This window comes from Pelophylax lessonae (assembly GCF_965119305.1).
Source record: "Pelophylax lessonae genome assembly, chromosome: 4".
NCBI classification, from domain to species: domain Eukaryota; kingdom Metazoa; phylum Chordata; class Amphibia; order Anura; family Ranidae; genus Pelophylax; species Pelophylax lessonae.
In genome coordinates this window covers 638,194,751-638,266,839 of record NC_138771.1, presented here as the reverse complement: position 1 = coordinate 638,266,839, position 72,089 = coordinate 638,194,751, and the positions used below count along the sequence as shown (strand labels likewise).

General features: G+C 44.2%; 1 protein-coding gene across 1 annotated transcript; it reads left to right on the top strand.

Annotated features, from left to right (window-relative positions):
- Positions 1–19,810: 19,810 nt before the first annotated feature.
- LOC309553217 (vitelline membrane outer layer protein 1-like) lies at positions 19,811–47,743 on the top strand. Its single transcript, XM_082254171.1, has 3 exons — positions 19,811–20,067; positions 43,342–43,454; positions 47,218–47,743. Exons 1-3 carry the CDS (start codon positions 19,903–19,905, stop codon positions 47,504–47,506), a joined length of 567 nt encoding a protein of 188 aa, XP_082110297.1. The 5' UTR covers positions 19,811–19,902; the 3' UTR covers positions 47,507–47,743.
- Positions 47,744–72,089: the final 24,346 nt, after the last annotated feature.

Sequence of the window (72,089 nt, the reverse complement as noted above, 5' to 3'; positions counted from 1 at the left end):
GTATCCACATCACTTGTGTGGATGCAAGAACCTATCAGCCAGCAATCTGAACAAAAAAACTGTGCATGTGTACCAGCTTAAATGATAAATTCACATTTTAGAACATGTTACAACAGTATTCAGGGTGTAACATGTTCTAGTTGCCCCCCTCTCCTCCTCAGGCGCCTGTACAATGTCAGCAACCTATGACCATCTCCTGTACCATGTCCGCAGCCCATGACATCTCCTGTACCATGTCCGCAGCCAAGACATCTCCTGTACCATGTCCGCAGCCCATGACATCTCCTGTACCATGTCTGCAACCTCTGACATCTCCTGTACCATGTCCGCAGCCCATGACCTCTCCTGTACCATGTCCGCAGCCAATGACATCTCCTGTACCATGTCTGCAACCTCTAACATCTCCTGTACCATGTCCGCAGCCCATGACCTCTCCTGTACCATGTCCGCAGCCCATGACATCTCCTGTACCATGTCTGCAACCTCTGACATCTCCTGTACCATGTCCGCAGCCCATGACCTCTCCTGTACCATGTCTGAAGCCCATGACATCTCCTGTACCATGTCTGCAACCTCTGACCATCTCCTGTATCCTATATAAAGTGAAAATCTATCAGCGCAATAATACAACAAAGATAATAATTGTGAACTGTGATAAAGGTGCAAACACTAAATGTGATCCCACTACACACATAAGTAAACAAATCTGATATATGTGTTGGGCTAAATCATAAATATACACATGTGATACAATGAAATTAAACAACATAGAAGATGTGAAAAACGTCCATGTGATCCAAATAAGTAAAAATATTGATGAATAAGCCCCTTCGGGTAAATCATAAACCAGGTCCACGTGTAAGGAAATAAATAAATAAACCAAGTCCACGTGTGGAAAAATGTGCTGTGATCAATGAATTCCAAAACACCTCCGTGACTATAGAAATCCACCACCAGAAATACAAGCCTCTCACCTCAATATCTGACCCAGGAATCACCCAGGGTCAGACACAGCAGTCCCCTGCAAGGGTAATATATGGCCAGCAAAGCGATGTTTACAGGAGAGTCCAGGATAATATAACTCATACGTTCATAAAGCAGGTGTAAAGGGGGACAAAAAGCAGACAAAATCTAGTGCTCTCTGTTTTCAACTGATCAAGCATACGTTTAATCCAAATTAAGGGTACTCACAATACATTGAAATTAATCTGGCATAGCAGACAACGGTGTATCCATACGAGAGGAGAGGGTATGACGTCCGCAGCAGGGCTCCGGCCCCCTGTACGCATTGCGTCGGCGCTCAGGGCTCGGACTTCTTCAGCAAGGGGTCAAGAAGGTGAAATAGGGAATATAAAAAATAAAAAAGTCATGACCACCAGATATAATGGGAGGATTTACAGGGAATCCGCCTACATGAGGTGTTCAGAGCGACCAGACGTGAAGCCCTCTAGAAAAGGCTTGAAACCATTGTGCCTCTTTTTGTAGAAACACCTTGTTCCAGTCCCCCCTCTCTCTATCTGGGCCAGTGAAGTAATTTCTAGTACCCAGAAGGTAAAAACTGGCATATGATATTTATGCATCTGGGCAACATGTCTACCTATTGTGGTGTAAATGTCCCCAATCTCTTTTTTTTTTTTCAGACATGACCTATGGTCAATATATAACTCTCAACACAATATTTTGCGTAAATATCTTTCAACATTTTTGGACACCTACTTCAGGCTGACAAAAAAAAATGGTTCACCTCATTCCTTCTGAGCTGCTAATTACCTTTAGGAGACCTCCCTCCTTGAGGGACAAATTGGTATCTAGTGCCTTCACGTCTCATGGTCCTTCAGCCGAAGCCCGTCTCCTAAGGGTAACACATCCCTGTGGAGACTGCCAGTGGTGTCCCTTTTTGAGAAATTCAAAATACCATACCTTACCCAATAAACAGAAACACAAACCCAAACATCACGCCAATTGTCCGACAATAGGCGTAATTTACCTATTGAATTGCTCCTGCGGAGCATTTTATATAGGTAAAACAAAAATGGAATTTTGGAGGAGAGTCAAAGAGCATGCCTCCTCTGCAGAGATTGGGGACATTTACACCACAATAGGTAGACATGTTGCCCAGATGCATAAATATCATATGTCAGTTTTTACCTTCTGGGCACTAGAAATTACTTCACTGGCCCAGATAGAGAGAGGGGGGGACTTTTTGTCTTCTACAAAAAGAGGCACGTTGGATCCACATTTTAAAAGCAACCGTCCCCCCGGGCTTGAACAAAATAATCAGTTTCAAGCCTTTTCTAGAGGGCTTCACGTCTGGTCGCTCTGAACACCTCCTGTAGGCAGATTCCCTGTAAATGCTCCCATAATATCTGGTGGGCATGACTTTTTTATTTTTTATACACCCTAGTTCACCTTCTTTATCAATATATATATATATATATATATATATATATATATATATATATATATATATATTTTTTTTTTTTTTTTTTTGTGTCTTCCTGCAGGATATGTTTTTGCTACATACAGTTTACTGTATGATCTATTTATATGTCAATTGTTTGATTTTGGTCAGCCATTGTCATTCATATGTCCATACTAAAATGCATTACTGTTATGTGCTGTTGTTCCCGATGCCCTGGAGCTGCCATGCGGCTGGGGGGCCTCCTCGGGTTCCACCCGGCACATGTAGCCCCTTCCCCCCTCCTGGGGGCTGGGGATTGGAGGCAGTCACCTCTTGGGGTGATTTTCCTCTTTTCCGGCTTCCTTCTAGGACATGCTGGACACCTGTGTCGGCGCAGCGTGCTTTCCATCACTGAGGCCATTTTCCAACATGGCCGATTGTTTACTTCCGGTTCACCGGATGTTGATTTCCGTGCCCTTGGGGCGGCGTCCCACGCTCTGGGCGGAAGTATCCCATACCTCCGCCCATCCAGCGGTGCAGACGGCTGCCCTGTTTGGGATATGTGGCTGTTTTTTTGGTACCGGTGGAGGGATCTCGCTGCGAGTGGCAAATTGTAGGACCTTCTCCGTTAGTGGGGCAATCTTGACGGATTCACTCCCTGGTGGTGAAGTATGCGGGGATTGGTGTCTTACATTTATGGGCGGTCTCATTTTCACCCTATATATCCCTACACCTGGACTGCACTCTCATTCCCCATTTTTTGTGGGGATGTATGCATGCTGCAGGCTGACACAGAGGTAACCTTTTTTATCACTATTCTATTTCCACTTTGTTCCTATTACTTATTTGTGAGCTTTTTTTTTAAATAAGACTTACTTTGCCCTCTTCTTCTCTCTGCCCTTTTTTTTTTTCCTGTGGGTTTTTTTTTTTATTTTTTTTTCAGACATGACCTATGGTCGCTAGCTAGATTCCCCTGGGTCCCTCTTTTTCTTTTCTTGGACCCGTAATAGGTCTCTCTACAATTTACAGAGGCTTGGGTTTTTTATTATTTTCACCATTGGTTTTCAAATCAAGTAAAAAGAGGTACGTTAGTTACCAAAAATAAACTCTTATTTTTCAATAATTTTATATATTTTTTATAATTTTTTTTTATTTTTTTTTCTTGGGATGTTCTCACAAGGTCTTTTCTCTCTCTTTTTTTCTTCACTGCGTTTTCGTTTTTCTCCTTCCCCTCTCTTCCTCGCCAGGTCTGCTCCTGTCTGGCTTTGCCCCTGCCCCTTGTGGTTCCTAGGTGAGGGCCGCCGTCCTGGTGCGTCCCTGGGCCACTGGGACTGTACAACCCATACAGTATATACCTGTCAAATCTAGGATGTAAAACTGAGTGTACCACATATCTATGTAAGTTTTTCACCTATATGTATATGTACCCCAAATGTATCCTTATCTGTGATGCATATGTATATTACTTACTTGTTTTTTGTACCATGCATGTATATGTGCTTTAAAGGAGCTGTGGACCAATATAGCCCCTGAGGAAGACTTTATCAAGTTGAAACGCGTAGGGGTTCGGGGTCTTATGTAGAGATACACTCCTTGCTCTTCATATATGTTCATGTGGTATCTGCCTCTTTTTTGACATTGTACTGAGGTTTTATTTATAAAAGTATGTTATATTTTAAAAATGTGTTTGAAAAGCTATATACAAGATTGTTTATGAGGTTTTGAAATAAAGTTAATTTTTTTATATCTTTTACTTCATACATTCCATACAGATTTTTCTATTTTCTAGGCATCACAAACATCCCCTTCCCCCCATCTCCTTGGGGAAATCCCTTGTGGGGATTTCTTCCCTTTTTTTCTACAATAATTTGGGATGGATGCCGCCAGTAATTTTTGTGAGTGTAATTGAGCATCTTTTTATCTGTTTTCCCCATATTACTCAAGGAAGCATTATGAGTTACAACACACTACATTGCCAAAAGTGTTGGGACACCCCTTCAAATCATTGAATTCAGGTGATTGCCACAGGTGTAAAAAACAAGCACCTAGGCATGCAGACTGCTTCTACAAACACTTGTGAAAGAATGGGTCACTCTTAGGAGCTCACTGAATTCAAGCGTGGTACCGTGATAGGTTGCCGCCTGTGTAATAATTCCATCTGTGAAATTTCCTTGCTACTAAATATTCCACGGTCAACTGTTAGTGGTTTTATAACAGAGTGGAAGCAACTGTGAACAACAAAAAAAAGTGTTCCTTACACTTTTTTGAGTAGTGTATCTTTTTTAGCAGAGACCCTAGGGAATAAAATGGCAGATGTTGCAATTTTTTATGTCACACGGTATTTGCGCAGCAATTATTAAAACCCATATTTTTGGGGAAAAATACACTTTAATATACTATAATGCAAGAAAACACAATATATAACCAAATGTTTGGTAATATATAAAAGACGATGTTACGCTGAGCAAATAGATACCAAACATGTCACAAAGTGGTAGGCCACGTAAAATGACAGAGCAGGGTCAGCTCATGTCAAAGCTCACAGAGTGCAGAAGTGGCCAACTGTCTGCAGAGTCAATGGCTACAGACCTCCAGACTTTGTGTGGCCTTCAGATTAGCACAACAACAGTGCATAGAGAGCTTCATGGAATAGGTTTCCATGGCTGAGCAGCTGCATCCTAGCCTTACATCACCAAGTGCAATGCAAAGTGTCAGATGCAGTGGTGTAAAGCACGCTTCCACTGGACTATAGATCAGTGGAGACAGAGATGTGGAGTGAAAAATCATGCTTCTCTGTCTGGCAATCCATAAGACGTGTCTGAGTTTGACAGTTGCCAGGAGAACGGTACTTGCCTGACTGCACTGTGCCAAATGCAAAGTTTGGTGGAGGGGGGATTATGGTGTGGGGTTGTTTTTCAGGGGTTGGGCTTGGCCCCTTAGTTCCAGTGAAGGTAACTCTTAAGGCGTCAGCATACCAAGACATTTTGGACAATTTCATGCTCCCAACTTTGTGGGAACAGTTTGGGGATGGCTCCTACCTGTTCCAACATGACTGCATACCAGTGCACAAAGCAAGGTCCATAAAGACATGGAAGAGCAAGTTTGGGGTGGAGGAACTTGACTGGCCTGCACAGAGTTCTGACCTCAACCCAATAGAACACCTTTGGGAGGAATTAGAGCAGAGCCTGCGAGCCAGGCCTTCTCGTCCAACATCAGTGCCTGACCTCACAAATGCGCTTCTGGAAGAATGGAAGAATAGTCAAACATTCCCATAGACACACTCCTAAACCTTATGGACAGCCTTCCCAGAAGAGTTGAAGCTGTTATAGCTGCAAAGGGTGGGCCAACTCAATATTGAACCCTACAGACTAAGACTGGGATGCCATTAAAGTTCATGTGCGTGTAAAGGCAGGCGTCCAAGTAGTTTTGGCAATATAGTGTACATAATACAGATCTCCTTTCTTCTCTTTGTCTTGTTTTCAGTATATACTTCCTTCCTTGTTATGGGAGGCGATGTTGCAACATTTGTACCTACTTTGTAATCTTTTATGTACTTGTACATCGAGTCTCTTCGTTGTTCTTTTTTATTTATTCAATAAAACATTTTATGCAGCAATACAAAAATAAATTATTATATGCGCACTGCACTTAAGAATAATAAATAATCAATAATCTCTATGTGTTGCTACTTTACATACTGTAAATGAAAACAAGCAATAAAGGTGAAATTAAGTACAACAAACATTTCACACCAACTGTAATCAAATCATAATCAAACCGTGTGCAATAAACAAAAATATATCCAATGTTCAAAAAAAAGTCCATAAGATATAAAAGTCCAACAAAGTGTGATAAAAGCTGGTGTTCAGTGCAGGTTCTACTCCCTTAGGAATTATGCTCAACATATTATTGTTGATTGTTATTAATTGCTGGTTATTAAAAGCTTATTAAAAGCTATTAAAAGTTATTAAATTATTAAAGTTATTAAAAGTTATCAAAAAAGCTATTAGAAGTTATTAAAAGCTTATTAAAAGCTATTAGACCCGGTTCACACTACTGTGTGTGCCGGGTTCGCATGTCATGTCGGAGCGCACTGCTCCGACATGACATGCGATCAGCTGTGCGGTGCGAGTTTAGCCATACAGTTTGTATGGCTAAATTCGCATCGCACCCGCAGCAAAGACGCACAGGAGGCATTTTTGCTGCCGCATCAGGATCGGATCGCACAGCGGTTCACACTTGTGCGATCCGATCCTGTGCGAACTGCACGATCGCACTGCGATATGCGATCAAACTGGGGGTGTCGTTAAGATTACATTGACACCCCCAGCGGATCGCATATGGCAGTGTGAACTGCCGGGGGTGCGTGTGCGATGCGGGAACAGGCAGCGAATTCGCAGCCTTCCCGCATCGCAATAGTGTGAACCGAGCCTTAAAGGTTATTAAAAGCTGGTGTTCAGTGCAGGTTCTACTCCCTTAGGAATTATGCTCAACATATTATTGTTGATTGTTATTAATAACATATTATTGACTATTGTTTATTGTTGTTTACCTCACTGTTAATATACGCTTTTGTACCACAATTTTTTCACCCTAATAAAAAAGTTTGTATACAAAAAAAAGGAATTATGCTCAACAAATTACATTGCCATTCACTCTCGTGTCTGGCTAATATTGCTTTATGTTGATCTAAAGCTGCCCAACTTCACAACACTCTGTCCAGATACTGCGATCAATCTCTACATGTGGGGAAAGAATCAAGACAGAGCCTCCGATAGTGTACAACCTTAAAGTGATTAAAAAAATCAAACATATTATACTTACCTCCTCTGTGCGGTTGGTTTTGCACAGAGCAGCCTGGATCCTCCTCTTCTCGGGTCCCTCTTCAGCTCTCCTAGCCCCTCCCTCCCATCGAGTGCCCCCACAGCAAGCAGCTTGCTATGGGGGCACCCAAGTCGAGCTGCAGCTCCGTGTGTCCATTCAGACAAAGAGCTGCCATTTGGCCCTACCCCCTCTCTTTCCTAATTGGTTAACTGATTTTGATTGACAGCCGTAGGAGCCAATGGCGCCGCTGCTGTGTGTTAGCCAATCAGGAGGGAGAGTCCAGGACAGCAGAGGGACTCCTGGACATTGCTGGACAGAGATGGGGCTCAGGTAAGTATTAGGGGTGCTGGGGAGGCTGCTACACACAGAAGGCTTGTTATCTTAATGCATCACGGACCTCGAGCAGTCATTCGTGACGGTAATGGGTTACCGTCACGAACGACTGCTCGAGGTCCGTGCTGCAGCCGGGCACGAACGCAACTAAAGAAATTCTGATTAACATACCATCTATGCTGATTTGCCATGCATGAACTGTAAGTGCATTACTGTTCTTTAATAAACCTTAATAGAAGATATCACACTATTTCGACTTTATTCCTTATACCCCATGCTTGGAAGTCACCGGCCTATCGGTCAGAGATTTACCCAGCTTTAGGTCGAAAGTGAAGGAGTCATTAGTGGATATCAGTGGAATCACAAGCGCTTTCCATCTGCTGTTGAAAACTTGCCTAGCTGTAGGCTGGATACGGAGGAGGTGGAAGGGGATATCAGTTTACCTATATGCGCTTTTTACCTTCTGTTCGGTAAGGGACTATTTTGGGTGGTTCACGTGGAGTTTGGAAGCACTTATATTTTGCGGTGATCAACAGATATGTTAATTTGTGCACACCTTATTTCCGTCTGGTAAGGAGGAATTTCACCTGGTGGTGGGTTTTTTTTCACATTGAAGTTGAAGATATCTTTCATGTTGTGGAGCACCAGTTTGATTTTTATCACATATGGACACTTATGATTGATTTCTTATGGACTTTTGAAACACATCATTCACCTGTTATCCATCTTGTTTGATTGCAATTTATTTTTGGATACTTATATTTGTTTTAGCGCACCTATAATTTTTTCACATCAATGTCACTGGTACCCCCAAAAGTGTCAAAAATGTCAGTTTGGGGTCCGATCTGTCCGCCACAATGCTGCAGTCCCGCAAAAAAAAATCGCAAATCACCGCCATTACTAGTAAAAAAACAATAAAAATTACATAAATCTGTCCTGTAGTAAATGCAATAACTTTTGCGCAAACCAATCAAAATACGCTTTTTGCGATTTTTTTTTAACCAAAAATATGTAGCAGAAAACAAATTGGCCTGAAATGTTAAAAAAAAAAAAAAATCGCAGATCGCCGCCATTACTAGTTAAAAAAAAAAAACAATAAAAATGACATAAATCTTTCCCTTAGTTAGTAAACGCAATAACTTTTGCGCAAACCAATCAAAATTCGCTTATTGCGATTTTGTTTTTACCAAAAATATGTAGCAGAAAACAAATTGGCCTAAAATGTTAAAAAGTTTGATTTTTACATTTTTTTGGGGGAATTTCATATAAAAAAATTTGAAATATATTATTTTTTCAAAACTGACGCTCTTTTTTTGTTTATAGCGCATAAAAAAAAAATACCACCAAAAGAAAGCTCTATTTGTGGGAAAAAAGGACATCGATTTTTTTTTGGGTACAGTGTCACACAACCACGCAATTCTCTGTTAACCACTTAAGCCCCGGAAGATTTTACCCCCTTCCTGACCAGGGGGTATTTTGCGATTCGGCACTGCGTGACTTTAACGGATAATTGCGCGGTCATGCGACACTGTATCTAAACAAATTTGGCGTCCTTTTTTTCCCACAAACAGAGCTTTCTTTTGGTGGTATTTGATCACCTGTGCAATTTTTTGATCATGCGCTATAAACAAAAAAATAGCGTAAATTTTGCAAAAATAGCAATATTTTTCACATTTTTTATATGAAATTCCCCCCCAAAAAAATGTAAAAATCAAAATTTTTTAACATTTTCGGCCAATTTGTTTTATGCTACCTATGTTTGGTAAAAAAAATCGCAAAAAGCGTATTTTGATTGGTTTGCGCAAAAGTTATCGCGTTTACTAACAAAGGGAAAGATTTTTGTCATTTTTGTTGTTGTTTTTTTTAACGCGTAATGGCGGCGATCTGTGATTTTTTTTGCGGTACTGCGACATTGCGGCGGACAGATCGGACCCTTGACTGACATTTTTGACACTTTTGGGGTTACCAGTGACATTTCTACAGTAATCAGTGCTATACATATGCACTGTTACTGTAAAAATACACTGGCAGTGAAGGGGTTAACTTTTTTTGAAAGGGAGGGGCTATGTGTGTCCCTAGGGGCGTGCTTTCTACTGTGATTGGCTGTGGCTTCAGATGTATGAACGGTGATCAACGGTTCTACATAGTAGAACCGTATGATCATCATTCATACACAGGGGAGAATGACAGGCAGCTTGTTTACACAAGCCGCCTGACTTTCTCCCTCTCCCCCGCCGATCGCAGAGTGACCGGCGGACATCGGGTCCGCCGGTCACACGCGCGGGGGGGTCCGTGACCACGCGGGAGCGCGCCTCCGGGGGCGCACGCTCGCTCCCTAGACCCTCACAAGCAAGCGACGTAGACCTACGTCAGTTTGCCTGTGAGGGGCTGACCACCGACGTAGATAGTCGTGCGGCGGTCGGCAAGTGGTTAAAGTAACGCAGTGCCGAATCACAAAATAGGGTCAATAATAAAATGAAATATAATTATGAATATGAATAATAAATAGTCCAGAATAAAAGGCAACTTTAGTGCTCAAGAATTTTTATATAGAGTCCTTAGTGAAGGTGAGTCTTCAAATTTGAAGGTGCAAAGTGCTCAGACGTGAATGGCCATATCATCGATTTCCTCCCAGTGTAAGTAAGTAGATTGAATCACTTACCAGATCTAGTGAGTCCTATATGGCATTAGAACCAGAGGAAACTCTGAGGACGTCACCGAAAGTGACGAAACGCGTCAGTTTGGACCGCATAGCGTCATCACGTCACGTCTAGGTGGAACGCAAGCCGGAAGCCAGCCCGCCACTCTGCGAGAGGAGGACCAGCAGCCCGCACCGCTACACCACCAGTGATGTTTTAACCGTTTCCTATGCAATTTTACCCGATTTATGGGAAATAAACTTTTTCATACCTAATACTACTACACTATTTGGAGCCTTCTTTCTCCTTTTATACCACACATTGGTCGATTACCCCGAAGCCTAAAGGAGCCATCAGCAGCCCATAGGACCACCAAAGGGGGAAACCTACTGAGCCCAGGGGGCTTTCTAAGCGCGAATGGTTCTCATGCTTCTAAGTTTTCTAGTAACTTTTGTCACTGTGTGTGTGAGTTAACGCAGCGAAAGAGGCAACATTTCTGCAGTACCCAAATACACTATTATGAAAGTATATTGTTATATAACACCCGCTTCAATCTGTCGTTTTGGGGGGCCACTGGTCTATCACACCAGTTATAAAAAAAGTTTTCTAGTAACTTTTGTCACTGTGTGTAGCAGAGTTAACGCAGTGAAAGAGGCAAAATTTCTGCAGTAACCAAATACACTATAATATGCTTTCTATGCTAGAAAGTATATTATAAGTGTATTACACCCTTATATACTGCACACAAAACAATAATACACCTATACCGGTCCTTAAAAGGACTTTTGTTGACCTATTAGTTGGCGATTTGTGTCACTAACAGTCTGTCCCTGCTCCACACAGCAACCTCTCCCTACACTGACAAAAGGCAGAATGTAAAATGGCAGCCAGATCAGGTCTATTTATAAGGTAGGGGGTATGTCCATGTGCTGAAATGTCTCAATTGGCTGTCCTGCACCACCTGATGGATGTGTCATGGGTCAAAGTTCTTCACAATGTAAAGGAATATGGCAGTCGCGAACATCGCCATATGTTCGCATGATCGGCGAACAACGAACGAGCAGAATTTGCCACGAACCGACCGCTAGGCGAAACGCAAGGCCATCTCTATATACCATTATACAGCATGATGATGCCCTACTGGCACTCAACTGGGCACTTAGCAAAAGGGAAGAATTACCCCATGTACAACAGGTGTTCCTACAGAAATCATTGGACTTTGTTTGTCACACATCTATTTCTGGTACTAAAATACGTTCTATAGACAGAAAAATGGTGTGGCGAAGGCAGCTAAATTTGCTCCCAGCCTCGCCAATATTTTCATGGCTGAATGGGGGGACAGATATATTTTCAGTAGAGCTAGACCACAGTTACGGTTTTACAGACGCCTTATTGAGGATTTATTATTTATGTGGGAAGGATTGGAAGAATCACTTCATCAATTTATGCATCATCTTAATAGTAATAATAATAACATCAAATTAGATTATCAATATAGTAATAATACTAATAGTTTTCTGGATGTAGAGTAACTATTTTTAGGAATGAGGATATTTTGGCCACAAAGGTTTATTTTAAGCCTACAGATAGGAACAGTTATTTATCGATAACCAAGCATCTTACTTGGTTGCACAATATACCGCAAGGTCAATTGATGCGCATCATGAGGAATTGTACCTTTAATAGGGATTTTATTGAAAAATCTGAATTTATTAAGCATAAAATGTGTACAGAAATGATACTCTGATCCCCAAATAGACCATGAGATTCGGAGAATTTTGACCACCTCAAGGGACCATTGTTTAGAAATTAAGGAAAACAGGGATGGCGGAGATGGAAAACAATGGCATTTCATCTCAGACTCTAACTGTCAGTATAAAAAGATTGAAATATATTTCATAAACTTTGGCATGTCTTATTGATGGACAGGGTATTCAATTTAGTATTACCTAAGAAACCTTTCCTTCATTTACAGGAAAGCCCCTAGCTTTGGTGATAATGTAGTTCAAAAGATCAAAGATCCCCGACTAGACCATCGTTCTATCCAGGACCAAAGGGACTTGTAGTTTGCAGGAAATGTAAAGCCTGTATTCATGCAAAGAGTAATGTTAAGAGATGATCTACCTTCCATTTAAATCAAATCGGCTGCAACTATGAGATTACTGATCTCATAACCTGTGATACCACCCACGTCGTATATATGCATTAGTCTGCCCATGCAGGTGGATGTATATAAGATGCACAAAATGAACCAAAAAAAGAAATGGGGAGCATGTAACTAATATCATTAAGGGGTACAGGTATCACAGTGTATCTGATCACTACAGGCGGCGTCATGCAAGATAACCTTCCACACTACAATTTTGAGGTGTGGAGAGGATACTCCCATTTTGAAGGGGTTCCAATAGGGTGATGGATCTCTCAAAAAAAAGAAACAAAATGGATTTATATTTTACATACGACGTACCCTGAAGGGTTAAATATAGAGTTGGATATCAACTGCTTTATTAGTAATTATTAGGACAGATTATGAAATTATGGGTTCTTGTTGAAGATTTTGATATATAGAGAACACATTTTTATATACTGTATATATTTTTTGTATGTATATATAGGTTTTATATGAAAAAGATGTAATTGGTGTGTAAATGTGTTGTATTCAGGTTTAGATATCAACTCCCCTCTGAACCCACTAGTAAAAGGAGTAAAATGAGACCTTGGATTTGGTAACTGCAGTAGATTGACTACTATACAAATGTAGATATGTTATATTTGAGATTGGACTCCGCTACCAAAGAGATTATTTGATAGTTGTCGCATGATTAAAAATGGTCAAAATACGATGGTGGATACGTTTTTGCTATTGTAGTTGTGGATCGCCAAAATTGGCAAAGTCAATATGTGATTAGCATTGGGACCTGGCAACAGAGAGGTTAATTGAATAGACGGACGAACCAACCTGGGTCTTTTGCAGTTTGAGCTCTGAAAGGGTTACAATAAGGAGGAGGAGGATATTTGGATGTGATGAAACGCGTTGGGGCATGGCTACACGGCAACCGGATCTGATGTCAGGACCGTGACCCAGGAAGTGTGAGCGGATGTTACGATCCAAGAGTGTTGGTTAGATTGCAGCACTGAGGCACCTGACATTTCAGTGATTTTATTAAGGCGATTTTTTTATACCTTTGATTTAAGTGCATTACGTATATAATAAAGGGAGTACCTTAAGGTTTTACACTATCGGAGGCTCTGTCTTGATTCTTTCCCCCTCATGTGGAGATTGATCGCAGTATCTGGACAGAGTGTTGTGAATTTGGGCAGCTTTAGATCAGCATAAAGCGATATTAGCCAGACACAAGAGGGAATGGCAATATATAATTTGGTGAGCATAATTCCTAAGGGAGTAGAACCTGCACTGAACACTGTGGAGGATATATGGTGTATAGCTTCAAGTCTTTATTACACCAGCTTTCATCACACTTTGTTGGACTTTTATATCCTATGAACTTTTTTGCACATTGGATATATTTTCGTTTATTGCACATGGTTTGATTATGATTTGATTACAGTTGGTGTGCTGCTGTGAAATGTTTGTTGTACTTTATTTCACCTTTATTGCTTAATAGGAAAAAAGAAACCTACGTGGATAAAGCCAATATTCAGTCCAGGAAGCTTGAATGTTGCACATTGATAGCTCTCGGCTAAATTGCATTGGCACGTTATGAAACTCAAATCCAAAAATATAATATATTGCAGCTTACCAATCATTAGGTGTGGTGGCTGCATTCACTTTCTTTTTTACAGTCTTTTCCCTCTGTGTTTTCACCTGGTGATGTTGCCAGTAACACACCTCCTGTATTAGAGTGCCCCCACTCTGGATGAAGGAGCACAGCGGACAGCAGCATTGTTAGTTTTGGGGAGGGGAGTGTTAGGCCCAGTGGTGTATTTAGGTTTTGTGCTGCCCTAGGCCTGACTAAACTTGTGCACCTCCTAATTAAAATATTAGGCCTTGTCGGCCTAGGCCAAGATACAGCACTGGTTAGGCCTCTTTCACACGGGCGTTCCGTATGTCCGTATATCACCCCATCCGTTTGCGGCTGATATACGGACATAATGCATGTCAATGGGATTGCGGATGTCAGCGGATGACGATCCGCTGACATCCGATTTGGGTCCCTTCAGTTCTGTTCCGTTTTTTGGAATGGAACAGAACCCTATTTTTTCAGTTTAAAAAACGGAAAGGATGCAAAATCGGATGTCTGCGGTGTCATCCGCTGACATCCGCAATCCGCATAGACATACATTATGTCCGTATATCATCCGCAAACGGATGGGATGATATGCGGACATACGGAGGGGATGACACAAGTGTCATCCATATCCGTGAAAAAAAAAAAGTGCCGAAGCGGGTCGCAATACGGTCCGCTCCGTGTGAAAGAAGCCATAGGTGGACTAGCAGTTTTAGATACACTAACAAATTGAAGCTGAACTCAAGCTAATACTTTATAATCAGTTACAACAAACATTTATTTTTCCTTTTGGGATAAAGGATCTACATAGTTCTACATAGATAAATAAAACTGATTATTGTAAGTACCCCTGTGAGTGGTAAATGGTTTGTCTCAACCCTCTAACTGCTACTTTGTCTGAACGGCGTGATCTGTTAAAGGAAATTGAAAAATAACAGACTTTGGGCTCATTCATGAAGTTGTGGGGCAGCAAAACCAGGCAGTTAAGCTGCAGTTTTACAACCCCCCTGTCCCTGACTGCCCACCTGAACATGTCTGCCTGCCGCTCATCATTGTACACATGCCAGGGGCGCAAAGAAAAGCTGAAGAACACTAATGCAATTCTTTAGGGCCTTGCCAGAACCGCAATGCAACTGCGTGCAATGCACTTGTTTGCGGCGTTGTAGTACACAAACTAAAGGGTAAAATTGGGTGGTGAGGAGATAATATATCGTCTCTTCACCGCCTGGTAAACACCTCTGAAAAGCAATTTGGAGCATGGATGCCAGGATCCCCAGGTAAAAATAAAGTAAAAAAGCCTTAAAAAAGAAAATTATGCAGCAAGCACATCTCAGAATTGGTAAGCTTTAATATAGTATATTTCGGCCAGTTTTACTATTGTATATTACATATTTATGGCTTTTGCACTCTGTATGCTGGACTGTGTTGCTAACCCCCCTCCCTCAGAGCTCCAGGTGTTTCCCTTTACATCAGAGTCTGCAGGATTCCCCCTTACAGTTCAAGGGAACTCTAATGTAAAGGGGAATGCTGCAGACCATGATCTAAGGGGGAACTCTGATGTAAGGGGAGCTCTGGTGACCAGAGTTTACTGTGTACCCTTTACATCAGGGTCTGCAGCATTGCCCTTTACAACAGAGTTCCCCCTCACATCAGGGTCCACAAACTTCCCCCTTGCACTGTAAGAGGGAATCCTGTAGACTCTGATGTAAAGGGGAACGCCTGGAAATCTGATGTGGGGGGGGGGGACTCTGGTGATCAGAGGTAGTCAGAGGAGGATGCAGACATGGTACAGGAGATGGTCAGAGGAGGATGCGGACATGGTACAGGAGATGGTCAGAGGAGGATGCGGACATGGTACAGGAGGTGGTCAGAGGATGTGACATGGTACAGGAGGTGGTCAGAGGATGTGACATGGTACAGGAGGTGGTCAAAGAATGTGACATGGTACAGGAGGTGGTCAGAGGTTGCGGACATTGTACAGGAGATAGCAAGACAGAGATTGTGAACATCTGTGATTTTGTACAATCTCACCACTACCATTCTTGTCTGGTAACTGCTTTGTGCCTCTTTAGTCCCTGGACATCCAAATAGATAGCAGCAAGCTAAGCAATGGATGGATGGATGTTGCAGGCCAGGGGCCTGGTGGTGGGAGTCTCCAGAGTCCAGCAGCCAAGTATGGATGGTGCAGGCAGGGGTACAGGGCCATGGTGGTGGTGGTGGGAGTCCCGACTTCCCACGGGCTTCTCCAGCCATGGTGTTGTGGGCTGGGGTCAAGTCTAGTGCCCGCCCCCCTAATGTACTTCTGAGATGCGAGACCAAGTGCCGTCCTTTCAAAAATGGTGCTAGGCTGCGCCATTACGTTACTTACTCATTGCGCATACGCCCACCCAGCTGTAAATGGCTGAGTGTGTACAAGCTTTCCCAAGCCTGGCAGGCTTCGGAACGGTGCATTCACAGTATAATTGTCGGTCTGCAGCTAATTTTATTTTTGGGCGCTGCTGCCTGTAACGGACATTTTTGGGCAGCCTGAAAATGGAGTCAAAATTTACGGGCTGCCCGTTAATTAATGGACAGTTGGCAATGTTGATGCTGGACTGTACATTCCATACTACTAACCACCGCACTCTGTCTCCTGGACTGTATATTACATAGTCCTGACCACCGCACTCTGTATGCGGGACTGTAAATCACATACTCCTGACCACTACACTCTGTATGCCTGATTGTACATTACATACTCCTGACGACTGCACTCTGTATGCTGGACTGTACATTATATACTCCTGACCACTACACTCTGTATGCAGAACTGTAAATTACATACTCCTGACCACTGCACTCTGTATGCTGGACTGTACATTACATACTCCTGACCACTACACTCTGTATGCAGAACTGTACATTACATACTCCTGATCACTGCACTCTGTATGCTGGACTGTACATGACATACTCCTTACCACTACACTCTATATGCTGGACTGTATATTACATATTCCTGACCACTACACTCTGTATGTTGAACTGTACATTACATACTCCTTACCACTGCACTCTCTATGCTGGACTATACATTACATACTACTGAACACCGCACTCTGTCTGCTGGACTGTATATTACATACTCCTGACCACCGCATTCTGTATGCTGGACTGTACATTACATACTCCTTACCATTGCACTGTGTATGCTTAACTGTATATTACATACTCCTGACCACTGCACTCTGTGAGCTTGACTGCACATTACATAATCCTGACCACTGCATTCTGTATGCTGGACTGTACATTACAAACCTCTGACCACCGCACTCTGTATGCCGGACTAAACATCACATACTCATGCAGCCTGGCAGGCCAGGATGGGGGGAGAACGAGCGAGCGCCCCCCTCCTCCTGAACCATACCAGGTCGCTTGCCCTCAACATGGGGAGGATGCTTTAGGGTACTCCCCAAAGCACCTTGTCTCTGTGTTGATAGGGACAAGGGCCTCTTCCAGACAACCCTGGGTTGTGGTTGTTGAGGGCTTGCGAGTGGGAGGCTTATCATAATCTGGAAGCCCCTTTTAACAAGGGGGCCCTCAGATTCTGCCCCCCCCATGTGAATGGGTAGCGAGTACATCATACCCCTACCCATTCACTGAAAAAGTGTAAAAAAGTAAAAACCACATAATAAAGTTTTTAAAGTCCTTTATTAAAAAGAAAAAAAATAGTGTCCCTCGATGTAAATCCATCGTCAATCACGATGCCCGCTGCACCCGAAAAATAGAAAAAATAGAAAAAATTTCAGAAACACTTCTGCCTCCTCTGAGGCTACCTGCGGTATGCCGTTCTTCAGCTTTCACATGACATTGTGACATTAGAAGGGGCAGTGCCACCGGGTGACGTAACCGGGTGGCCCCACCACTTGCCTATAAAACAGCTGTCAAAGCTGAAGAACGGCATACGGCAAGACGCCTCAGAAGAGACAGAAGCATTTTTTTAATTTTTTCTATTTTCCGGGTCGGCGGGCGTCGGGATTGACGATGGAGTTACATCGAGGGACACTATTTTTCTTTTTCTTTTGAATAAAGGACTTGTCAAAAACTATCTTACTGTATGTGCTTTTTCCTTTTTTAAATTTTTTTGGTGAATGGGTAGGGGGTACTTCCTCGATACCCATTCACATGGGGGGGGCGGATCCGGTGGCCCCCTTGTTAAAGGGGGCTTCCAGATTTCGATAAGGCTCCCATCTGCAGACCCCCACAACTACAGCCCAGGGTTGTCGGGAAGAGGCCCTTGTACCCATGTACATGTAAACAAGGTGCTTTGGGGAGCACCCAAATCCCCCTCCCCATTTTAAGAGAAAGTGGCCTGGTATGGTTCAGGTGGGGGGGGGGGCGCTCGCTCGCCCCCCCTCCATCCTGATCTGCCAGGCTGCATGCTCGGTTATGGTTCTGGTATGGATTTGGGGGGGGGACAGTTTTATTTTTTTTATTTTGGCATGGAGTTCCCCTTAAAATCTTTACCAGACCCAAAGGGCCTGGTATAGATTTGGGGGGGGGGGGGCCATGCTGTTTTTTTTGTTAATTCTGTCAAAGGGTTCCCCTTACCACCTAGATACAGAGCACTTTCACCCCTTCCTGACTAGAACAATTTTCAGCTTTCAGTGCTCATTGGCATCTATGGGAAATATTGGACAGCTTGGTATGGCACTGCTCCCTGTCTTTAACATTGCCAAATATTGGTCAGCTTGGCATGGCACTGCTCAGTCATGAACTATAAGTGACAGGGACACAAAACTTGGGGAGCACCGAGAGGGGGCTCAGGACACATATCTATACATTTTAAAAATTGGATATGCCTGTACACTACACTGACTGCACTAAACTAACTCAACACACTATCCGCTAACTACCTGCCTAATCTCTATTATCACACACTATACATGGCAGCAGCTTTATATAGTGTGGGGCATGGACTTAGCCCTTGAGCCATAATTGGCTAAAGGCACCCTGCCTTTAGACAATCATGGCTCTTACAGGACATTGTGCTGTGATTGGCGAAAGCATACAGACCAGGTGCATGCTTTGGCCAATCATAAGCACTTAATGCACTGCAATCACTCAGTGCATTATGGGGCACTCATAAGTGGGCGAACTTGCTGCCCAGCGCCCCGTGTGTTCGGCGAACACACAAACACACAATGTTTGAGTCGAACTTACGTTCGGCTCCATCATCCAGCCCATCTCTACTGAACACTGCACTCTGTATGCTGGTTTTCCCATTACATACTCCTTACCACTGCACTCTGTATGCTGGACTGCACAATACATATTCCTGACCACTGCACTCTGTATGCTGGACTGCACAATACATATTCCTGACCACTGCACTCTGTATGCTGCACTGCACACTACATACTCCTTACCACTGCACTCTGTATGCTGGACTGCACAACACATATTTCTGACTACTGCACTCTGTATGCTGGACTGCACAACACATATTTCTGACTACTGCACTCTGTATGCTGGACTGCACATTACATATTCCTGACCACTGCACTCTGTATGCTGGACTGCACATTACATACTCCTGACCATTGCACTGTGTATGCTGGACTGTACATTACATAATCCTGACCATTGCACTGTGTATGCTGCACAAACTAAAAAAAAAAAAAAAAAGGAAAGGTGCAGGTTTAACCGAGATGTGCTGCAATTTGTTTTTTAATTTTTTAAGTACATATACTTTAAATTCCAGACAGTTAATCTTCTGCTGTCAGTCCCTATAGAACTTGTTTCACAGGAAACACCAATATCCGTGTTTACATTTGCTCTTGGGAAATTTTTAATAAGCCTTTAATAAATTCAAGGAATGTCCCAACCAATGACCTTTGGCTGACATTGGATCGGTGCTATAAATATGGTAAGTCCATAGATTAGTCCCAGAATATCTGGTCTACTCTGAAGAACCATGGTGATGAAGATACTGCTGAGCTGGATTGTCACCTTGACCCTCCTCCAAACCACAGTGACCCACTGCCAATACATTTCTGTAAACAACGGTGGTCCTTGGGGTGTGTGGGGAGACCTAGAAAACTGCCAACCTGGAACAGTAGCAACAGGCTTTGATTTGAAGGTAAGTGATCCCAAAATTTTAGATTTGACTGAAAGAGAACCCAGTGCCAGAATCCGAAGGCCCAGTCTTAAAGTAGAACTGAAGATTAAACCCTTTTTTATTTTTAATTTTGGATAGAGTAAGGGAGGGTTATAACCCCTGAAAGGTTTTTTTTTGTCATCCGTGGGGAGATTTACCTTCACTTCCTGTCCTAAATTCAAAACTGGAAGTGAGAGGAAATTTCTTCAAAGTGAATAGTCACCAGAACTAGTTTCCCCATGGTCTATTCCTCTTCTGGTGACAACCCATCATTTGGAATTTTTTTCACTTTCACTTAGGCTTCTTTCACACGGCCGCTCCGGATTTATTCTCCGCTGCGGGACTTTTTTTTTTTTTTTTCACGGAGCGGATGACACTTGTGTCATCCGCTTGTCATCCGCTCCGTATGTCCGCATATCATCCCATCCGTTTGCAGATCATATACGGACATAATGTAAGCCTATGGGCATTGCGGATGTCAGTGGATGACACCGCTGACATCCGATTTTGCTTCCTTTCCGTTTTTTGAACGGATGAAAAAATAGGGTTCTGTTCCATTCCAAAAAACGGAACAGAACTGAAAGGAGGCAAATCGGATGTCAGCGGATGGTATTCCGCTGACATCCGCAATGCCATAGACTTACATTATGTACGTAAATCATCCGCAAAAAAATAGGATGATTTGCGGACATACGGAGCGCTCCTGTGAAAGGACCCTTATGGTAAAAAGGACAAATGGAGAGGAAAAATCTCACAGACAGCAATAAAAACCTAACAGCATGGCCGAATCTAGGGGGGTGCTGGGGTGGGCTACCAGGTTTGGTAGTGGTGGTGGGGAGAAGGAGGATTTAGCCTAGGTTCACACATATGAGGTGCAGGAAATGCCGCAATCCATAAGTGTTTCCCATAGCACATTGCAATCGCACTGCCTGCGGTACGCTGTGGGTGTCAGTAAAGAGTTACCGACACTCCAAACAGATCACAAATGAAGTGCAGTTTGCCTGCGCTAGATTGGGTGGTACAAAATGACCATGTGATCCGGTTGCAGTGCGGCTCCAAAAAAGCCTCCCACCGCTTGTAAAAGCAATTTAGCGGTTTTTATCACAAGGATTGCATTGACAAAAAAGTGCTCCACCGGCTCTAAAAAAAACAATACGGAGAGGATGCATATAACTCCAGGCATCATCCCAGTATAGCCACTGAAAGTCCAGTGATATACCGGTAATTCGTAGTGCGGGAAGTGGTTAACCTGACAAGCTGATTTTGGATGGTTTTACGTAAAAGGTTTTCTGATGAATCTTCAGCCTTACATTACTTAGACATAAAGTGCAATGATAAAATGTATTTTTTCATAACTCTATCATACATTTATGGTTTCCTTATCATTTCCTCTCTTCAGTTTCTCTTAGATAGAGAGAAAGATAGAGAATAGAGAAAGATTTCCTCTCTTATTTAATTTAGAGATTAGTAGAGTCATTTGGCAGAAGTGGTGCACTGGCCTTTAAAGTGTGAGGATTCCATGCAAAGGGCATTTTCTGGATAACAAAGCATTTATTGTTTGCTGATGCAATCATTACATGGCTCTGTGGGGTAGCACATCTTTAAACCACATACATACAAATCCTAAATAAAAAATATATCATGAGTATTATAGACATGAGTAAACTTAACCTTTCAGTGCCTTGAAAAAGTATTCATACTCCTTGAAATTTTCCACACTTTTTATTACAACCAAAACCGTAAATTTATTTTATTGGGATTTTATGTGATAGACCGACACAAAGTGGTGCAAAATTGTGAAGTTAAACGAAAATAATAAATGGTTTTTAAATTTTCTAACAAATAAATATCTGAAAAGTGTGGCGTGCATTTGTATTCAGCCCCCTTTACTCTGATACACCTAACTAAAATCTAGTGGAACCAATTGCCTTCAGAAGTCACCTAATTAGTAAATAGAGTCCATCTGTTTGTAATTAAATCTCAGTATTAATACAGCTGTTCTGTGAAGCCCTCAGAGGTTTGTAAGAGAACCTTGGTGAACAAACACCATCATGAAAGCCAAGGAACACGAGACAGGTCAGGGATAAAGTTGTGGAGAAGTGTAAAGCAGGGTTAGGTTATAAAAAATATCCCAAGCTTTGAACGTCTCACGGAGCACTGTTTAATCCATTATCCGAAAATGCAAAGAGTATGGCACAACTGCAAACCTACCAAGACATGGCCGTCCACCTAAACTGACAGGTTGGGCAAGGAGAGCATTAATCAGAGAAGCAGCCAAGAGGCCCATGGTAACTCTGGCGGAGCTGCAGAGATCCACAGCTCAGGTGGGAGAATCTGTCCACAAGACGACTATTAGTCACGCACTCCACAAATCTGACCTTTATGGAAGAGTGGCAAGAAGAAAGCCGTTGTTAACCACTTTACCACTAGAGCATTTTGCTGTCTTACGTCTGGGCCACTTTTTGCGATTCGGCACTGTGCGAATTTAACTGACAATTGCGCGGTCATGCGACGCCGTACCCAAAGAAAATTTACGTCCTTTTTTTCCCACAAACAGAGCTTTCTTTTGGTGGTATTTGATCACCTGTGCGATTTTTACTTTTTGCGCTATAAACAAAAAAAGAGCGTTTATTTTGAAAAAATAACAATATTTTTAACATTTTTTTATATGAAATTCCCCCCAAAAATGTAAAAACCAATTTTTTTTTGAATTGTTGGCCAATTTGTTTTCTGCTACCCATGTTTGGTAAAAAAAATCGCAATAAGCGTATTTTGATTGGTTTGCGCAAAAGTTATTGCGTTTACTAACAAAGGGAAAGATTTATGTCATTTTTGGTGGGTTTTTTTTAACGAGTAATGGCGGCGATCTGCGATTTTTTTTTGCTGGACTGCGACATTGCGGCGGACAGATCGGACCCTTGACTGACATTTTTGACACTTTTAGGGGTACCAGTGACATTACTGCAGTAATCAGTGCTATAAATATGCACTGTTACTGTAAAAATGACACTGGCAGGGAAGGGGTTAATTTTATTGGAGAGAGAGGGGTTAATGTATGCCTGGTGCTTACTGACGTGTGGGGGGGGGAGGGGACTGTGTGAGACAGGGACAGATCGGATGTCCAGCTATGCTGAACACTCCGATCTGTCACTCCCTGTCACTGAGGAGATCCGCCCGCTCTGTTTACACAGGCGGGCGGATCTCCAAACTGGATTCCCCGACGATCGGGGCAGAGCAGCGGCGATTGCCGCTGCTCCTCCCCTAGCCCGACTCCTGCTGTGAATGAAAACAGCGGGAGCGCGCCGCCTACAGGGGGAGGTGTCTGGCGACATAGGTCTACGTCGTCAGACCTACAAGAGCCACTTTGCCGCAGTAGTACTCCGGTACATAGCGGTAAAGTGGTTAAAAGAAAGCCATAAGAAGTCCTGTTTGCAGTTTGTGAGAAGCCATGTGGGGAACACAGCAACCATGTGGAAGAAGGTGCTCTGGTCAGATGAGACTAAAATTTAACTTTTTGGCCCCAAAGCAAAATACTATGGGTGGCAGAAAACTAACACTGCACATCACCCTGAACACTCCATCCCCACCGTGAAACATGGTGGTGGCAGAATCATGTTGTGGGGATGCTTTTCCTCAGCAGGGACAGGGAAGCTGGTCAGAGTTGATGGAAAGATGGTCGGAGCCAAATACAGGGCAATCTTAGAAGAAAACCTGTTAGAGTCTGCAAAAGACTTGAGACGGGAGCGGAGGTTAACCTTCCAGCAGGACAATGACCCTAAACATACAGCCAGAGCTACAATGGAATGGTTTAGATCAAAGCATATTCATGTGTTAGAATGGCCCTGTCAAAGTCCAGACCTAAATCCAATTGAGAATCTGCAGCAAGACTTGAAAATTGCTGTTCACAGATGCTCTCCATCCGATCTGACAGAACTTGAGCTATTTTGCAAATGGGCAAAAATGTCACTCTCTAGATGTGCAAAGCTGGTAGAGACATACTGTTGGGTCTTTCAATGAAGGACTTCAACGCCAATCAGCTTTCGCTATCTATATATGATTTATTCAGAATATACAATGATCAATGGTCCACCAGCTAGCCAGAAGCCAAGTGGTAGCGTACAGATTCACAACTCGTACTTTTATACACATTTTGTTGGCATGCTAAGCCATGATCTCATGACATAGATAAATGAGACTTTTCTATTAAAGCTTTCACAATTGTCTTGACTATATCAAATGCCAGCCTGCTCTCATCGTTAAGTAATCTTTATTTAAACAGCAGGATTATATCATTTCATAAATAATGACATGTGGGACTTTCCAAAGTTCGCCAATACTTTAATAAATAATGACATTTGGAATTCTCCAAATACATATTCCTTAGCCAACTAACAACAGGTTTTAGAACATCTCTGTTTATGGTCAGACTATGACTCATCTTAGAACATAGGCTTTTTAAGGTCTGTACTTGCTAAGGCAACCTCGTCCGGGACATGACTTATTAAGGTCTGTTCTTTTTAACACACCATATACTAGCAAAACAGATTACTGTTAGTTCACTTTAGAAGCTCCACTAGATACTTGCATATATATATTTTTTTGGTAAAAGCTGCAATATCATATGTAATGCATATATGTTAGATAAAAACTACAGTATTATACAGTGCTATAACATTACATAGCCTCATATACATACAGAAGAAATTATGAACAAATATTCTTATACAGCCTATCGTTTGAAACTTTATGAAAACATTATGATCTTTAAATATCATGTCTTCATATTTGAGAAAAAGAAGCATGGCTGTATGTTTTGACCAGTAGTTCCTCTAAGAAATTGGGTGGGTCGGAGCCATCGGCCCCCTCAGGAAGGCCGATGAAATGCGAATTATTCCTCCGAGCACAATTTTCGAGATCGTCCTGCTTGTAGAAGAGCTGCATAATGTCTCTGGATACCTGCTCCACGGAATTCCTAACCGGGGGAAGATCGTCCTCCACGTGTCCCAAATGGTCCTCTGCCTCTGAGACCCAGCCTTGTAGCTTTTGGAGGTCCTGGCAGATGAGGGAGATGTCCACTTTTACCTCTTCCAGCTTAGAGGTGAGTGTGGCCTGGCATTGCAAGATGGCTTCCAGTATCCTGCATTGGTCAGCTGATGGCGCAGCCAGAGCAGGGGAAGTGGACGAGGAGCCGCCATCTTTGGTCTGAGTGCCTCCGTCCTGTCGGCGGAACTTATCAAGTTTTGCAGCGGCCTCTGAGATTTTGCACGGCGGTGACATGCTGCCAGGTCGTGGCGGGGCATCGACTTGTGCCTGAGGGCGAATAAGCTTGATTACTGGGAAAACAAAAATCCACGCTTAGAATAAAGACAGAACCTGGCTGCTGCCCACCTCAAAGGTATACCCTCTAGGGGGTGTACAAAAGTAGTCAAAAGAAAATAGTGAGGTAGATGGCGCTGCCAAATATAAAAGGAAATCAGAATAAATATCAATGAAGAATTAAATATAAAATATAAAATGCCAAAGTGTGTATGACCATGGGATTCAGCAATTAGAGTAAATATAGGGCTGATGGCAAGTAAAAAAACAAAATGTATAAGCTGATAGCAGGCAAAGGATTAATCAAATGCAGATTAAAAATGCAAATCATAAAATTATTCATTCGAATAAATATAATCAAAAAAGTGCATTGAAGTGCAAGAGTATGATACAGTGCAATAATATATAAAGTACAAGAGGTGAGAATAATAAATAATTGGCAAAAACGTGACAGAATACAAAAGGTTAATAAAGTGCAACGTTATATAAAGTGCACAAGTGAAATAGCAAATAAGCAATTGGCAAGAAGGTGCCAATAACAAGAAATATTGACAGGGTGAAAGGTGAACAAATTAATATTCAAAAAATATAATTTTTGAAATGAAGATGGTGAAAATGAGTGTATTGATAATCCAATATCAATATTAAAGGGACATAAGTGGGTAAAAACGTGATTCAAATTAATATGCAATCCATAATAAATAGCTAATTCTCCAAAACCAATTTTAAAGTGACCAGTGCTGTGAACTCCAATGAACAATATTGTATTGTGACTGGAAAGATAAAAAGAGTCCAAATAGTGCTCCAGGGATGTAAGCCCAGAGATTCAAGGTGGGTCCTAAGGTGGTCCACTTTGTGGGGTGCAGGTGAGGAATAAGGAGTGCCTCCCTTATGATTATGCCCGCACTCACCGGAACTCCGTACCCCTACAGGTGTAAAAAGCGTTGTAAATCCCAGGAGGACAATGGGGACTCCTCTCCATTATAGACTTCAATGTAGGGTGATATAGCCGCAAGACCTTTCCTCCAGATAAATAAATAGAAGGACTCCAAGGGGCATCAATATTATACCAGGGTATCAAAAGGATGTATTCCGGACCATATATAAAAAGAGATCCTCACATAGTGAAGTATAGCTAAGGCAAAACTTTTATTAAAGCAAGTAAAAGGGGGTACTCACATTTAGTGAAAACAAAACGAGCATTAAAAGCCAGGAACAACAGCTCCTACACGGTGTATAGCGAGGCTTCCGGCTTCCGGGACGCCGTGTGCTTCATGGACCGGAAGTGTGTTCCAAACCAGATAACGGATGTGACGTAATTACGCTTTACGCGTTTTGTCATACAGACGTCATCAGAGATTTTAATGATGCTTAAAGCAGAGCTTCACCCAAAAGGGGAAGTTCCGCTTTAAGGCCTCCTCTACGCCTCCTGTTTGTGAAATGGAGCTTTTGGGATGGAGAGGGGGGAGTACCTGATTTTGACAGGTACCCACTCCCACTTCCGTTCCGGTCGCCTTAGGCAATCAGAAGCGGAAGTTCTCTTTTCCCCCTCCCACCCAAAGTCTTCTGGGACACATGACAGGTCTCAGAAGACTTCGAGAATAGTCAAAGAGCGCAGCCCAGCTCATGCATGTGCAGTGGACAACCCGGCTGTGAAGCCGCAAGCTGTCACACCTAGGTGCCCATAGTAAAAATTGCAGTGCCGCTGAGGGTGGACACAGGGTGAAAATGGCTGGGGTGAGTACCCTGCTGGATTGGGGAACAAGTGAGTGCCTGCTTTTTAAAGTCAGAAACTACTCTTTTTGTAGTTGCTGACTTTAAATAAACACAAAATGACTGTAACTCTGCTTTAAAGTGAGACAATAAAAATTACTTTAAATATAGGGCCTGGGGGTCCCCTTAGTCTGCCTGTAAAGTGACACATCTGTAGCATGTATAGAACATGCTGCAGCAAAAAAAATGAAATTTCTAAAGAAAAAATAAAGAGAAAAATGGCGTGGGGTCCTCCCAGTCCATACCAGGCCCTTCAGATTTGGTATAGATTTTAGTGGAACCACACGCCAAAATTAAACTAAAAAATGGCGTGCCCCCCCCCCCCCCATATCCATACTAGACCCTATATTCAAGCATGCAGCTTAGCAGGCCAAGAAAGGGGGGGTACAAGCAAGCACCCCCCCCTCCTGAACCATACCAGGCTACATGCCCTTAACATGGGGGGTGGGTGCTTTGGGGCAGGGTGGGCATCATAATGATGGGGACAAGGGCCTCTTCCCCACAACCCTGGGTTGTGGTTGTGGGGGTATGTGGGTGGGGGGGCTTATCGGAATCTAGGGGCCCCCTTTAACAAGGAGTCCCCAGATCCCGGCTCCCCCTATGTGAATGAATATGGGGTACATTGTATCCCTACCTATTCACCAAATAAATATAAAAAGTAGACAGGTTTTTTACATTTACATTGGATCTAAATTATTATTTTTAATAAAAGGAATTGTCAAAAACCTGTCTACTGTTCTTATTTTTTACACTTTTTTGGTAGATGGGTACTCATTTACACGGGTGGGGCTGGGATCTGGGGGTCAGCTTTTAAATGGGGGCTTCCAGATTCCGATAAGTCCCCTACTCACAGATCCCCATCAACATGGGGACAAGGTCCTTTGGGGTGGGGGGGCAGAGCTGCCCCTGCCCCCAAAGCACCCACCCTCCATGTTGAGGGCATGTAGCCTGGTATGGTTCAGGAGAGGGGGGCGCTCACTCCCCCCCCTTTCCTGCCAGGCTGCATGCTTGGAAAAGAGTCTGGTATAGATTTCTGGGGAGACCTCAAGCCATTTTTCTTATTTTTTTTATTTTGGCGTTGGGTTTCTCTTAAAATCCATACCAGACCCAGGGCCGTCTTTCCGAATGGGCATGCCCAGCGGTTGCCCGGGGGCCCCACTTGCCAAGGGGCCCCACGCAGGGTGGCAATTTACCCCCATCTGTCCCCCCCAGTTTAATTTACCTGGTGGTCTAGGCCCCCCAGACTAGCCTGCTCCTCCGCGGATGCCAGCTGCTGTAGCTTCGGGCTCTGCGCTACACTGGTTGCTAGGATGGCCAGCCGATTGGCATCTAGCAACCAGTGACATCTGGAGGAGAGGACCCGGCATGCACAGCGGGGGAGGATCCTCCTCGTCCTCCTCCGTGCCTAGAATGGCTCCACTTACCTCCTCCATTGAAGCTCTGTGTGCGGCCCTGGGGGAAGGTAATGAGACTGCTTTTTTTTTTATTCTCTCTCTTTCTCTCTTTCTATGGGGGGGGGGGGCGGCGGCAGCCGGCAGGAAGAAGATGAGCAGCCTTGTGTGTGACTAAATAGGAGAGGGGATGGAACAGCTGCATAGGAATCCATCCCTCCGCACTCCTCCCGCTGCCACAGAACGGCTGATTCTCCTCTCCCTCCTGTAGTCACCCAGCGGCAGCAGGAGGAACACGGAAGGACCAACCCATCCACACACAGCCGTCCCATCCCCCTCCCATACAACTTGCTGGCCCCCTAGTGCTTTCCAGCCCCCCCTGCTCTTAACACCCCCCCGTGCTCTTAACACCCCCCCTGTGCTCTTAACACCTCCCCCTGTGCTCTTAACACCTCCCCCTGTGCTCCTAACACCTCCCCCTGTGCTCCTAACACCCCCCCCAGTGCTCCTAATACCTCCCCCTGTGCTCCTAACACCCCCCCCCCCAGTGCTCCTAAAACCCCCCCCCCCTGTGCTCCTAACACCCCCCTGGGCTCCTAACACCCCCCCTGTGCTCCTAACACCCCCCTGTGCTCCTAACACCCCCCCATCCTAACACCCCCCTGTGCTCCTAAAACCCCCCCTGTGCTCCTAACACCCCCCCCCCCTGTGCTCCTAACACCCCCCCCCCAGGGCTCCTAACACCCCCCAGTGCTCCTAACACCCCCCTGTGCTCCTAACACCCCCCCTCAGTGCTCTTAACACCCCCCTCAGTGCTCTTAACACCCCCCCCGTGCTTCTAACCCCCCTGTGCTCCTAACACCCCCCCAGTGCTCCTAAACCCCCCCCCCCTGTGCTCCTAACCCCCTCCCCTGTGCTCTTAACACCGCCCTCAGTGCTCTTAACACCCCCAGTGTTCTTGTCCCCCCCAGTGCTCTTGTCCCCCCCCCCAGCACTCTTTAGCCCCCCGTGCTATTTAGCCCCCCGGTGTTTTTTAGCTCCCCGCCTATGATCTCTGGCTCCCCCAGTGCTCTCCATCCCCCTGTGCTCCCTGGCTCCCCCCTCAGTGATTTCCAGTTCCCCCCCTTCCCTCCGTGCTCTCCACCCCCCTGGTTTTCCCTGTCCCCCCTGTGCTCTCCACCCTAATCGGAGCCGCCTTACCTGTGCATCGGCTTCCCCCACTGCCAAGTGGGGGCAGGAGCGCGCCGCCGGCAGCGCACGCTTGCCCCATAGCTTCCTGCGCGGGACCGACGTACATGTACCAATAAATATTGCCTTACCTTATCGATAATTTGCATTTTTATTCTCGTGAGCGATTGTGTAGGCGGGGGCCCCAGTGCACTGCATTGCCTGGGGGCCTATAATGCTCTTAAGATGGCACTGACCAGACCTGAAGGGTCTTTTGCGGGCTGATGCAAAATTACCTGGCTCATTGTTACCTGCTTTTCTTTACATATTTTGCTTATTAACCCCTTCCAGCCGACGCCCCCTGACCCTTTAACAGGCTCTAAATGTCAGAAGGCAGAGGCAGACATTGTGATCATGTGACTGCTGTGATTGGCTGCGTCACATGATCAGAAGGTTTCCAGTACCCGCCAGTTATTGTACTTGTGACAGACCATCTGGCATCCCACCTGGGTGCCTCTGCCAAACAATGCCTCCTGTCCTCCAAACCTTTCCAGCAGATTGATTATAGCTGCTAATACCAGCACTTTACTCCAAGCATCATACACAGACAAGATGTTGAGTTAAAAACCAAGGGATTATCTTTATTGAACAGAAATACAGGTTTTTACATACTTCAAATATAGAACAAATATTGAACATTGGGGTAAAAGCAAATACTGTATTGCACATTGGGGTAAACATTGCACAATGGTTAGGTAATGAGGTAAAGTTGACACAAAACTAATCCCATTTAGCAAACAGACAGAAACAATAGGTTACGCAACAATGGGAATTTACACCTAGGTGGCACACAATGGGGGAAATTACACAATGGGAGAAAAACACTTAACAGTAAACATATAACACCTTAATAAACAGATTACATATAACAGCAGGAGACCCCAGCATCAGGTTGTTTTCAGCCAGTTAGTCACGGAGGGAGTTGAAGCAGTCAGTTGATTCTATACCCCAACAAAACACAAAGGCTCCAAATCTGTATCCAGGTCCTCCATTTTTCAAAGTCTGTGTGTTTCACGAAGACATGGACTTAAATCTGAAGTAAAACTACTACTTCAAAAGTCCCCCAGGCACACACCTCCCAAAAAATAGAGCCCACTCAAATGCCAGGGCCCTTAGTCAGTAGGCAATAGACATGTGCATGATGAAAAAACTTGTTTTGCTTCATTTAGTTTAGAACCATTACTGTATTTATTTAGTTTTGTTAAATTCGGTTGATAAGTTAAATCTGTATTCAGGATTCATATTTGAAATTCATATTTGGAGTTCGTTTTATTCAAATTTACCTATTTTTTCGATTTGAGAAATTTCAAATCGGTTGAATCAAAACTTTTAATGCGGCAAAGTGAACAAACAAAAGAAAAAAATCTTCAGAAAATTATTACAATGACTCTTTAAATCATCTTTGGCTTAACAAAAACAGCATTATTTCGAAATGGTATACTAAAAACACTCAGTCTTTGATTTCAGGAATATGTTTACAGTTTGAATTTGATGTAAAATTCTATTTGAATGTCAATTCGAATTTCGAAAATTTGGATGAATTTTGTTTCCTTATTCGGAGCATTTGATGAACTTCGTTCATACTGTAATTTGGGTATTTGGATATATCTGCATCTCCGAATAATGAAAAATTATGAAAAATTTGTCTAAATATTTATTCAGAACAAAACGAACCGCACAGTAGGCAAGAGGCTAGCCTGAAGTCCCCTCCAAAAGCTCCTGTCCCGGTTGGGTCTGTCACAGAAGAAGTAAGGGGGAAAGTAATAGTGGGGGTATGTTTTAGGCCCCCCAACCAAAGCGAATAGGTAGAGCTTGAATTTCTTTCACAGTTGGGAATAGCGGCAAAACAGGGACAAGTCATTGTAATGGGGGAGTTCAATTATCTGGGATGAGGTGACAGCTCACTCATTAAACGCCTGTCATTTCATGAATGTCTTACAGGACAACTACATGTCTCAGATGGTAGATTCTCCTACTATAAAAAAAAAGCATTGCTAGATCTATTAATTACGAACGATTCGGGTCTAATCTCACATGTAGAAGTACGGGACAACTTGGGTTCTTGCGATCACAGGATGATCATATTTATAGTAAATCATAGGACAACAAGGCATGAGGGGAACATAAGGACCTTAAACTTCAGAAGGGCAAACTTTCCTAAAATATGCTCAATAATAGAGACCATAGATTGGGACCTAACCCTAGGAACATTGAACGGAGGAAAAATGGGAATGCTTTAGGAACATATTAAACAAAAGTATCTCACAGTGCATTCCAATGGGAATTCCATTTAGAAGAGCCAAGGTCAAACCAGGATGGCTAAACCGTAATGTCAAAATGCGTTTTAGAGCGAAAAAAATGGCCTTTAAGAAATATAAATCGGAGGGGACATTATCGGCTTTCCACCAATACAAGGAATCTAACAAGAAATTTAAAATCGGAATCAGGACAGCCAAAAATGACGTTGAGAGACACATAGCAGTGGAGAGTAAAAAAATAAATTCTTTAAATATATTAATAGCAAAAAAGTGAGGACAGAGCACGTTCCACACATAATTAACAATGATGGGAAGATGGTTACAGAGGACACAGAGAAGGCAACTGTGCGAAATACTTTCTTCTCCTCGTTTTTACACACGAAAAGGAGGGGTATACTGACCAGGACTGTTTGGTTAGCACATCATCACAAGACTTGCCGCAGTGGCTAACAGAGGGCGAAATCAAGGAAAGACTTGATAACATTAATGCTACTAAATCACCAGGACCGGATGGCTTGCACCTCAGTAGGGTTATATCTAGACCGTTGTTCCTAATTTTCGCAGACAATATATTGACAGGAACTGTACCAGGTGACTGAAGGAAAGCTAATGTGATACCAATATTCAAAAAAGGGAGGAGGGATAATCCGGGAAACTAAAGGCCGGTCAGCCTGACATCAATTGTATGTAAATTACTGGAAGGGAGGATAAGGGACTATATGCAAGAATTTGCTAAGGTCAACAGTATCATCAGCAGTAATCAGCACGGGTTCACAAAAGGACATTCTTGTCAAACAAATCTGTTAACATTTTATGAGGAGGTGAGCTGTGAGCTAGATAGGGGGAGACCTGTGGATGTGATGTATCTGGATTTTGCTAAGGCATTCGACACAGTTCCCCAAAAATGCTTAATCTAAGAACTAAGGTCTGCAGGCATAGACGTCAAGGTTTGTTCTTGGATAGAAAACTGGTTGCGTGTCCAAAGGGTGGCGTACTCAGACTGGCCTGGAGTGGTAAGGGGGGTCCCCCAAGGCTCAGTCCTGGGACCAATTTCATTCAATTTATTCATCAATAACATAGAGGACGGAATCAGTAGCTCAATCTCAGTTTTCGCGGACAACACAAAAATATGCAGGGCAATAACTTCTCATCAAGATAAAGAAATCTTACAAAATGACCTGAACAAAATAACAGAGTGGGCAACTACGTGGCAAATGAGATTTAACGTAGAGAAGTGTAAGGTATTGCACTTGGGGGCAAAAAACATATATGCAAATTATGCTCTAGGGGGAACCTCTGGGGGAATCCAGAATGGAGAAGCATTTGAGGGTTCTAGTGGAAGATAGACTAAGCAAAAGCATGCAATGTCAAGCTGCAGCTGTCAAAAACGTCAGGATATTTTCATGCATAAGGAAGGGGATTAGGGTTGAGCGAACACAGACTGTATTATTCGTGTTCGTACCGAATAATTGGATTTTTGTTACCCGAACACGGACCCGAAAACTTTACTATATGTTCGGGTAAAAATCCGTGTTCGGTCATTTTATTTCCGGGTTTTGTATGCATTGGCGCACTTTTCATGGCGGGCTTTCAACAGCCAATCAACAAGCGTTTAACTGGCGTGCCTTAAGCCATCCCAGCCATGCCTACAAATGTATTAGTAGCTGTGATTGGCCATCTGAAGCATGTGACCAAGTCTTTATAAGTTCGAGACCGAGCGCCGCTGCGTCATTATGCTGTAGTTCAGGGAGAGAGCACACATCATACGTGCTGGCTGCTGATTAGGGACAGACAGGCAAAAATCATTTTTGTCCGAATAGAATTGAGGGACAGGTCGGAGTGTTTTAGGCAGGGCGAGTTGTAGGGCATTTTAGGGCGAGGCTGCTGATTTTTAGGGTCAGTGTTCTACAATTGATTTTGCTGTATGTGGGGGGGTTTTCAGTGACGGATCTTATCAATCCTTTTAGGGAGAAGCTGGAGATAGGCAGGTGTCAGTGGTCCACATCGATTTTGCTGTGTGTGGGGTGCAGTGAACACAATCTTTTTGCCCACTGAGGAGGAGGGAGAAAAGTCTTTTTTACCAGTCACTGTGTGCAGCGTTTTTCCTTCAGTGCTGCTGTGCTGACTGTGATAATACACTGCTGTGTTCACATGTGCTATTATTGAGTGATTTCAAAAGTTATACACTTTTTTCTATTCCACTATTCAATATACACCCTTGGGTTAAAAAAAATTAATTGTGGCATAGTCTGTACTAATCTAGTTAAAAATTACAAACTTAAAAGGGGAATTTTTTTTTCCCTCCATAGCCTGCAGCAGACCTGACTGATATAAGACACTGCTGTTCACATGTGCTATTGATAAATCACCAATTTTATATCATATTTTCTATTCCGCTATTCAATCAAAACCTTTGGGTATAAACAATTAAATTGCGGGATAGTCTGTGTCGGTACATGTGAGATACTGTAAGATTCTGGTACCTTTGGTACCCTTATTGCCCATTTTCCTTTTCATATTGCGTCCCACCTTTTTAGTTAGGTAGAACGCATATACCTTTAAGCCGTATGACATCATCACTGAGCGCCGCTCTAAGCGGCTATTTCAATCACCGGCTTTCTCTCTCAGGTTGTTCGTTCAAACCGCATGCTTACAAGCCTTCTCTCATGCTGCCGGAGCCTCCAGCTATTCTCTTTACCTGGAACAGACCGGAACCTCGATACTGATTCCGTATCTCGCTACCGGATCACTCCCTCACTACCGGACCCCTCTACTTACTAACCTTACTAGTGATAAGTACCCCACAGGGGATTCCTCCATAAAAAACTTACACTATCTACTTCTGCACATTAAGGACTGTTACTATCTATGCATTACTAATTCTATCATCTGCACTGTTACATAGATTGCTAGCTCTTGAGTCTACTACCATCTATCCTTGCACTGGGTTAGTCTCTCCTGTATATCATCTGCTGTCCTTACCACCTATTACCATACATGATTACTAACCTATCTGCATCCTACCTATTACCGTCTACTACTCTCCTGAAACATTACTATCAAATGCTTATCATTGCTATCACTGCTCACACCTGTCCCTTCAGCACATCACCTCTATACTGTCATATACATCCTATCACTCCAGGAACATCTTATTGAGTGTGTGTAAATCTGTATGCTAAAGCAGGCGGGTCCACAGTGATGAGTCTGGAGAGTTGGATCTGGTAATTCAACACATCTCTACATGACTACTGAGTGGAGATTCTGCAGCTGCAAATCCAGCTTACTATAAAAACGCAGGAGCGTTACAGATACACCTTTCCAATTTTTGGAGTGCATCTCATACTTCCGAGGATTTGAGGGTGCGGCCTGTTCCGAACTCCTCTTACTCCTCATCCTGCCTTTGGGGGTACAAAAAATAGTAATTGGGGCCTAGTCTGGTTCTGTACGTGTGAGATACATACACCTTTTTTTTGATAATATTTTCTATTCCGCTATTCAATCAAAACCTTTGGGTATAAACAATTAAATTGCGGGATAGTCTGTGTCGGTACGTGTGAGATACACCTTTCCAATTTTTGGGGTGCATCTCATACTGCCGAGGATTTGAGGGTGCTGCCTGTTCCGAACTCCTCCTACTCCTCATCCTGCCTTTGGGGGTACAAAAAATAGTAATTTGGGCCTACTCTGGGTCTGTACGTGTGAGATACATACACATTTTGATATCATATTTTCTATTCCGCTATTCAATCAAAACCTTTGGGTATAAACAATTAAATTGCGGGATAGTCTGTGTCGGTACGTGTGAGATACACCTTTCCAATTTTTGGGGCGCATCTCATACTGCCGAGGATTTGAGGGTGCTGCCTGTTCCGAACTCCTCCTACTCCTCATCCTGCCTTTGGGGGTACAAAAAATAGTAATTGGGGCCTAGTCTAGTTCTGTACGTGTGAGATACATACACTTTTTTTTTTATAATATTTTCTATTCCGCTATTCAATCAAAACCTTTGGGTATAAACAATTAAATTGCGGGATAGTCTGTGTCGGTACGTGTGAGATACACCTTTCCAATTTTTGGGGTGCATCTCATACTGCCGAGGATTTGAGGGTGCTGCCTGTTCCGAACTCCTCCTACTCCTCATCCTGCCTTTGGGGGTACAAAAAATAGTAATCGCGGCCTAGTCTGGTTCTGTACGTGTGAGATACATACACCTTTTTTTTGATAATATTTTCTATTCCGCTATTTAATCTACACCTTTGGGTAAAAACAATTAAATTGCGGGATAGTCTGTGTCGGTACGTGTGAGATACATACACCTTTTGATATCATATTTTCTATTCCACTATTCAATCTACATCTTTGGGTAAAAACAATTAAATTGCGGGATAGTCTGTGTCGGTACGTGTGAGATACACCTTTCCAATTTTTGGGGCGCATCTCATACTGCCGAGGATTTGAGGGTGCTTCAGTCTGCCTCCTGCCTGTTCCGAACTCCTCCTACTCCTCATCCTGCCTTTAGGGTACAAAAAATAGTAATCGGGGCCTAGTTTGTGTTTGTACGTGTGAGATACACCGTTTTGTAAAATTTGGCCTATTCCGCTATTCAATATACACCCTGTTTGAGTGTAAAAAATTAAATTGCGGGATAGACTGTATCGGTACATGTGAGATACACCTTTTTAAATTTTTTTGGCGCCTCTCCTTCTACCGCTGAGGATTGCCGGGCGCTTCAGTTTGCCTCCCGTTCCCTACTCCTCCTACTCCTCTTCCTCATCCTGCCTTTAGGGTACAAAAAATTGTAATCGGGGCCTAGTTTGTGTTTGTACATGTGAGATACACCGTTTTGTAAAATTTGTCCTATTCCGCTATTCAATATACACCCTGCTTGAGTGTAAAAAATTAAATTGCAGGATAGTCTGTATCGGTACATGTGAGATAAACCTTTTTAAATTTGTTTGGCGCATCTCCTTCTACTGCAGAGGATTGCAGGGCGCTTCAGTTTGCCTCCTGTTCCCAACTCCTCCTACTCCTCTTCCTCATCCTGCCTTTAGGGTACAAAAAATTGTAATCGGGGCCTAGTCTGTGTTTGTACGTGTGAGATACACCGTATTATAAAAGTTTTCCTATTCCGCTATTCAATATACACCCTTTTGGAGTGTAAAAAATTTAATTATGGCATAGTCTGTATCGGTACGTGTGAGATACACCTTTTAAATTTGTTTGGCGCATCTCCTTCCACCGCCAAGGATTGCAGGGCGCTTCAGTTTTCCTCCTGTTCCCAACTCCTCCTACTCCTCTTCCTCATCCTCCCTTTAGGGTACAAAAAATTTTAATCGGGGCCTAGTCCGTGTTTGTACGTGTGAGATACACCGTTTTTTATCCTTTTTCCTATTCCGCTATTCTATATACACCCTTTTGGGGTAAAAAACATTAAATTGTGGCATAGTTTGCATATTTGACTGTGAGATACACCCGTGCGATACTGTTGTTGTTTTGTTCCGCTATTCAATAAACACCTTTCTAGGGCAATATCTTAAATTACAGAAATAGGAGGAGACCGTCAAATAGGGGCCGTGGCCTGGGTCATGGTGCTGCTGGTAGAGCTCCTGTTGCAAGGAGAGGACGTGGTCGATCTGTGCCAGCTACACGCACAAGTGAAACACCTTCCTCAAGTGTGAGTAGGTGACAGAACCTGCAGCAGTATTTGGTAGGGCATCATACGCCTCTAGAAGTGATGAGGCCAGAAGAAGTTGAGGCGATAGTAGATTGGTTTGCTGCTGACAGTGCCTCCAGTTCCTTCACATTGTCTCCCACCCAGTCTACTGCAGAAAGGTCAGAGTTGGCACCTGCAGCCGATGTCCAAACGTCTTTCACCTCACCCCCTTGCAAATCAGGCAAGCAGTCTGAGCCCCAAGTCATGCAGCAGTCTCTTCTTCTTTTTGAGGACTCTGTCAGCAGGGTTTCCCAGGGCCATCCACCTAGCCCTGCCCCAGAAGTGGAAGAGATTGAGTGAAGCGATGCCCAACCACTTATTTCTCAAGATGAGTACATGCAAGGACCATCGCAGCACGTCTCCGATGATGACGAAACGCAGGTGCCAACTGCTGCGGCGTTCAGAATTGTGGAGACCGACAAGGAGGGCAGGGGTGAAGACTGGGTGGAAGATGATATGGAGGACGATGAGGTCCTCGACCCCACATGGAATGAAGGTCATGCAGGTGACCTGAGTAGTTTGGAGGAAGAGGCGGTGGTCGCACAGAGCCACCAGCACAGCAGAAGAGGGAGCAGGGTGCAGAAGCGGAGTGCCCTAAACACTACGCCTGCCACTGCCCAACGCAGCAAGGGACCGAGCGCAGCAAAGCCAGCTCAAAGGAGTTCTCTAGCGTGGAAGTTCTTTAGAAAATGTGCTGATGACAGGACACGAGTGGTTTGCACCCTGTGCAATCAGAGCCTGAAGCGAGGCATAAACCTTCTCAATCTGAGCACAACCTGCATGATCAGGCATCTAAGTGCAAAGCACGAGCTGCAGTGGAGTAGACACCTTCAAAACCAAGAAACGTCTCTGGCTCATCCTGCTTCCTCTTCTGCTGCAGTCTCGGCTGCTCCATCCACATCTGTAGTGATACCGGCACCTGCCACCCCGCAAACAGACGATCTGTCAGCAACACCACCACCTGGGTCACCAACCATCTCCACAATGTTCCGTGGAAGCGTTCAGCTTTCCATCTCCCAAACACTTGAGAGGAAGAGGAAGTACCCCCCTACCCACCCGCGATCCCTGGCCCTGAATGCCAGCATTTCAAAATTCTTGGCCTTTGAAATGCTGTCATTCCGTCTGGTGGAGACGCACAGTTTTAAAAACCTTATGTCAGTGGCTGTCCCACAGTACGCCGTGCCCAGCCGCCACTACTTTTCCAGGCAAGCCATCCCTTCCCTGCACAACCAAGTGGGGGAAAAAATCAGGTGTGCACTGCGCAACGCCATCTGTGGCAAGGTCCACCTAACTACCGATACGTGGACCAGTAAGCACGGTCAGGGGCGTTATATCTCCCTAATGGCACACTGGGTAAATGCAGTGGCGGATGGGCCTGAGGCGGATAGCAATTTGGCGCATGTCCTTCCACCACTGAGGATTGCAGGGCGCTTCAGTTTGCCTCCTGTTCCTAACTCCTCCTACTCCGCTTCCTCATCCTCTACCGCCTCCTCATCCGGTCAGCGTAACACCTTCACCACCAACTTCAGCACGGCCAGGGGTAAACGACAGCAGGCAGTTTTAAAACTTGCCTGTTTGGGGGAAAAACCACACACCCCGCAAGAGTTGTGGAGGAGCATGGAACAGCAGACAAATGAGTGGTTGCTGCCAGCGAGCCTCAAGCCCGGCTTGGTGGTGTGCGATAACGGGCGAAATCTCATAGCAGCTCTGGGCCTAGCCGGTTTGACGCACATCCCTTGCCTGGCGCATGTGCTGAATTTTGTGGTGCAGAGGTTCCTTAAAAATTATCCCGATATGTCAGAGCTGCTGCAGAAAGTGGGACCGTCCGTGCGCACTTTCGGCGTTCTTACGCTGCAGCGTAACTTCGGCCTTCCCGCTCACCGCCTCATATATGTGACGTGCCCACAAGGTGGAACTCCACCTTGCACGTGCTGGAAAGACTGTGCGAGCAGCAGCAGGCCATAGTGGAGTTTCAGCTGCAGCACGCACGCGTGAGTCGCTCTGCGGAACAGCACCACTTCACCACCAATAACTGAGCCTCCATGCGAGACCTGTATGCCTTGTTGCGCTGTTTTGAGTACTCCACCAACATGGCCAGTGCCGATGACGCCGTTGTCAGCTTAACTATCCCACTTCTATGCCTCCTTGAAAAAACAATTTGGGCGATGATGGAAGAGGATGTGGCACAGGATGAGGAGGAGGAGGAGGATGAAGAGGTAACATTTCCAAGGCTTTCAGGGCAGTCATTCGCAAGGGGCTCCGAGGGTGGGTTCCTGCACACACAAACGCCAGGGACACAATTGTCCAGCAGGGGCACAGTTCTGGAGGATGAGGAGGATGAGGAGGAGGAGATGGAGGAGGAGATGGAACCATGTTCACAGCAGGGTGGCACCCAGGCCAGCTCATGGCCATCACTGGTGCGTGGCTGGGGGGATACAGAGGACACAGACGATACACCTCCCATAGAGGACAGCCTTTTGTTGCCTCTGGGCAGCCTGGTACACATGAGCAATTACATGCTGCAGTGTCTCCACAACGACCGCCGAGTTGCCCACATTCTAACTTGTGCTGATTACTGGGTGGCCATGCTGCTGGATCCCCCCTACAAGGACAACGTACCGTCCTTAATTCACTCATTGGAGCGCGATCGCAAGATGCGCGAGTACAAGCGCACGCTGGTAGACGCGATGCTGCTGGCATTCCCACCTGACAGCGGGGCCACAGTGGAAGCACAAGGCAGAGGAGGAGGAGGAGGAGGAAGAGGTTGCCAACGCAAGCAGGGCACCACCAGCACCTCAGAAGGCAGGGTTAGCATGGCCGAAATGTGGAAAAGCTTTGTCAGCACACCACAACAAACAGCAGCACCAGCAGCTCATATGGAACGTCTTAGCAGGAGGCAGCATTTCACCAACATGGTGGAGCAGTATGTGTGCACACGCCTACATGTAGTGAATGACGGGTCTGCCCCCTTCAACTTCTGGGTCCCCAAATTGGGCACATGGCCTGAGCTTGCCTTTTACGCCTTGGAGGTGCTGGCGTGCCCTGCAGCCAGTGTATTATCTGAACGGGTATTTAGCATGGCTGGGGGCGTTATCACAGACAAGCGCAGCCGCCTGTCCAGAGACAATGTGGACAAGCTCACGTTCATTAAAATGAACCAGGCATGGATCCCACGGGACTTTTCCATACCTTGTGCAGAATAGCGATGGATACCGACCTTACCCGGCCATTGTTCTATTTTTGCTCTTTCTCACTCTTTTGGGGTGTACCCTCATTTAAAATTTCTGAAAAAAAGCAGTGTTGGCTACCTTGTCCTCCTCAGGGCCAGATTAACGTAGGGGCTATTGGAGCTGCAGCTCCATGCCCCTACCTTAATATAGGCCCCGGGTTGGCCATATTCACTGTTACCGCTCTTCTGTCACTTGTAAACACAGAAGTCTGGCTTCTATGCTCGCTTCCCCAGGCAGCTCCCTCAGAACCTCCCCACACAGCACGAAGGCCGAACAAGGAGGGACAGTTGCCGATGCATGGATGTGTTTATGGGCCTCAGAGACAGCATCCCATGTTGAATTAGGCATGCATGGCTGCACCCTTCCTCCTCTGGGTGCATGCCAAGGCACAGCCCATAAGGCCCTTCAAAATCCTCAGCACCAAGCCCATGATGCTCTTAATCCGGCCCTGGTCCTCCTCCACCGCCGCTTCCACCTACACCGCCCATAGGTGTGCGCAGCCTATTGCATTAGGGTGTGCACCCCAAAGTTTAAATACACGTGCATGTGTTTGCCTACATGTACATGGCCCTGATACATTACTCTCCCTGCTGGCAAAGTGAAATAGAGCAGAGCAGGTCCGAGGGAGATCTTTCCCATCTCCTCACTGGCAAACAGAGCGATAATGCTAATGTGCCCTAGGTGATTAGGGTGTGCCCAGGTACACCCAGCACACCCTGTGCGCACGCCTATGACACCGCCACATACGCCACCACCTCAACCTCCCTCCCACTCCATATGGGCCTCGTCCTTCACAGATGAAGAACATTGTTTTATTTTTCTGTTTTTTTTTTGTTGTTTTAAGTTATTTCCCTATCCACATTTGTTTGCAGAGCACTCGCCATGCTCTTAACTACATTTTGCTGCCATTTGCAGCACTCTAGCCCTTTCCATTGGTGTTTTAGAGCCATTTTAGTGCCTGAATGTTCGGGTCCCCATTGACTTCAATGGGGTTCGGTGTCCGGGAAAAGTTCGGCAAAAGTCCGGGACACGGACCCGGACTTTTTTTTCAAGTTCGGCCGAACCCGCCGAACACGGACATCCAGGTGTCCGCTCAACTCTAAAGGGGATATATTCCAGAGATAAAACTATAATCCTACCACTTTATAAAACCATGGTCCAGCCACACCTGGAGTTTTTTGTCCAGTTCTGGTCACCAATCCTCAGAAGGGATGTGCTGGAACTGGAGAGAGTCCGAAGAAGGGCAACTAAACTAATAAGGGGTTTGGAGGACCTTAATTACAAGGAGCGATTACAAACGCTTAATTTATTCTCCTTGGAGAGGAGACACATGAGAGGGTTCATGATTGCGATTTACAAATACCTAAATGGTGATCCCAGCATAGGAAAAAACAATTTAGTCTCAAGGAGTGCAAGAGGACACGTGGTCACACAATGAGATTAGAGGAGAGGCGGTTTAACCTTAAGCTGCATGCACTGCAATTGTGTGTTTTTGTTTGTTCTGTTCAATAAAGTTACCTTTAAAAAAAAAAACCTTAAGCTGCATAAGGGGTTCTTCACTGTAAGGGCAGTGAGAATGTGGAACTCTCTTCCACAATTGGTGGGAGTATGGCTACTTTTAAAAGACTCTTGGACGTGCATCTCACAGATCACAACATTCAGGGTTATGGGAAATGATCAGGCCACTGACACACAGACACACACCTGTACAGGTTGAACTGGATGGACTATTGTCTTTATTCGACCTCAACTACTATGTAACTATTGAACAGAAGGCATGACAAGCAGTGTCACTATCTGGTGAGCGTTTAAGATATTGGTGAGCAGATCACTTGAAGAGGATTTGTGATTAAGAAACTGCGCAAGGGGATATTCTAGCGCTGGAAATAGGACTGTTATTTTGAGACCTTTTTGGGGAAAGTTCAAGCAGCTGGGATAATACTCTTTTTGTGGATGAATGTATAGTAAGTTTTTCACATATTCCAAGCACTGATTTTCACGGTGTTGTTTCCTCAGCAAGTAATTGACAGGCAATGATGAAGTTAGTATCATTTCACTCTCCCCGGTATGGAGGCTGAGGGCCAGAACTTTTTATTTTATTATCGTCAGGCCCTGTGTGGGTGGAGACACTGCCAACTTTATTACCAAACGAACTCGTCTACTTAGTGAAGGATCTTGTTCTAATATTTACCTACAGGTTTAGCGCACTATCCTGTTTGGGGAAGGTCATTTATCACACCCCCCTCAAATAAGGGCTACAAAATCAATCTCTATATCATTTAAAAATAATTCTTCCCTATATTAAACGAAAATATATTTTCATAAAACATTTGTTTCTTTTTAAGAACGAGCAATCTCAAGGAAGAGGCGATGACACAGCGCTAAATGCGATCAGACTGTTATGTACAAAACCTGGTGAAAGAATAATTCTACAAGAAATAACGTCATTGGCTGGAAGGTATGTCCATACACTTATTTACCTTATGCAAAATCCAGCAATAAAACAACTCCATCGAAATTTAAAAAAATTTCTGGGGGCAATCTAAGAATCACATACTTCCCGCAGTTCTTTTGCCTTTTTCACTGTTGAAGATACATATACTTAAAAAAAAAAAACATATTCTAATAGTTGGTGCACATACATGTGTAATTTTTGGAGATAGTAAAGCTGGTAACACTTGTGTTAGCAGGCGCCCCCAAAGGCTACTGGGGAACTACAGGTCATTAGAAATGTATGGTTTTACACTAGTTCTATGAGGCTTAGCAATACTCTGAGGCTGGAGGTCATACCATCTAAATAAATAAATAGTGCTGCGCAAATATATAAATAACTACCAGCCAGTGAATAAATAAACAAGGATAAAAAATATAATGATATACTTGTGTGAATAAAACAGATCAAAATAATCCCGCAAATATATAAATAACTATCAGCCAGTGAATAAATAAATAAGGATAAAAAAGATATAATGATATACGTGTGTGAATAAAACAGATCAAAATTCATTCCAAAAGAAGTACTATGCAAATATTAATAAATTAATAAAGGTGTAGAAAAAACAGTAAACTCTCAGATGATAATCAATAATAAATACAAAAAAGTGCATAGTGATGCGATGTGCAAAATATAAGTCCAATGTAAACAAGTCCCAGTGATATTTGGCGATGAAACGACACTCCTAATATCCTAGAGGTATCCCCCTGATGAAGACACGTGGTCCCTTGTGTCGTCACGTGTAGGGGAGGGGCAAGGACGGACGGAACACTTCGCTACGGGCTGCCGGGCATAGGAGGAGGCAGACGATTACGGCATCTCTCACTATACCACCACGGTATTTCCTTCGGTGAATCTTCTGCACTAATGGCTTCCTAAAAAGTGCAATTTATGCACCGATACATGTGAGTGTGATAACTATTGTTTTATTATGAATAAAAGTTTTTAAAGTTTTTACATAATTACATAGTCAGTTTGAAAAAAGACACAAAAAAGTCCATCTGGCTCAACCAATAAAAAATAAAAAAACAGTAAAGAAAGCCCAACCATACAATCCCATTTACACATTCCTATACCAACAGTTGATCCAGAAGAAGGCAAAAAAAACCTCAGCAAAGCATGATCCAATTTGCTACAGCAGGGGAAAAAAATTCCTTCCTTATCCCCCAAGAGGCAATCGGATATTCCCTAGATCAACGTTACCTATAATTATTAGTACCCATTTATATTATGTACACCCAGGAAAGAATCCAGGCCTTTTTATAAAACAATCTAGTGAGCTGGATTCAACGTTCCCATGTAACTGAGACCAGGCAACTCTTCTTTTACAATAATGGTGTCCATCTTCCGGGAACATGCGACCGGGTCCCATTAAAGGGTAACTCCACTGCTCTGACGGATTACATGGCACATTGCTGGTTCTCACTACAGGATCCATCCATGTATCTACTATCCATGCCCGGATTGACCAAGAGGTCCACCTCATATCACCTCATAAATGAGAAGTGAATCACACAGGGGAAAGCCTGTTAGTGGTGGGAATCACTGTTTCACAGCACTGGAAATATCCCTTGAAGTTGATTTCTCATAATTTTTCACAACACACATTTTGGTGAAGACTTCATTAATTTGACTTTGTGGACTCATATTAGTTTTTGCACTTATTTTGGGTTTTTTAATTTTCAATTGGATCACGTTCACCATGATTTATTGATTTTTCACAACCATTTATGAAACTTGATTGTTTTCATTGTATATATATGTGCCCATACGGCAATTTATTTAGCACATTTGTTTAGCACACCTATTTTTTCAACATTATTTTCACTAGGTATAGTTCAGGTAGCACCTTCACTCCTATCAGCGCACCCACATTTGCATCAATATATATATATAAAACCATGTGAAGGCACCTAGTACCAAATCCTAAAAGGTGTTCAAATCAACCTGCTGCCCCTTTAAATGTGAAACAACACATAAAACAGGAAAAACTAATAAAAGTAGGCGCTGGTTGGTGATAAATGTGTACTTAAAGTGGAATGTCCCAATCCCTTAAGATTACCAAGTAATATGGGAAATTATATCTAGAATATATATAAAAAATAAAATTACTAAAATGCATCAATTCATAGCTATGGGAATGAAAAAATCCATGTAATAAAATCCCATCTATTATAAAGTGCTGAGCAGTGCCAGGACAAGGTCATCCAGTGCCTAGGGCAAGGATGCCAAACTGCGCCTCCCCCTTCCCTTAGGGTTAGGGTCAAGGCGCCCCCCCCTATCCCTGCAATAAACCATTAAACCCAGGGCAACCAACCCTCCTGCCCACCCCTTGTCCCGGCCCTGGTGCTGAGTGCTTCCATTCCATTAGCATATAATTTATATCTTATTGCACCAAATATCCTATTCAAAAGGGCTCCAGTGCATAAATAAATACATGTCAATACATGTAATTATACAAAAATATTAATATGTGATTCAAATGACCAGTGTGAAATAGAAAGTCCAAATGAATCCTTAAATCATGAAGATGACCCAGCAACGTGCTTGAAGAATAAACATAAAATCCACCTCGTGAGCTACTCCACACCTATATGCTCACCAAATCGCAGCAGGCCGCTAGGACCCATATCGCTTTTCAGAATCTCGAGATTTTAAATCATATGGGTGACGTCCTCTCCTCTCTATCATCAATGTCACCAATAATAAGATAATAATAAGATCCCACAATCACAGAGGATTTATGATGAAAAAAAATGTTGTTGTTGTTATTATTATTATTGAAAAAAAAATCTTTATTTGTATCTGTTTGGCTGATCACATGAGCTCAATTTATAAAATGTAATAAAAATTTAATAAAATTTAATAAATGTAATAATTTAATAAAAAAATTAATAAAAATGTAATAAAAAAATAGAATATAGAAAAAATATATATATATTTTTTTCTCTATCTTTATTTGTATCTGTTTGGCTGATTAAATGAGCTTTATGCAATATTATTAATAATATTAAATAGAGCTTATGTGATCAGCAAAACAGGTTCAAATAAAGATTCTAAAAATATATATTTAGTTCCATAATAGAAATAATAATAATTTTCTCATAATAATGTGGTAAGCCAATGAAATACAAATAAAGATCACAAAATAAATATGTGAGTGGCAGGTGAAGAGACAGGTTTCAACCCCCCCCCCCCCCCATACCCTTGGTCCGTGAAGGGGTTGTCTTCTGCAAGGTTGGTCCCTGGTGCTGGGGTGGTTGGGGACTGCTGCTCCATAAAAATGAATAGGGGTGCAATGCTCATGCATAGTGTAAAAAAAGAGACGGCTAGAGACTTTCTCTTTGAAGGCCGGGTGGCACCAGACTGAGCCACACAGTGAACATTGCTGGATTAGTGCTGAATGTTTGTACATTATCGGGTGAGCTGCTCCCAAGTGGGTGGGAGAATTAAATAAAGGATAACTTCACCAAAGGTCAGGTTGTCTTTTAAAGTGGACTTGTGATTTTCCCATGCAATGCAGTTCTTAGATTGACAGGGTTCACTGTTTCATAGTAGTACAGCATCAAAAAGGAAGGTGTGTATAAACAGTGGCTGAAAGGTCATGATCAACGTCCAAATATAACTTGAATGTAAAGTCTATTGCCTAGTATTCCAGCAATGCAAAATAAGCAGATCTCCAGAGACCAGTAATGAGATGGTATACATTTTTGTTTTTTTACTACAGATGGGGAAGTTGGACTGGTATTCAGTGGTGTCCCTCTGGGTCTCTCATCAATTTTGCTCTGCAAGTTGAGCAGCCCATTGGCAGAGGTGACGATACTGCAGCCAACAATATCATGTTCCAATGCTCTGATAAAACTATCCTGACCGGTAATGGTGGAGGCTGGGGAACATATGGACTCTGGAGCGGCATCTGCCCAAATGGAATTTGTGGCATCAAAACCTTAGTGGAGCCTTCCCAAGGAGGCGGAGATGACACGTCCCTGAATAATGTCCAGTTCAGATGCTGTTAAAATCATGATCACAAGTATGAAAAAGAAAAAAATAAGAAGAGTAATATGAAGATTTGCTTGAAATAAAATGATTAATGCTATTGTTATAAATAAAGAATACTTTAAAAAAAAAAAAAAATCAGATGAAATGGTATCAAATAGCAAAAAGAGAACAAAACATTGCTTTTGTAGTAAAATAATTAATGCTATTATATTTGTGTATTTGATTAGCTGTTTTAAATAAATAATACTTAAATAAAGAAATCAGATGAAATGGTCAATGTGTTGTTTTTAACATAGATAATACCAGAAAGCCTAAAACCTAAAAGAAACCTAAAGTACCGTATATACTCGAGTGTAAGCGGAGTTTTTCAGCACATTTTTTTGTGCTGAAAATGTCCCCCTCGGCTTATACTTGAGTCATAAAAAAAAAACATGTCCTCGGCCAGCCCGACGTGCTCCTGAGGTGCCCTAGATTTAAAAATGGCGCCGCCCGGCACCAAAATGTCACCGTAAATGTGCCGCCGCCGGTCGGGAGAGGCCGTACACGTTCGGCTACTCCCGGGAGTGGTCGAACGTATATGAGCATTCCCGAGCGATGGCTGCGCATGCGCGGTGACGTGTTGGCGCCGGGCGGTGCCATTTTTAAATCTAGCGCGCCTCAGGAACAGGTAAGTGAGACTCCTCCACAGCCACACTACCTGCCATTATGCGGGGCTGCGGGCATACTGCAAGAGACTTATATAGTATATAAGTATATAAGTATACAAGTATATAAGTATACTTATAAGTATACCTGTACCATGCCCACAGCACTGCCTCTCCTGTACCATGCCCACAGCCCTGCATCTCCTGTACCATGCCCACAGCCCATCATTCTCCTGTACCATGCCCACAGCCCTGCATTCTCCTGTACAATGCCCACAGCCCTGCATTCTCCTGTACCATGCCCACAGCCCTGCATTCTCCTGTACCGTGCCCACAGCACTGCATTCTCCTATACCATGCCCACAGCCCTGCATTCTCCTGTACCAAGCCCCTGTTTTGGGTCTCATGGTGGTCCAGTTGGGTCCAGTAGCTGCTGCATTTCCCACCCTAGGCTTATACTCAAGTCATTTTTTTCGAGTCCCATTTTTCTGTGGTAAAATTAGGAGCATCGGCTTATATTCAGGTTGGCTTATACACGAGTATACACAGTATATATTTTAAATTTTAAAAAATGTATTTAGTGGTTTAGGGTTTTCAGTCACCTTTTTTATTTTTAAGTTTTTCTATTTATCTAAAACCTGCGTTACAATCAAACAAATATTACAGAATGCACCCATTACACCAGTGGTTTTCTTGTTTTCAATATTTTATTTGAGTTCTTATGAAAGAAGGAGTGATACATTATGATAAATAAGTATCACATTGTATAAAGAGAATTGCAAGGGTACGTGTAAATATTTAAACTAGGGCAACCATTCTCAACATGGGTTCCTCCAGATGTTTCTTAGGCAATGAGCAATTTTTGCCTCTCAGATCAGTAAACACTGACCCCAATGATCATTTTACGTGTCTGTAAGCAGTGGATTCTTCCTTTTGGACCATAAATACATATTGGTGAGATCCCACCCCCAGCACACCTATCGGTCAATTGCATATTGAGTGGAGTTAGGCATACACAATGGCCTTACCCCAGATCTAAGTGAGATCCCCCCCCCCCCTCCCAGCACATAGATTTGTCTGTCCCCGGGGGAGATCTCACCCCTCAAACAAAGACTGGTCTTTCCCCAGTGGGAGTTGCCACCTTCTGCAAACATGTTGGTCTTCCACAGTAGGATACCACCCCAACACACACATTGGTCTTTTGTCAGTGAGAGCCCACCTGAAAACAAACATTGGCTAATTGAATTTTGAATGGTGTTAAGCATACAACCCAGTGAGATCCCTACCCCAGCTCACATGCATGTAGGTTAGTTGGGTGACACCCCTTCCATGTTCTCCTACTTATTGGGTGCCAAGTGTGGGTCACGTGGAGGACCTACCCTGGAGTGGGTTTTTCTGGGCTACGCTAGGCATCAGTAACAGAGTCACTTTTGAAAAACAGTCTATTCTCCCTTATCATATCTCTGGTATTCTATGGTCTAAAAATATTCCATTACCAAAGCTCAAATCTTTAAATTTAATCGTCTCTCAGTCACTATCTCTCTGGAGAACATATGTTTCTAAATTCCATTTGTCCTCTACAACTCCTATTAATGCCACATTCCTTGGTGACCCAAAATTTCCATTAGGTCTCTATGATACGAGTATCCTCTCTCCTTGGATTAGTAGAAACCTAATGACCTTATCTAAATTCATCACAGATTCGAGTTTTGTTGATTTCTCTTCCCTACATTCAAAATACAATCTTCCGAATTCGGAGCATTGCAACTTTCTACAAATTCGACATTTTTTTCATAAATATTATCCACTTTCCAACCTAGATTCCCCTACCTTTTATGAAAATATATGCCTCAAAGACCCTAGAGGCAAAGGCCTTATTTCTTTAATTTATAATAACTTAATTGATACCAATCCTCCAAACAAGCTCACATATATGCTCAAATGGGAGAGTGAATGTTCGCTTACTCTATCCATAGAAGATTGGTGTGCATATTGACAATCTCAGGAAATGTACAAGATCCCTCACTATTAGAGAAACACCGATCAAATTGCTTACGAGATGGTATTTAACACCTCTTAAACTACACGCTATTTTCCCTTCCGCTCCCTCAAATTGTTTCAGAGGCTGCTCCTCTCCTGGCTCCCTTACCCACATATTCTGGTATTGTGAAAAAATTTCTTTCATCTGGCGCCAGTTGGAAATTTTTTCTTCAAAAATCGCTGATACGAACATCACCCTCACTCTATCTAATTGCTTACTTTTTTCACCAATTATTAATTTATCCATACCTCACACTAGATTAATTCACACTATCTCAGTTGCGATACAATGGCTGATTGCTATACATTGGAAATCAAACTCTTTTCCGGTTTCACAACTTAAAACAAGAATAAACTCGATCTATATTATGGAAAAAAAATTTCATACTATTTACAACTCTATTAAATTTCACACTAATAAATGGGACCCATGGATTACACACTCAGATATTTTTTTTTCTAATTACTGTATAGGTGACTAACTATTTAAAACTCTTTTATTTGACACCGTGTCTCCGGCCTAACGCTTAATGTTATTGGAATCTCTTTCTGCTCTGTACCTATATCCAGGAATTATATTCTCGATATCCTTGTTGTTATTTTGATGTCAAATTCCCATTTTGAATAGAGTTAAATTGAAATGACTTAAGATTGTTATATCTCTGTTTACTCTATGTGATACCAATTTTTGTCATATTATTGTACCAATTCTCTTTGTACCACCATCCTCTGTTTCCTTTCAATAAAAGTTTGTATACAAAAGTAACAGAGTCACTCTCCTTTACATATAGGGTACCTTTACTCTGTGCTGTTTCCATCAATGCTATGGGACAAGGCTAAGGCCGCCATGGGGGAATACTCGACCTAAAAGTGGAGCTCCAGGCTCCTTCAGAAAAAATTGAAAGTCAGCAGCTTCAAATACTGTAGCTGCTGACTTTTAATATTAGGACACTTACCTGTCCAGGAATCATTCGGCTATCAGGTGCTGACGCCACCATCTTGACTAAGGGTTTCCGACTGTGCATGCACGATGTGCACTGTGCTTTATGAATGACCGGGCTGCAGGGGAAGAAGGAGGGTGTGGCGAACTAAGCGGGAAGTGGGAGCGGGTACCTCTCAAAATCAGGTACCCACTCCCCCCTAAAAGATGCCAAATGTGGCAGTGGAGGGGGGGAGGAGGCAGACAAGCGGAGCTACCCCTTTTTGGTGAAGCTACACTTAAGGGTGGGCCTCCACCCTGGGAAATGAACGTACTCCATGAACACTTGCACTTGACTGTCCTCCAATTAACTCTCGAGTCAATGTCGATGCATACCTCCACTGTAATTTGCATTTAGGAAGGACACGCAGTGCCTATGTCCACATCCACCTGTCCAACTTTTGTTACTACCTCCCCCAGTAGTTGAACAGGGCCTCACTGTGCACCTAGCGTGGGCTCCATATGTACACTTAACTTAACTCTTGAGTTTACGTAACTGTGTACAGGCTGGGGTCCTTGGTGGTGCTGATCCGCTTCCATTGCTCTGGGAGACAGACTGCTGCAGGAGAAGTGCTGACAACCAGAGATGTATAGTAACTAAGTAGAACTACTTCACTGCTGTACTTAAGTACCGAAAGGCGGTATCTGTACTTTCCTAGAGTATAATTTTTTTCTCCTACTTCCACTTTTACTTCACTACATTTTTTTGATGATTTCAATACTTCTACTCCGAAATTTTTTTTTGTGCTGCATAGTTACTCATTACAATTATAAAAATTACCACTGCCAGAACAGTAGATGGCAGGTTTCATGAAGCTCAAGACATGTGTATTATCAGCGCATACGAAAATAAAAGCTACTGTATGTATAAATAAAAGCTGCATTTGAAATAATAAAAAACAATATGATGTTCAAACTTTTGACTTCTTTCTTTAATAACTACATAACACAGTACTTGTACTTTTACTTTAAGTACTTGAGTAGCAATTTTTTTTCAAAACTACTGGTACTTTTACTTTCAGTACTTGAGTAGCAACATTTTAAAAAAAACTACTTGCAATACTTAAGTACAAAAAATGTTGAATACTTTAGTATTTCTACTCAAGTCACTTTTTGATCGAGCACTTCCACTTCTACTCAAGTCACTTTTTGATCGAGCACTTGTACTTTTACTCAAGTATGGGTTTCGAGTACTTTATACAACTCTGCTGACAACATCTCTGTCGCTGCTAGGCTGTCCCACCTATAACAGGTACACACTACCAACAGGCTTCATTAACTGACTGTAGACTTCCGTTACCCATAGTAACCACTTGCTGTACTGCTGTACTGCACCAGGATGACTCTTAAGTGCTCCCTTCATACCCCAATGTGCTAGTGACCCAACAGCTGAAGACTATGGTTACTTGCATTACATTCCTTTAATAACTTCAGACCAGGCAGAAGGCAAAGTTTGAAAGCTTTACAGAGTCTAAATGCACAAGAAACAGTTTCTTCCCTATGGCCCTAATCCCTAATTTAGGCTTGTGTGCTTCCCCCGCATACATCAGCTGGTGTCTTCAGGAGGATTACAGGTCTCAGCAGGTCCTTTAAGAGATGGCCTTGCGGTTCGCGGCAAATTTTGCATGTTTGCAACCCGCCAATTTTGCGAACACATGGCGTTGTTCGCGGTGGCCATATTAGTTTACATTGGGGAGAACTTTGACCCATGACACAGCCCTCAGGTGGAACGGGACAGCCAATTGAAACATTTCAGCACATGGACATACCCCCTACCTTATAAATAGACCAGAGCTGTCGGCCATTTCACATTCTGCTTTTTGTCAGCGTAGGGAGAGGTCTGCTGTGTTCATCAGGGAGAGATTGCCAGTGACACAAATAGCTCTGTTAAGATCCACAAAAGTCCTTTTCAGGGCTGGTATTTGGTATATGTCTACTACAGTCTCTTTTCAGTTTACGGACAGGTATGCTGTGTTCATCAGGGAGAGATTGCCAGTGACACAAATCGCTCTGTTAAGATCCACAAAAGTCCTTTTCAGGGTTGGTATTTGGTATAGTTCTACTACAGTCTCTTTTCAATTTAGGGACCGGTATGCTGTGTTCATCAGGGAGAGATTGCCAGTGACACAAATCGCTCTGTTAAGATCCACAAAAGTCCTTTTAAGGGCTGGTATTTGGTATAGGTCTGCAGTCTCTTTTCAATTTAGGGACAGGTATGCTGTGTTCATCAGGGACAGATCGGCTGCAGTCTCTTTTCAGTGTAGGGACAGGTATGCTGTGTTCATCAGGGACAGAGATTGCCAGTGACACAAATCACTCTGTTAAGGTCCACAAAAGTCATTTTAAGGGCTGCTATTTGGTATAGGTGTGCAGTGCACTATATAGGGGTGTAATCCACGTATAATATTCTTGTAATATAGAAAACATATTATAGTGGATTTGTATTGTGCACTGTGCAGCATTGTGACTGGTGTGTTGAGTGTTGCTGCAGCAATACTACAAACAGTGACAAAAGCACTTTTAATGTATTATAACTGGTGTGATAGACCAGTGGCCCCCCAATACCACATATTGAAGTGGGGTGTTATTTAACAGTATACTTTTCTAAGAGTGTATTGTAGTCCTGCAAACATTTGGCCTCTTTTGCTGTGTTAACCGTGCTACACACACAATGACAACAGTTACTGGCCAATTATTTGTAGAACTGGTGTGATAAAACTGTGGTCCCCCAATACCACATATTGAAGTGGGGTGTTATCTGAGTATACTTTCATAAGTGTATTTGTGTCCTGCAACAATATTGCCTCTTTTGCTGTGTTAACTCTGATACACACAGTGCCAAAATCACTGGCCAATTTTTTGTACAACTGGTGTGATAGATCAGTGGCCCCCCAATACCACATATTGAAGTGGGGTGTTATCTGAGTATACTTTTATAAGTGTATTTGTGTCCTGCAACAATATTGCCTCTTTTGCTGTGTTAACTCTGATACACACAGTGCCAAACTCCCTGGCCAATTTTTTTAACAACTGGTGTGATAAACCAGTGGTCCCCCAATACCACATATTGAAGTGGGGTGTTTTCTGAGTATACTTTCATAAGTGTATTTGTGTCCTGCAACAATTTTGCCTCTTTTGCTGTGTTAACTCTGATACACACAGTGTCAAACTCACTGGCCAATTTTTTGTACAACTGGCGTGATAGATCAGTGGCCCCCCAATACCACATATTGAAGTGGGGTGTTATCTGAGTATACTTTCATAAGTGTATTTGTGTCCTGCAACAATATTGCCTCTTTTGCTGTGTTAACTCTGATACACACAGTGCCAAACTCCCTGGCCAATTTTTTGAACAACTGGTGTGATAAACCAGTGGCCCCCCAATACCACATATTGAAGGGGGGTGTTATTTAACAGCACACTTTTCTAACACTGTATTTAAGCCCTGCAAAAATGTGGCCTCTCTTGCTGTGTTAACTGTGCTACACACAGTAACAACAGTTACTGGCCAATTATTTTTAGAACTGGTGTGATAAACCTTTGGCCCCCCCAATACCACAGATTGAAGCGGGGTGTTATCTGAGTATACTTTTATAAGTGTATTTGTGTCCTGCAACAATATTGCCTCTTTTGCTGTGTTAACTCTGATACACACAGTGCCAAACTCACTGGCCAATTTTTTTGAACAACTGGTGTGATAAACCAGTGGCCCCCCAATACCACATATTGAAGTGGGGTGTTATTTAACAGTATACTTTTTAAGAGTGTGCTTTAGTCCTGCAAAAATTAGGACTCTTTTTCTGTGTTAACTGTGCTACACACAGCAACAACAGTTACTGGACAATTATTTGTAGAACTGGTGTTATAAACCTGTGGCCCCCCAATACCACAGATTGAAGCGGGGTGTTATATACCTTTTTCCAGATATACTGCGATTCTCTAGAGACTTTTGTCACAGGGTAATTTAAAAAATGACAGGCAGAGGAAGAGGCAGGCCCTTCTGCAGGGGTGGTAGGAGTAGGGCAGGAGCAGTTGGCCAGAGCCAAAGTGTGAAGTTTCAGAAGGTGCGTTTGATTACGTCAAATGATGCACCAGACTTGGTTGAGTGGCTCACTCAGCCTTACTCTTCTGCACCCTCCTCTTTCTCTCTATCTGCACCCTCTTCACTCTCTGCCTTGTGCACCCCCAAAGCCACCACCACCACCACCTACCCTCTGCTTGAGTCACTGGAATTATTTTCCGATCCATCACAAGACATTTGCGATGCGCAGTCATTCTTGGCATCGGATCAGGAAGAGGAGGTAGCAACAGCCGCCACTCAGCAATCTGACGACAGTACCCAGATCAGCCCAAGGAGGTTGGTCCCTGCTGTTGCTGCCTACTCCGAGATCTCGAATGTTAGTGGTGGGGAAGGTGACGTGGATAATGACGTGTCTAAGGACGTCACGTGGGTGGCCACAAGAGAGGAAGAGGAGGGGAGTTCAGAGGGAGAGACGGACCAGCAGATAGGGAGGAGAGGCAGGCTGAACTTGCATTGCACAAGAGGTACAAAGCAGACTGCAAATGTATCAGGAGCGAGCCATCAACCATGTACTGTCACATCTGGCGCTCCCAGGTAGAGATGGCCTTGCGGTTTGCCTGGCGGTTGGTTCGCGGCGAATTTTGCTTGTTCGCTATCCGCCAATTTTTCGAACACATAGCATTGTTCGCGGCGGCCATATGAGTCTACATTGGGGAGAACTTTGACCCATGACACAGCCGTCAGGTGGAACGGGATAGCCAATTGAAACATTTTAGCACATGGACATGCCCCCTACCCTATAAATAGACCTGAGCTGTCGGCCATTTCACATTCTGCTTTTTGTCAGCATAGGGAAAGGTCTGCTGTGTTCATGAGGGAGAGATTGCCAGACACAAATAGCTCTGTTAAGATCCACAAAAGTCCTTTTCAGGGCTGGTATTTCGGTATAGGTCTACTACAGTCTCTTTTGAGTTTAGGGACAGGTATCAAGTCTGTGCTTGAGGGGCAGTTAGAGATCGGCAGCAGTGACACAAATCGCTCTGTTAATGTCCACAAAAGTCCTTTTCAGGGCTGATATTTCGGTATAGGTCTACTACAGTCTCTTTTGAGTTTAGGGACAGGTATCCAGTCTGTGCTTTAGGGGCAGTTAGAGATTGGCAGCAGTGACACAAATCGCTCTGTTAATGTCCACAAAAGTCATTTAAAGGGCTGCAACTCCCTGGCCAATTTTTTGAACAACTGGTGTGATTAACCAGTGCCCCCCCAATACAACATATTGAAGTGGGGTGTTATCTGAGTATACTTTCATAAGTGTATTTGTGTCCTGCAACAATATTGCCTCTTTTGCTGTGTTAATTCTGATACACACAGTGCCAAACTCACTGGCCAATTTTTTGAACAACTGATGTGATAAAACTGTGCCCCCCCCCCCCCCAATATCATATATTGAAGTTGGGTGTTATTTAACAGTATACTTTTCTAAGATTGTATTTTAGTCCTGCAAAAAATTGGCCACTTTTGCTGTGTTAACTGTGCTACACACAGTGACAAAAGTTACTGGCCAATTATTTGTAGAACTGGTGTGATAAACCTGTTGCCCCCCAATACCACACATTGAAGCGGGTGTTATATACCTTTTTCCAGATATACTACGATTCTCTAGAGACTTTTGTCACAGGGTAATTTAAAAACATGACAGGCAGAGGAAGAGGCAGACACTTACGCAGGGGTGGTAGGGGTAGGGCAGGAGCAGTAGGCCGGAGCCAAAGTGTGAAGTTTCAGAAGGCGCGTTCCATTACGTCAAAGGACGCACCAGACTTGGTTGAGTGGCTCACTCTGCCTTCCTCTTCTGCACCCTCCTCATCCTCTCTATCTGCACCCTCTTCACTCTCTGCTGTGTGCACCCCCAAAGACACCACCATAAACACCACCACCACATACCCTCCGCTTGAGTCTCTGGAATTATTTTCCAATCCATCACAAGACATTTGCGATGCGCAGCCATTGTTGGCTATGGATCAGGAAGAGGAGGTAGCAACAGCTGCCACTCACTAGTCTGACGACAGTACCCAAATCAGCCCAAGGAGGTTGGTGCCCGCTGTTGCTGCCTACTCCGAGATCTTGATTGTTAGTGGTGGGGAAGGTGACGTGGATGATGACGTGTCTATGGACGTCATGTGGGTGCCCACAAGAGAGGAAGAGGAGGGGAGTTCAGAGGGAGAGACGGACCAGCAGATAGGGAGGAGAGGCAGGCAGAACTTGCATTGCACAAGAGGTACAAAGCAGACTGCAAATGTATCAGGAGCGAGCCATCAACCATGTACAGTCACATCTGGCGCCGGGATGCCGGGATGCCAGCACACGGCTCCGCAGTGTGGGCTTTTTTTAATGTGTCCATTGCTGACAACAGTGTTGCCATCTGCAGCCTTTGCAGTCAAGGCATAAGTCGCGGTAAGCCCAACACTCCCCTAGGGACGACCGCCTTAAGAAGGCACCTGAACTTTCATCACCGAGCCCAGTGGGAGCAACACTGTCAGAACCCACAAAGCCACACTCCAGGCTCTCGCCATCCCGCCTCTTCTCCTTCTCCTCTCTCCTCACATTTGTCCTCCAATCCACCTTCCATGATGCCATCATCACGTGTTTTCTGGAAAAAGGCAGGCTTCTGTGGCCCAAATGTTGGAGCGGAAAAAAATGATGACGCCGGATAACCCTCTTGCCCAACGTTTGACTGCTGGCTTGCCGGAACTGATAGCCTGCCAACTACTGCCATATCAACTGGTGGACTCGGAGGCCTTTCGTAAATTTATGGCCATTAAAACACCACAATGGAAGGTCCCAGGCAGCAAATATTTCTCGCAGAAGGGCACTCTAGAGCTGTATGGCCATGTTCAGCGGCAAGTAAATATATCTCTGGCACACAGTGTTGGTGCCAAGATACATCTGACCACAGACACATGGTCTAGCAAACACGGGCAGGGAAGGTATATCACTTTTACTGCCCACTGGGTGAACCTTCTGACAGCTGTCAAGCATGTAACCCGTGGCACCTGTGTAGATTTGGTTGTACCGCCACAGGTTGCATGCAGGCCTGCCTCTTCTTCTCCTTATCCTCCTCCTCCATCCTCCCTCTCCTCCTCGGCTGACTCCGCCTTTTCCGCTGCTAACGCCTCTTCCGCTGCGCCGCCCAAGATCTCCAGAACCTATTCCACATGCCAGGTGAGACGTTGCCATGCTTGTGCCTGGAAGCCAAGAGCCACACTGGTCTTGCACTCCTGTCATCTTTGCGTTCACAGGCAGATCAGTGGCTGACACCGCTCAATTTGACAGTTGGTAAAGTGGTGTGCAACCACGGTGCCAATCTGCTGAGCGCACTGAAACAGGGAAAAATAACACACATGCCATGCATGGCACACGTCCTGAATTTGGTGGTGCAGCGATTCGTTGCCAAATACCCTGGGGTCCAGAACGTCTTGCGGCAGGCCAGGAAAATCTCAGGCCATTTCAGAAGATCTTACACAGCCATGGCTCACCTTGCTCACACTCAGCGGCGACACAACCTGCCCATCAGGCGTCTTATTTGTGACTGCCGACGCGATGGAACTCAACATTGCATATGCTTGATAGGCTGCTCCAGCAGAAACGTGCAGTTAACGACTACCTGTATGAACTCTGCGGCAGGACAGGTTCTGGGGATCTTGGGGTTTTTCACCTCGCATGCAGACTTCTGCGGCCATTCGATGAGATCACCAAACTGGTCAGTCACGGCCAGGGCGCCATAAGTGACATTGTACCTTACTCCTTCTTTCTGGAGCGTGCATTGCGTCGTGTCATTGATCAAGCCGTCGAGCAGCAGGAAGATGAGGAAGTCGCAATGTTGGATGAATTCCCAGTGGGTGCTACTCCATCTGAGACAAGTCAACAGCAGGAATCTGAAGAGGAGTTAGAGGAGGATGGTGCTGGGGGGGGGATGAGGAGGAGCAAGAAGAGCATGCTTTAAACCTTTCTGGGATCCCTGGTGTTACCTGTGCATGGGGGGAGGAAAGTGTGAATGGGGGCCTTCATGCTCCAGTGTTTTAACCACTTAAGCCCCGGAAGATTTTACCCCCTTCCTGGCCTTTTTTGCGATTCGGCACTGCGTGACTTTAACGGACAATTGCACAGTGGTGTGACGCTGTACCTAAACGAATTTGACGTCCTTTTTTTCCCACAAACAGAGCTTTCTTTTGGTGGTATTTTATCACCTGTGCGATTTTTACTTTTTGCGCTATAAACAAAAAAAGAGCGTCAATTTTTCAAAAATAGCAATATTTTTCAATTTTTTTTTAAAAAATTGCAAAAAGCGTATTTTGATTGGTTTGCGCAAAAGTTATTGCGTTTACTAACTAAGGGAAATATTTCTGTAATTTTTGGTGTTTTTTTTTAACGCGTAATGGCGGCGATCTGCGATTTTTTTTGCGGTACTGCGATATTGCGGCGGACAGATCGGACCCTTGACTGACATTTTTGACACTTTTGGGGTTACCAGTGACATTACTACAGTAATCAGTGCTATACATATGCACTGTTACTGCAAAATGACACTGGCAGGGAAGGGGTTAACTTTATTGGGGAAGGAGGGGTTAAGTGTGTCCCTAGGGGCGTGCTTCTTACTGTGATTGGACATGGCTACTGGTGTAGGAATAGTGATCAACGGTCCTTCGTAGTAGAACCGTATGATCACTATTCATACACAGGGGAGATTGACAGGCGGCTTGTTTACATCAGCCGCCTGCCTTTCTCCCTTCACGGTGGACGATCGCAAGTGACTGGCGGACATCGGGTCCACCGGTCACACGCACGGACTTCCCAGGGAACGAGCCCGCTATTGGCTCACAAGCAAGTGACAGGCTAGTGACGTATATATACGTCACTTTGCCTGGCCAGGGCTGACCGCCGCAGTATATGTACTTGCGGCGGTCGGCAACCGGTTAAGGGGGACCCCCGTATAAAAAGCATAAAGGCCAAGGACCAGTACTGGGTGGCAACGTACTTAGACCCCCAGTACAAACAAAAAATGGTGGAAATGTTACCACAATCACAGAGGGCAGTTAGAATGCAGCACTTCCAGGCCTTGCTGCGGGAAATGCTGCATTCTGCTCTTGCGTGAGCTGGCAGAGTAATTTACACTCACAGAGACAGTTGCGGGCAGCAATCCAACAGCGCCTGCAAGAAGAGGGCGGTTTGAAGATGTCTTGGTGACTTCAGATATGAGATCCTTCTTTCAGCTGACCAATCGACAGCTGTACTCCGGATCCAGCATCAGGGAACGCCTAGACCGACAGGTGTCCGACTACATCGGGTTAACGGCCGATGTGGACGCTCTGAGGAGTAATGAACCCCTGGACTACTGGGTGGGCAGGCTTGACTTCTGGCCAGAGCTTGCACAATTGGCAATGGAAATGTTGGCTTCCCCCCCCATCCAGTGTCCTGTCCGAAAGGACATTCAGCGCAGCAGGGGGGATCGTTACCGATAAGCGCATTCGCCTAGCTCATGATAGTGTAGACTACCTCACATTTATAAAAATGAATGAGGCATGGATCTCTGAGGAATTCAACACATGTGACCAGTAGACCATGTTTCATTGAAATTCCTCATGCCAGGCCACAAATATCCGCCAGACCGCCATTCAACCACAGCAATTCCTGGTCCTTGGCTTCGCTACATACTGCAGCATTAAAGGCATTTCATATCCATTGAATGGCAAATTTTTGGGGCCTTTCAGGGCCGACAATTATTTTTTCTGTGAATGCCTAATGTACCTCCAGCCAAAGAATACAACTTTCTTAGCTGTCAGTTAAACCCGTGTGGGCTAATTTTTGGGGCCTATACAGGCCGACACTTACTTCTGTATCCTGTGAATGCCTAATGAACCTTAAGCCACAGAATACTACGTTTCTAGCTGTCAGTTAAACCCATGTGGGCTAATTTTTGGGGCCTATACACGCTGACACTTACTTCTGTATCCTGTGAATGCCTAATGAACCTTAAGCCACAGAATACTACGTTCTTAGCTGTCAGTTAAACCCATGTGGGCTAATTTTTGGGGCCTATACATGCCGAAACTTACTTCTATATCCTATGAATGCCTAATGAACCTTAAGCCACAGAATACTACATTCTTAGCTGTCAGTTAAACCCATGTGGGCTAATTTTTGGGGCCTATACTGGCCGACACTTACTTCTGTATCCTGTGAATGCCTAATGTACCTTCAGCCACAGAATACAACATTCTTAGCTGTCAGGTAAACCCATGTGGGCTAATTTTTGGGGCCTATACTGGCCGACACCTACTTCTGTATCCTGTGAATGCCTAATGCACCTCCAGCCACCAAATACAATGTTCTTTGCTAACAGGTAAACCCATGTGGGCTATTTTTTGGGGCCTTTTATGGCCGACACTTACTTATTTATCCTGTGAATGCCTAATGTACCTTCAGCCACAGAATACTACGTCCTTTGCTGACAGGTAACCCATGTGGGCAAATTTTTGGGGCCTTTTATGACCGATACTTACTTATTTATCCTGTGAATGCCTTATGTACCTTCAGCCATAGAATACTACGTTCTTTGCTGACAGGTAAACCCATGTGGGCTAAGTTTTGGGGCCTGGAATGGCCGACACTTACTTCTGTATACTGTGAATGCCTAATGTACCTTCAGCCACAGAATACTACATTCTTAGCTGTCAGGTAAACCCATGTGGGCTAATTTTTGGGGCCTGTACTGGCTGACGCTTACTTCTTTATCCTGTGAATGCCTAATTTTTCAGACTGGAATTGGAAATCAATGGGTCTGTAAAGGTTCCGCCAAATTGTGGAATGGATGCGGACCGTTTTTTTTTGGGCAACGTTTCCAATTGCAATACTTCTGTTATGACATTGTCCATGTGCTGGGAATATTTGTGCACAGCTAGTAAGCCTTTTGTGGCTGCAAATTTGACCTAAAGGTTTTTAAAGTTCGCCTCCCATTAAAGTCAATGGGGCCCGCTGCGAACTTGCGGTTCGCCGACATTTGAGAAAATTTGCGGCTGACGTTCGCGAACCGCCCCTGCCGATGCTAGTCCATCACTTCCCCCTACATATAGGGGTGCACAGGGGATGTGCAGAGCGTAACTGGGCACACCCTAATCACCTCTATGCGCCAGGACCACAGATAAGGCAGTACAGCCGGCCCTTCTGTATCAGTCCCAGGTCCTACCAGTTCAAAAAGAGGGCCTGAGCACTTGATGAGCAGGAGGACCAGCTGTACTGCCTTAGTGCAGACACCGATCCTCTTGTTCCTCTCCCTGCAGCACTGCCAGCTTCTCCTCATCTTCCTCCCTCCAGCTGTGCTGCATGAGCACCAGAGTGAGGGGGCTGGTAAATGTCATTTACTTGCCCCTTCCTTTTCTGAATGAACACAGTTAGTGATCAGTACTGATCACTTCTGTGTCCATTCATAGCTGAATCATAGTAAACTGTATTTACTATGCTTCAGTTTGTGAATGAATAGGAAGCCTGTAAGAGCTTCCTATTCACTGTGGCTTCTCCTCATCTTCCTCCCTTCAGTTGTGCTGCAGGGATCAGGGAGGAAGGGGCAGGTAAATTTCCGTTTTTGTATGTATTGGCACGCTTTTAATGGCGGGCTTTCAACAGCCAATCAACAAGCATTTAACTGGTGTGCCTTAAGCCATCCCAGCCATGCCTACAAATGTATTAGTAGCTGTGATTGGCCATCTGAAGCATGTGACCAAGTCTTTATAAGTTCGAGACCGAGCGCCGCTGCGTCATTCTGCTGTAGTACAGGGACAGAGCACACATCATACGTGCTGGCTGCTGATTAGGGACAGATAGTCATAAATTATATTGTGTCCGAAAAGAATTCAGGGACAGGTCGGAGTGCTGCAGGCAGGGCGAGTTGTTAGGGCATTTTAGGGCGAGGCTGGAGATAGGCAGGGTCAGTGTTCTACATCGATTTTGCTGTGAGGGGGGTTTGCAGTGCCAGCAGTGACCGATCTTATCGATCATTTTAGGGTGAGGCTGGAGATAGGCAGGGTCAGTGTTCTACATCGATTTTGCTGTGTGTGGGGTGGTCTGAACACAATCTTTTTACCTGCTGAGGAAGAGGGAGAAAAAAATCTTTTTTATCAGTCAGTTGTGTGCAGCGTTTTCCCTTCAGTGCTGCTGACTGTGATAATACACTGCTGTGTTCACATGTGCTATTATTGAGTGATTTCAAAATGTATACACTTTTTTCTATTCCACTATTCAATATACACCCTTTTGGGTTAAAAAAATTAAATTGTGGCATAGTCTGTACTAATCTATTTAAAAATTACAAACTTAAAAGGGGAATTTTCTTTTTTTTTTTTTCCCCTTCATAGCCTGCAGCAGAGCTGACTGATATAAGACACTGCTGTTTACATGTGCTATTGAAAAATCACCAATTTTATATCATATTTTCTATTCCGCTATTCAATCTACACCCTTGGGGTAAAAACAATTAAATTGCGGGATAGTCTGTATCGGTACGTGTGAGATACACCTTTCCGGTTTTTGGGGCGCATCTCATACTGCCGAGGATTGCAGGGTGCTTCAGTGTGCCTCCTGCCGGTTCCGAACTCCTCCTACTCCTCATCCTGCCTTTGGGGGTACAAAAAATAGTAATTTGGGCCTAGTCTGGGTCTGTACATGTGAGATACATACACCTTTTGATATCATATTTTCTATTCCGCTATTCAATCTACACCTTTGGGGTAAAAACAATTAAATTGCGGGATAGTCTGTATCGGTACGTGTGAGATACACCTTTCCAATTTTTGGGGCGCATCTCATACCGCCGAGGATTGCAGGGTGCTTCAGTGTGCCTCCTGCCTGTTCCGAACTCCTCCTACTCCTCATCCTGCCTTTGGGGGTACAAAAAATATTAATTTGGGCCTAGTCTGGGTCTGTACGTGTGAGATACATACACCTTTTGATATCATATTTTCTATTCTGCTATTCAATCTACACCTTTGGGGTAAAAACAATTAAATTGCGGGATAGTCTGTATCGGTATGTGTGAGATACACCTTTCCAATTTTTGGGGCGCATCTCATACCGCCGAGGTTTGCAGAGTGCTTCAGTCTGCCTCCTGCCTGTTCCGAACTCCTCCTACTCCTCATCCTGCCTTTGGGGGTACAAAAAATAGTAATTTGGGCCTAGTCTGGGTCTGTACGTGTGAGATACATACACCTTTTGATATCATATTTTCTATTCCGCTATTCATTCTACACCCTTGGGGTAAAAACAATTAAATTGCGGGATAGTCTGTATCGGTACGTGTGAGATACACCTTTCCAATTTTTGAGGGGCATCTCATACCGCCGAGGATTGCAAAGTGCTTCAGTGTGCCTCCTGCCTGTTCCGAACTCCTCCTACTACTCATCCTGCCTTTGGGGGTACAAAAAATATTAATTTGGGCCTAGTCTGGGTCTGTACGTGTGAGATACATACACCTTTTGATATCATATTTTCTATTCCGCTATTCAATCTACACCTTTGGGGCAAAAACAATTAAATTGCGGGATAGTCTGTATCGGAACGTGTGAGATAAACCTTTCCAATTTTTGGGGCGCATCTCATACCGCCGAGGATTGCAGAGTGTTTCAGTCTGCCTCCTGCCTGTTCCGAACTCCTCCTACTCCTCATCCTGCCTTTGGGGGTACAAAAAATAGTAATTTGGGCCTTGTCTGGGTCTGTACGTGTGAGATACAGACACCTTTTGATAACATATTTTCTATTCCGCTATTCAATCTACACCCTTGGGGTAAAAACAATTACATTGCGGGATAGTCTGTATCGGTACGTGTGAGATACACCTTTCCAATTTTTGGGGCGCATCTCATATCGCCGAGGATTGCAGGGTCCTTCAGTGTGCCTCCTGCCTGTTCCGAACTCCTCCTACTCCTCATCCTGCCTTTGAGGGTACAAAAAATAGTAATTTGGGCCTAGTCTGGGTCTGTACGTGTGAGATACATACACCTTTTGATATCATATTTTCTATTCCGCTATTCAATCTACACCCTTGGGGTAAAAACAATTAAATTGCGGGATAGTCTGTATCGGTACGTGTGAGATACGCCTTTCCAATTTTTGGGGCGCATCTCATACCGCCGAGGATTGAAAGGTGCTTCAGTGTGCCTCCTGCCTGTTCCGAACTCCTCCTACTCCTCATCCTGCCTTTGGGGGTACAAAAAATATAAATTTGGGCCTAGTATGGGTCTGTACGTGTGAGATACATACACCTTTTGATATCATATTTTCTATTCCGCTATTCAATCTACACCTTTGGGGTAAAAACAATTAAATTGCGGGTAGACTGTATCGGTACGTGTGAGATACACCTTTCCTATTTTTGGGGCGCATCTCATACCGCCGAGGATTGCAGAGTGCTTCAGTCTGCCTCCTGCCTGTCCTGAACTCCTCTTACTCCTCATCCTGCCTTTGGGGGTACAAAAAATAGTAATTTGGGCCTAGTCTGGGTCTGTACGTGTGAGATACATACACCTTTTGATATCACATTTTCTATTCCGCTATTCAATCTACACCTTTGGGTTAAAAACAATTAAATTGCGGGATAGTCTGTATCGGTACGTGTGAGAAACACCTTTCCAATTTTTGGGGCGCATCTCATACCGCCGAGGATTGCATGGTGCTTCAGTGTGCCTCCTGCCTTTTCCGAACTCCTCCTACTCCTCATCCTGCCTTTGGGGGTACAAAAAATAGTAATTTGGGCCTAGTCTGGGTCTGTACGTTTGAGATACATACACCTTTTGATATCATATTTTCTATTCCGCTATTCAATCTACACCCTTGGGGTAAAAACAATTAAATTGCGGGATAGTCTGTATCGGTACGTGTGAGATACACCTTTCCAGTTTTTGGGGCGCATCTCATACCGCCGAGGATTGCAGAGTGTTTCAGTCTGCCTCCTGCCTGTTCCGAACTCCTCCTACTCCTCATCCTGCCTTTGGGGGTACAAAAAATAGTAATTTGGGCATAGTCTGGGTCTGTACGTGTGAGATACAGACACCTTTTGATAACATATTTTCTATTCCGCTATTCAATCTACACCCTTGGGGTAAAAACAATTACATTGCGGGATAGTCTGTATCGGTACGTGTGAGATACACCTTTCCAATTTTTGGGGCGCATCTCATATCGCCGAGGATTGCAGGGTGCTTCAGTCTGCCTCCTGCCTGTTCCGAACTCCTCCTACTCCTCATCCTGCCTTTGGGGGTACAAAAATAGTAATTTGGGCCTAGTCTGGGTCTGTACGTGTGAGATACATACACCTTTTGATATCATATTTTCTATTCCGCTATTCAATCTACACCCTTGGGGTAAAAACAATTAAATTGCGGGATAGTCTGTATCGGTACGTGTGAGATACGCCTTTTCAATTTTTGGGGCGCATCTCATACCGCCGAGGATTGAAAGGTGCTTCAGTGTGCCTCCTGCCTGTTCCGAACTCCTCCTACTCCTCATCCTGCCTTTGGGGGTACAAAAAATATTAATTTGGGCCTAGTATGGGTCTGTACGTGTGAGATACATACACCTTTTGATATCATATTTTCTATTCCGCTATTCAATCTACACCTTTGGGGTAAAAACAATTAAATTGAGGGTAGACTGTATCGGTACGTGTGAGATACACCTTTCCTATTTTTGGGGCGCATCTCATACCGCCGAGGATTGCAGAGTGCTTCAGTCTGCCTCCTGCCTGTTCCAAACTCCTCTTACTCCTCATCCTTCCTTTGGGGGTAAAAAAAATAGTAATTTGGGCCTAGTCTGGGTCTGTACGTGTGAGATACATACACCTTTTGATATCATATTTTCTATTCCGCTATTCAAACTACACCTTTGGGTTAAAAACAATTAAATTGCGGGATAGTCTGTATCGGTACGTGTGAGATACACCTTTCCAATTTTTGGGGCGCATCTCATACCGCCGAGGATTGCATGGTGCTTCAGTCGGCCTCCTGCCTGTTCCGAACTCCTTCTCCTCCTCATCCTGCCTTTGGGGGTACAAAAAATAGTAATTTGGGCCTAGTCTGGGTCTGTACGTGTGAGATACATACACCTTTTGATGTCATATTTTCAATTCCGCTATTCAATCTATACCTTTGGGGTAAAAACAATTAAATTGCGGGATAGTCTGTATCGGTACGTGTGAGATACACCTTTCCAATTTTTGGGGCGCATCTCATACCGCCGAGGATTGCAGGGTGCTTTAGTCTGCCTCCTGCCTGTTCCGAACTCCTCCTACTCCTCATCCTGCCTTTGGGGGTACAAAAAATAGTAATCTGGGCCTAGTCTGGGTCTGTACGTGTGAGATACATACACCTTTTGATATCATATTTTCTATTCCGCTATTCAATCTACACCTTTGGGGTAAAAACAATTAAATTGCGGGATAGTCTGTATCGGTACGTGTGAGATACACCTTTCCAATTTTTGGGGCGCATCTCATATTGCCGAGGATTGCAGGGTGCTTCAGTGTGACTCCTGCCTGTTCCGAACTCCTCCTACTCCTCATCCTGCCTTTGGGGGTACAAAAAATAGTAATTTGGGCCTAGTCTGGGTCTGTACGTGTGAGATACATACACCTTTTGATATCATATTTTCTATTCCACTATTCAATCTACACCTTTGGGGTAAAAACAATTACATTGCGGGATAGTCTGTATCGGTACGTGTGAGATACACCTTTCCAATTTTTGGGGCGCATCTCATTCCGCCGAGGATTGCAGGGTGCTTCAGTCGGCCTCCTGCCTGTTCCAAACTCCTCCTACTCCTCATCCTGCCTTTGGGGGTACAAAAAATAGTAATCGGGGCCTAGTCTGGGTCTGTACGTGTGAGATACATACACCTTTTGATATCATATTTTCTATTCCGCTATTCAATCTACACCCTTGGGGTAAAAACAATTAAATTGCGGGATAGTCTGTATCGGTACGTGTGAGATACACCTATCCAATTTTTGGGGCGCATCTCATACCGCCGAGGATTGCAGGGTGCTTCAGTTTGCCTCCTGTTCGGACCTCCTCTTACTCCTCATCCTGCCTTTGGGGGTACAAAAAATAGTAATCGGGGCCTAGTCTGGGTCTGTATGTGTGAGATACATACACCTTTTGATATCATATTTTCTATTCCGCTATTCAATCTACACCCTTGGGGTAAAAACAATTAAATTGCGGGATAGTCTGTATCGGTACGTGTGAGATACACCTTTCCATTTTTTGGGGCGCATCTCATACCGCCGAGGATTGCAGGGTGCTTCATTTTGCCTCCTGGTCTGACCTCCTCCCCCCACTCCTCATCCTCATCCTGCCTTTAGGGTACAAAAAATTGTAATCGGGGCCTAGTCTGTGTTTGTACGTGTGAGATACACCGTTTTTTAAAATTTTTTCTATTTCGCTATTCAATATACACCCTGTTTGAGTGTAAAAAATTAAATTACGGCATAGTCTGTATCGGTACATGTGAGATACACCTTTTTAAATTTGTTTGGCGCATCTCCTTCCACCGCCGAGGATTGCAGGGCACTTCAATTTGCCTCCTGTTCCGAACTCCTCCTACTCCTCTTCCTCATCCTGCCTTTAGGGTACAAAAAATTGTAATCGGGGCCTAGTCTGTGTTTGTACGTGTGAGATACACCGTTTTATAAAATTTTTCCTATTCCGCTATTCAATATGCACCCTTTTGGAGTGTAAAAAATAAAATTACGGCATAGTCTGTATCGGTACGTGTGAGATACACCTTTTAAATTTGTTTGGCGCATCTCCTTCCACCGCCAAGGATTGCAGGGCGCTTCAGTTTGCCTCCTTTTCCTCCTACTCCTCCTACTCCTCTTCCTCATCCTCCCTTTAGGGTACAAAAAATTGTAATCGGGGCCTAGTCTGTGTTTGTACGTGTGAGATACACCGTTTTTTATCCTTTTTTCTATTCTGCTATTCAATATACACCCTTTTGGGGTAAAAAAAATTAAATTGCGGCATAGTTTGCATATTTGACTGTGAGATACATCCGTGCGATACTGTTGTTGTTTTGTTCCGCTATTCAATAAACACCTTTCTAGGGCAAGATCATAAATTACAGAAATATGAGGAGACCGTCAAATAGGGGCCGTGGCCTGGGTCGTGGTGCTGCTGGTAGAGCTCCTGTTGCAAGGAGAGGACATGGTCGATCTGTGCCAGCTACACGCACAAGTGAAACACCTTCCTCAAGTGTGAGTAGGCGACAGAACCTGCAGCGGTAGGGCATCATGCGCCTCTAGAAGTGATGAGGCCAGAAGAAGTACAGGCGATAGTAGATTGGGTTGCTGACAGTGCCTCCAGTTCCTTCACATTGTCTCCCAGCCAGTCTACTGCAGAAAGGTCAGAGTTGGCACCTGCACCCAATGTCCAACCGTCTTTCACCTCACTACCTTGCAAATCAGGCAAGCAGTCTGAGCCCCAAGTCATGCAGCAGTCTCTTCTTCTTTTTGATGACTCTGTCAGCAGGGTTTCCCAGGGCCATCCACCTAGCCCTGCCCCAGAAGTGGAAGAGATTGAGTGCAGCGATGCCCAACCACTTATTTCTCAAGATGAGTACATGGAAGGACCATCGCAGCACGTCTCCGATGATGACGAAACGCAGGTGCCAACTGCTGCGGCATTGTAACGCTCCTGCGTTTTTAGTATAGGCTGGATTTGCAGCTGCAAAATCTCCACTCAGTAGTCATGTAGAGATGTGTTGAATACCAGATCCAACTCTCCAGGACTCATCACCGTGGGCATTTCAGCTTCAACATACAGATATATACACACTCAATGAGATGTTCCTGGAGTGATAGGATGTATATGATAGTATGAAGGTGATGTGCTGAAGGGACAGGTGTGAACAGTGACAAGGATGGTAATCACTTGATAGGTTTGTATAGTTCAAGATGGTATTTAGGAATGCAGATAGGTTAGTATCGAGTATGCTAACAGGTGGTGAGGACAGCAGATGACAAATACAGGATAGACTAACCCAGTGCAAGGATAGATAGTAGTAGACAGGAGAGCTAGCAATCTATGCAGCAGTGCAGATGATAGATGGTAGTAGGCTCAAGAGCTAGCAATCTATGTAACAGTGCAGATGATAGGATAGTATGGATAGGTAGTAACAGTCCTTAATGTGTATAGGTAGATAGTGCAATAAGGTTATGGAGGGTTCCCCTGCGGGGTACTTATCACTTGTAATGTTAGTAGTTTAGAGAGGTCCAGTAGATAAGGAATGATCCGGTAGCGAGATACAGGGATCAGTAGCGAGGTTCCGGTCTGCTCCAGGTACAGGGAATAGCTGGAGGTTACGATCGAGAGACAGGCTTGAAAGCATGTGGATAACAAGGCAGGAAAGCAGGGTGAGATAGCCATAAGTAGAAGCAGTATTTCAAGAGTGATCGGGTAGCGAGATACAAGATCAGTGAGTGAAAAAAGTCCAGGTAGCGAGATACATGAGCGAGTAACATCAGGTATGGCTGCTTCAGGCATGGCTTGATCGAACCAACCATGCGGTTGAACGAACAATGTGAGTGAGACCGCCGGCAGTTGAAATAGCCGCTCTGCGGCGCTCAGCAGTGACATCATCGTTCTTAAAGGTATATGCGTACCACCTGAAGAGAAAGGTGGGACGCATTACAGAGAAAGTGGTGATTAAGGGTACCGGAGGTACCAGAATCTTACAGGCATTCAGAATTGTGGAGACCGACAAGGAGGGCAGGGGTGAAGACTGGGTGGAAGATGATGTGGAGGACGATGAGGTCCTCGACCCCACATGGAATGAAGGTCATGCAGGTGACCTGAGTAGTTTGGAGGAAGAGGCGGTGGTTGCACAGAGCCACCAGCACAGCAGAAGAGGGTGCAGAAGCGGAGCGGCCGTGCCCTAGACACTACGCCTGCTACTGCCCAATGCAGCAAGGGAACGAGCGCACCAAAGCGAGCTCAAAGGAGTTCTCTAGCGTGGAAGTTCTTCAGAAAATGTGCTGATGACAGGACACAAGTGGTTTGCACCCTGTGCAATCAGAGCCTGAAGCGAGGCATAAACCTTCTCAACCTGAGCACAACCTGCATGATCAGGCATCTAAGTGCAAAGCACGAGCTGCAGTGGAGTAGACACCTTCAAAACCAAGAAAGGTCTCTGGCTCCTCCTGCTTCCTCTTCTGCTGCAGTCTCGGCCTCTCCATCCACATCTGTAGTGATACCGGCACCTGCCACCCCGCAAACAGATGATCTGTCAGCAACACCACCACCTGGGTCACCAACCATCTCCACAATGTTCCGTGGAAACGTTCAGCTTTCCATCTCCCAAACACTTCAGAGGAAGAGGAAGTATCCCCCTACCCACCCACGATCCCTGGCCCTGAATGCCAGCATTTCAAAATTCTTGGCCTTTGAAATGCTGTCATTGCGTCTGGTGGAGACGCACAGTTTTAAAAGCCTTATGTCGGTGGCTGTCCCACAGTACGTCGTGCCCAGCCGCCACTACTTTTCCAGGCAAGCCATCCCTTCCCTGCACAACCAAATGGGGGAAAAAATCAGGTGTACACTGCGCAACGCCATCTGTGCCAAGGTCCACCTAACTACCGATACGTGGACCAGTAAGCACGGTCAGGGGCGTTATATCTCACTAACGGCACACTGGGTAAATGCAGTGGCGGATAGGCCTGAGGCGGATAGCAATTTGGCGCACGTCCTTCCACCACAGAGGATTGCAGGGTGCCTTAGTTTGCCTCCTGTTGCTAAATCCTCCTACTCCGCTTCCTCATCCTCTACCGCCTCCTCATCCGGTCAGCGTAACACCTTCACCACCAACTTCAGCACAGCCAG

Excerpts from the sequence above, each read along its gene's own strand:
- LOC309553217 (XM_082254171.1), top strand. The coding sequence starts at position 19,903 with ATGGTGATGAAGATACTGCTGAGCTGGATTGTCACCTTGACCCTCCTC. Across the intron at positions 20,068-43,341 it reads CAACAGGCTTTGATTTGAAG|AACGAGCAATCTCAAGGAAG; the intron begins GTAAGTGATCCC and ends TTTCTTTTTAAG. Across the intron at positions 43,455-47,217 it reads ATAACGTCATTGGCTGGAAG|ATGGGGAAGTTGGACTGGTA; the intron begins GTATGTCCATAC and ends TTTTTACTACAG.